General features: G+C 50.5%; 1 protein-coding gene across 1 annotated transcript; it reads left to right on the top strand.

Annotated features, from left to right (window-relative positions):
- Window positions 1-27809: 27809 nt before the first annotated feature.
- Window positions 27810-62817, top strand: EMP2 (epithelial membrane protein 2). The gene is made up of 5 exons (XM_033101858.1): window positions 27810-27953; window positions 49836-49972; window positions 52255-52345; window positions 56239-56385; window positions 59265-62817. Exons 2-5 carry the CDS (start codon window positions 49895-49897, stop codon window positions 59450-59452), a joined length of 504 nt encoding a protein of 167 aa, XP_032957749.1. The 5' UTR covers window positions 27810-27953; window positions 49836-49894; the 3' UTR covers window positions 59453-62817.
- The last annotated feature ends 796 nt before the right edge of the window (window positions 62818-63613 follow it).

Genomic DNA, 63613 nt, shown 5'->3' with positions numbered 1-63613 from the left:
ATAATGTCATTTCAGCATATAATCAACATAACAATTATTTATTGATTTTGGTACTACGTCTCGGAAACCTGGTGCGTATCTGGCACTTATGGCACATCTCGCGTCAGGCCAGCCACATTTCAAGCTCTCATCGTAGATGGTTGGTGTCTACCATACCGAGCAGCCTGGTGTTAGGGCTGAGAGGATGAATCACAGACCTGGGGCCACGTCCTGGCTGGCTTTCCCATTTCTCAATGGATAAATGGCTTTCCCATTTGCTGGCTGTGTGACCTTTTTCATTTTCCATGTCTTCATTTGAAAAATGGCACTATAGGACGGTGTGGGTTTTAAATGGAATCCACATATGGCGTTCAGCCCACTGGTTGGCACAGAATTAAGAGCGTAACAGTAGTTTGTGTGGAGTTACTAATAATTACCAAAGAGCTGATAAGTCTGGCCAACATGTAAAAAAACAGCAGGGCGTGAGATTTTAATTCAGCATAAGAAAAAAGTCCACGCCTGAGAGCTACACTGTCCAGTATTGGAGCTGCCAGCCCCATGTGGCCGTGGAGCACCAGAGTAGCTGGTCCGATTGAGAAATGCTGAAGTGCGAAATACACACCGGATTTCCAAGACGTGGAGAATGTAAAATATCTCCCTAAATTTTTTAATGTTTATTATATGCTGAAATGATCACATTTTAGACAGATTGGGTTAAAGAACATAATAAAATTAATTTCACTTGTTTCTTTTTACTTTTAAAAATGACATTAATAATTGCTTCTCGGCCTTTTGGCTAAGATCAAGTGTAGAAATGCCATTAATGTGCTCACATACTTCCGTTGGGTAGCACTGATTTAGAACTGCGCAGCAAGGGGCTGGCAGGCTTTGGTGAGTAGTGAGGCCCCTGTCCTGAGACTGTTTCAAGCTGAGGACGGATGAGTGGAAGGCGGAGATGGTGCACGGTGACTTCAGAGTTGGAGACTGGTGGGTTTCTTTAGTCTGGGTCTCCTAGTCATGCAGCTGCTTCTGGGGTCACAGCTAAGGGTGTAGCTAACTGTCAGCCCTTACTCCCCGGCAGCAGGACCCAGCTCTTCCAGACGAGTCCAGCATGACATACTATTGGCTCAGGGAACAAACGACTGGCCAGACGGAGGACCGGGCCCTGCTGCCTCTGTGTCCTTGTGGTGTCGGGTCAGCTTCATGCCTTCACCATTCTCTCCTGCTCCCAGACAGTGTCTGGAGGGAGAGCCCCCCATTGCTCTCTGTTCAGCCCAGATCCTGGGCAAAGCGCCCACGTGAGGGAAGCTCTTGGCTGCCTGGATACGTGGAGAAGCCCTTAGAGTAAGTATTTTAGCAGATGTGAATCTGGGAGCAGCTGTTTCCACCATCCCAGCAGCCAGACAGCTTCCTCCTCGCAGCCTGTGTCTCATCCAGGAAGGGTCAACCCCGTACCGCATGTGGGCTTGCCTGATGCAAGCCAGGCAACCAAGAGACGGCGTAGATTTTGCCTAATCCACAACCAGCAGGATGGTGTGGCCGGGACTCTGAGTCTGTCTTCTCCGTTACCATGAGACCTCGGGCAAGTCCCTGCCTTCTCTGGGCCTCAGTTTCTTCAGTCCTCAAATGAGGGAGACACCCAGTGGCCTTTCCAGTTCCTAAACTCAGGCATCATTTGGTTCATCCGTGTCAGCCCCTCTCAGCTCTCATCGGTGGCGTCCTCTTATTTTTCATTGCTGAGTTCCGTCTGTCCCACCTGGACGATGCTGATGCTGACGACAGCACTAACAATGAACCCCAGCTAGCATTCTCTTCTACGTGTATCAAACTTATTCAGTCCTCCCGCCCACCTTCCGAGATAGGACCAATATAATCTCTGTTTTACGAAAGCAGAACTGTGAGCCCCTTGGGTTCGTCTGCTCGGGCTGCCGTAACAGCGTGCCGCAGACGGGTAACTTAAAGAACGGAAATTTATTTTCTCAGTCTGGAGGCTGGAAGTCCAAAGTCAAGGTGTCAGCAGGTTGGTTCCTTCTGGGGCTTCTCTCCTTGGCTTCTATGCAGATGGTCATCGTCTCCCTGTGTCCTCAACAGGGTTGTCCCTCTGTGTATGTCTGTGTCCTGATCTCGTCTTCTTAGAAGAACAGCAGTCCTACTGGATTAGTCCCCGCCCCCAATAATCTCTTTAAAGACCCCATCTCCAAATACAGTCACATTCTGAGATACTGGGGGGTTTTAGGACTTCAACACATGAATTTGGGGGGTCACAATTCAGTTCATAGCACCCTTTAAAGGCAGGGAGACCCTGTTTCTCCTCTCCCCCTCACAGGACTGGCCCACAACGGAGATTCTCAGATGGTCTTTTTTGAAAATCAAGATGAGGGAGTGTGGAAGGGGAGTCTCCCCTAACTGAGGGGTTAGGGGGATGAAAAGTCCCCTGTCAGGGTTCTCTAGGTCCACCTGACAGTACTGGGAGAGGGCTTAGCCCCACTTTGCCTCTGTGTGTGCCGACAGCCTAGATGGGGGAAGTGGCCAAGTGAACAGAAATTGCCTCCTCCTCATAGAAGGGCGCTGCTGACCCCATTGAGGAGGATCAGGAGGTGGCACCTAGGATAACAAGAACCCTCGGCAGGTGAGAGAGGTTGGGAAGGGCTTCTGAGCAGAGGGAACAGCAGTGCAAGCTGCTAGGTGTGACAGAGTGTCTTGTGAAGGGGGCTCAGGCAGCATCCAGGTCAAAGCTGGGGGACAGAGACAGGAGGGGGCAGTCCAGGCAGGACTTGAATGCTAAAGACTGTGAACTCAACCCAGAGCTCCAAGACTTAGTGAGCGAGACAAGCAAGGGAGTGGAGGCATGATTGTACCACGTTCACTGCGGTGGCGAGTGGGCTCCTGGCGGAGCCATTACTGCCCCCCCCCCACCCATCCACACACACTCTGGTCCCTGCTACGCCGCCAGCTCACTCACAGCCCTTTCTTCCCCTTCCTCTGGGAAGCCAGGGCCCCTTCTCTGTTGTTCAGCCGGGACCCTGACCCATTCAGCCTCTCAGTCATTAGTCCTGAACAATCACTTTGCAAACACAGCTTGTGGGCACAGAGTTGGGGAAGGCTGTGTCCCAGCCATACGAAGGCAGGGTGTAAATCCCCATCTTCGCAAGCAGCATGCTTGCCTTGCTGGGCTCCCCACCCCTGGTGGAAGTGGGTCAGGAGGCAGGCTCTCTGGTTGAGCCTCCAGACCCAGAGACTCCAAGAGGGCTAAATGGGGCTCCTTCTGTGACAGAACGTACCCTTTCTGCTGTGACTGATATGACAGCAGTAATAACAGCAAATATTTACCAAGTGCTTACTCCATGCTTACCTTGCAAAATTAATTTGTTTACTCTTCACAGCAACCCTTTGAGGAAGGGACTGTTATTATCTCTATTTTACAGATGAGGAAACTGAGTCACAGAGCTGCTAAGTCACTTGCCCAGAGCCACTGCTTAAGCTGCTGAAATACAGGAGAAAGGGAATCTTTTGCTGAGTATAGATTAGGAAAGCCACCTCTGGCTTGGACATACTTATACCATCAGTTTTTGGTCAAATGCTTCATAAAAATTAAAGGGCCCAAGCTGGCATCTCCAGTTTTTCCACAGAAAGCTTAGACATTTAGAAATTAGATGCAATATTTACATTGAGAGATTTATAGAAAAATCTGGCTCCTGGCTCCCTCTTGGAAAATTAGAAATGCTGGCTCCCTGGGCCTATGTTCCCATACGGCAGCAGTTGTCCAGGCAGACCAGCTGCTGGAAGAGGATGTCTACCCCTTCTGGTTACACTGGCTGGGTCCCGCACTCATGGTGGCTGTTTGTCCGGGTTTTGGGGCCATTGAGTTTGCCCCGCTAGATAACATAGCCATGGAAAGCAGTATTAGAAAGTCCTTTAAAAATTGACTTCGATGCCACATACATGGAAACTGAGTCCCAGGAAGGCACTGCCCAGGCTCACATACCATGTTTCCCCGAAAATAAGACTAGGTCTTATATTAATTTTTGCTCCAAAAGATGCATTAGGGCTTATGTTCAGGGGATGTCCTCCTGAAAAACCATGCTAGGGCTTATTTTCTGGTTAGGTCTTATTTTCAGGGAAACACAGTAGCCGAGTACACAAAATCTATGCATTTTTGTATGTGAAATGTCATTGTCTCTAAATATCACTTGGGGAAGTAGTAAAAATGCAGATCCTTGGGCCCCATCCCCAGAGGTTCTGATTCGGTCTTCCCTGAGGTCAAGAATCTATGTTCTAACAAACATTCCTCCACGACACACACACACACACACACACACACACACACACACACACACACACAGGATCCCCTCCCTGGTGGTCCTTGGATCATACATGGAGAAACACGGCTTTAGTCCCTGAGCACTCAGAGTAACTGGATGGCTCACTAGCAAACAGCTCTGAACCAGAGTCCACAGCCCGAGGTTTTATCCTTGGTCCTGAGTGGCCACGACAAATCCATATTCAGCTTATTGAATGTAAACATCTTCTAACACCAAGACCATACACAAGGCTTTTCTTCCCAAAGCATCGCATCAGGGCTCACACACCTGCATTTCAGGGCCTGGAAGCTTTAAGGACTCCTCAGCCTCTCCCCGTCCATCCTCACCCTCTCTACCTGCCCCACCCCCATCTATAGCTGAAGGCGCCAAGTCTGTGTGGAACCTGTTTCACTGCTCATTGTGCAGGTTTGGATGAAACAGACTTTGAGGTGGGACTTTAGAGGAGGGAACCTGGGTGCAGGCCACTCCAACCCCGTAGGACACAGAGGGCTGGTTGTGATCACATAAAGGCTTGCAGATAAGCGGTCAGACTTACCAGCCTGCTCCACTGGCAGCTGGGGTGTGGCTGCATAGACAGGCATGGAAAGAGAGTTGTCCTGTTCACACTGCATTTACGAAGAATCACATTGGATGTGTGAGTGGAGGGGTCCCAAATTGCAAGCTCCCTGAGAGGTGGGGCAGGGCTGTTGCACACAGGGGGCAGGTTTGGGCCACCAGCTGGGGAGGAGAACTGAAGATACCATAGGGCCACCTCTCTTCAACCCTTCTCTTGTTCTGGCTGCTCTTCATGCACAGGTATAAATCCCACCAGAAATAAATTACATTTGTTCTGCTCTCCAGGGCTGCATACCCAAGGTGTGCCTAACTCCAATCCTCAGGAAAACATCTTGGGAGAGAGACTACAGTTAGCCCCATGTCATAGGTGAGGAAACAGAGGCCCAGAGCTCATGAGGGGCCCTGCAGAGGGTGGCTGCTGGATTTTTAATTAAGGGAACCAAGATCCTTTTATGTCTCAGTGAGTTGATTTTCCCCCAAGACTCATTCTCTTCCCCTGACTCCCAGCATTGGTCAAAACTCCCTGTATGTCCCAGGAGGTTTAGGTAGCTTTGAACCTTAGAGAAAAAGACTTAACAGTGCAGGTGTTAGCTGCAATGCCCAATATGGGGGTCTCGTGAGCCACAGGTGGCCACTGAGCACCTGAAATGTGGCTAAGTGCAAATCGAAATGTGCTCCAAGTGTACAATACACACCGGCTTTTGAAGACTTAGTACAAAAAAAAAAAAAAGTAAAACATCTTAATTGATGTGTTTTATCTTGATTGCATGCTGAAATAATATTGAGGATCTATTAGGTTGAAGAAACTATAATATTAAAATTAATTTCACCTGTTTCTCCATTTTTTTTAATATGGCTACTGGAACATATAAAATTATATATGTGGCTCCCATTCTATTTCTATTGGATAGCATTTCAATCACTTTCTTCCCAGAAGGCCCCGAGCTCCTTATGCAAAATTCCCTAATTGTATCGTAGCCACCTTTATGTTCCCATCACAGGGAGGAAGAGATGGGTAACATCTTCACTTACCTGCAGAGCCCAAGTCAGAAAAACATCACTAGCATTTTCTCCTTGACCCTGATTTCCTCTTTGTGTGCATAACCAGAGTAATTGTAAAAACTGGAACTGTAGTAGTCTCTTAGGGTTGCTGTAAGAAGTTATCACAATCTGGGTGGCTTAAAACAACAGCAGTTGATTCTCTCACAGCCCTGGAAGTCAGACGTCCAAAGTCAAGGTGTCAGCAGGGTGGGTTTCTTCTGCAGGCTGTGAGGGAGGATGTGTCTCTCGTTTCTGGTGGTGCCCAGCCATCCTTGGTGTTCCTTGGCTTGCCGCTGCTTCATTCTAATCTCTGCTTTTGTCATCACATGGCCTTTTCCCCTGTGTGTTTCTGTGTCCACATTTCCTTTATAAGGACACGACTCATTGGATTAGGAGCCAGTGAGACTTTGTCTTAATTACCAACAAATTACATCTGTAAAGACCCTATTTCCAAATAAGGTTACATTCTGAGGTTCCAGGTGGACCTGAATTTGGGGGTGGGGCGGGACCTATTTGACTTGGGCAAAAGAGGTCTTCTTACAGGTGACCTGTTTGGGTGAATAAAATAGGTAAACAGGGAGAAGCAGCACCGTGGGTGAGGCTCCTGACATGGGTTTGTGCCAGTTCTTTCCGTGACCAATGGGTCACTCTTAGAATGCCTGGGAGGCCAGCCCTGCCCCAGAATGGCTGTGTGGGGGCAGCTCCCCAGGAACAGAAAGTTGGGAGATTAAAGGGTGCCTTTTTGGGTCTGCAAGGTACTGGATTCTAAGACCTGCCCTCAAAAGCCCCCCATGGCTTGACCGTGAATATGGGAACTTGTTACAGCAACCCTAAGAGACTACTACAGTTCCAGTTTTTACAATTACTATGATTATGCACACAAAGAGGAAATCAGGGGAAAAGAGAAAATGTTAGTGATGTTTTTCTGACTTGGGCTCTGCAGGTAAGTGAAGATGCAGGGCTGGCTACGTCTCTGAATAGCTGGGCCTCAGGGATCCCAGATCCACTCTAGTACCATTAGTCAGCCGTCTTGGGCTGGGGACGTGCCCCTGGTCGGGATCCACAGAGCCTCTCAGTCTCCAAACTCTCCATGGGGACAGGGGCTGCTCCCAGTTGCAGGAGCCCCTCCAGCTAACGGGTTATTTCCATGCCAGACTCAGAGAATGGGGTCCTGGTTTTATCTGGGGGTGGTGTAACTAAGGCTGACCCTGGGACCTGCTGTGCCCCAGGGGCTCCTGTGCTGCTTAAGGGAGAGGGAAAGCTCAGAGATAGGCATAGGACACCGTCCCCAAACTGTGCAGCTGGACACCTCAGCTACAAGGAAGACCCAGGCAGAGTTGAACTGATGTCCCCTCAATTTCCCACTGAGGCTGTCGGGGTATTTAGTCCTCACGACAGCCCTGGGAGGGAGATGCTATTGTCCCCATGAGTTCACGAAAGGTCTTGGTTGCAAGTAGCAGAACCCACTCTGGCTAATTTATGCAGAAAAGGCTTTAGGTTGCACTCTGAATTCAGGCTGGGGAGACAGAAAACTGGGTTTGTATGGTGGATCGCTAGCGATGACACGTCCTACCGGGATGCTCGAGCAAACATGCAGCTGCCCTCGTAGCGGAGCTCTTGCGGTAGTAGCACGAGCCCAGCTGTGCAGCCCACAAAGATCCAGTTGGCTCTGCCACCATGTTCACCAAAAGCAAAGACAGTGCCTGAGTTGACGACCTCCTTGCCCTATTTGCGTGGATCTCTTGTGTGGCTGCATCTGGTTTATGATTCAAGTTTGGGGTCCTAGATGCAAGGGGGCTGTGAAAGTGACTTCTGACTTCTGCGTCAGCGAGTAGGGACTCAGAACATGGGCATTTCCCCAGAGACAAACAGGTGGTTCAAAGCTGATGGGCAGCGTGAGCATGAGAAATGCCCCCAACACTCCACTTAACAGATGAGAAAACAGAGGCCCAGAGAGTTTGAGTGACTTGCCCAAGGCAACTCAGCTAGAAATGGCGGCGGTTGGATTCAAATCCAGGCTGTCTAGCTATAGAGCAAGATCTCACAGGGAGGATTTGGAGAGGCAGGGACAGGAGCTGGGAGAGTTCATGGCAGGTGGAGAGACCTGTGTCATCAAAGGCCCAGAAGGATGGACGGACGGCTGCTTGGAGGAGGACCCATCATACTTCATATCCTGCTAAAGAAAAGCGCCAGGAGAGATGGCTGGGAGCCTGGGCAGCGAGCTCCCATGAACTCCTACTGCATGACACCCACCTGGTTACTCGATTCCATCACCCAGAGTGGCTACGTGCCTGGGTTGGGGTCTTCAACATTAGCAAATCATGAAGGGGCTGGAGGCTCCCTGGGTGGCCTGCTCCCATGGCTCAGCCAGCCCCCTGTCCCCTGGCAGACCCTAGCAGGCCTCTCGGAGCTGGAGGTTCTTGGAGTCAGGTTGACATTGATGGTAAACAGAGACATTCCAAACCTGGAGGAATTGGAACAATGTGGCCACCACGGGCTGAGGGCTAGGAGGTGACGCCAGGCAGGGCAGGGTTCCATCCAGGCCCAGCTGCAGACCCGGCATGGCCTCGGCAAATACTCCGAGTGCCTACTGTGTGCAAGACGTGGAAGGAGAGGCATTCCTGAGCTCCCTGCCCAGAAACCATGGCAGCCGGCCCACGGGGTGCGGGGTCAGCCCCCTCTTGAAGGAGTGGGAGAGTTTCGATGATATCTCCTCTTCTCTGCATCTCAGGCTCCTTGAGAGCTCAGGGAGGGGCTGGGTGGGGCAATCAGAGCTGCCATCTCCCTGAACACTGGGCAGGAACAGTATCGCCACCCCGCCCCTGTCAGCAGGGCCTGCCGCCCAGAGGACTGAAGCCAGCTGTCCCCGGACTGAGCCCAGAACCGTGAGGTCCTCTGACCCTGCTTTCATATCATTAGAACAAATTCCTCTTGAACTGGAGTCCGAACCAGAAGATACAAGACAAACATCTCGAGAGAAGTTTAAGGACTCCAAACCACAGTGGTGTGGGTGGTGCCAAGTGCAGAGTAGGACAGAACTCTCCTTCCTCTGGAGAAGGTTCCTCTGAATTGTGGGAGGGTCCAGGAGATAGATTCTGGGCTAGGGAAGTCCCCCGGCGCCCAGCTCTGCCGTCCTGCCTCTTGCTGTTTTCTGCTGACTCCCGCCCTGGCTCTTGTCTGTCCTCCTGTCTGGGGCACGCAGCCTGAGTACATCAGGGCCTTACCTTGCTGGGCCCCCATCACTCCAGCACCCGGCCTCTGCCCAGTGCCTGGGGCCTGGAGCAGCCATACCCCCCAGCCCTCCGCTCACTGGGGTGTCTGGAGCTGTGCCACGCTGCGTACACTGTCACCCGCTCATGAAGAGCATGGGATGTAGCATTTAGAAATCTTCACAGCGTTAGCCACCGCTGTGACATGCAGGACGTGATGATTTTTATTGCATGTTAGGAAAGTATGGGTTCCTGATGAAAATCAAAACCAGGCAAACAAACGGGTCCTTCACTGCAAATGGTTTGACACGCACGGAGCTCCAGGAACCAGAGCAGGAAAAAGATGCGCCAGGATGCTGTCAGAAGGCTATCGGCCTCGTTCTCCTTCCCCTCGTGTCTCTGAGCTCATATCCCTGGCAGTATTGGGGCCCTTCAAAGCTTCCCTGAGGGGCAGGGGGTGGGCGTGGCTCTGCTGAAGTCTGGGGGACTCTGTCCGCTGAGCCGCAGGGCAGGACGCAGAGGGGACATCCAGGAAGGCAGCCCCTCTTTACCAGTAGCCTCTCCCTCTGCAGCCTCCTGGGTGTCTCCCTAAGATGCATTCATTCCCACGGATTTGCCCCAGGCGCTGCTTTAGGCACCAGATTGACAGGCCTGGGACCTACTGCAGCTGGTGTTCTCAGGGCTGCGTGCGTGCGCGCAGTGTGGCACTTAGAGGATGATTTCAAGGTGGGAATAAAACAGGTCGACGTGATAGGGAGCCGATGGGGTGGGCTTGGGGAGTGCAGTATATTTAATGGGGGACAATATGCCATCCACAGGAAAGGGTGGTGGGATTTTAGACAGCTTCACAAGGCACAGGGGGTCTTTCCAGAAACCATCAAGGAAAGAGGAGGACCAAGAGGAGGGAGGAAGGAGACAAAGCAGAGCCTCAGGGGACTCAGCTCTGCCCAAGTTCAAAGTCGGCCTGGCTTCTGCTTGCTTGCTGCCTCTGTGAGGAGAGCAACAGGCAGGGCAAGGACATCCCCCTCTGACCTGCTCCCAACCTCCCAAGTGCAAGAGGAGGTGAGGTCCTGCCCACAGGGGTCTTATATCCTACAGGCCCGCAAATCTCACCCCAGGCATGGGGTGGGGTCTATGGAATGGTATTATCAGTCTGTGTCAAGTGTCCCAAACTCCTGCCCTCACCATCCCTCCTGCCTGCGGATCACGGCGTTCGTGAACTCCTCTCCACGCCACGTGCCACGTGAGTTCTGAGATGCATGGAGACAGCGATGGGCTGGCCCTGCTCCATGCCCACCTGTTCGCACCCATCCCCTTGGCTGGTCTGTCCCCTGGCCTCCAGCCTCACCCTCGTTCTCTCTGCTTGGAATTTCCCTCCTTTCTGGGTGCTCTGGGAAAGCCTGGTTCTGAGGGCTGAGGGCCAGGACTCTGCAGCGCCTTCTTTGGCCGTAGCAAGTGTATTGGTTTTCTATGGTGTGTAACAAATTCCCACAAACTTCGCAGCGTTAAGCAACACACATTTATGGGCTCCCCGTTCTGTAGGTCAGAAGTCCAGACGCAGCGGGGCTGAGTTCTCTGCCCTGACATCAGGAGGCTGAAATCAGGCTTTTACCTGGAGGCTCTGCGGAGAATCTGCCTCCAGGCTCTCCATTTGGTTTGTTGGCAGAATTCAGTTCCTTTTGGCTGTTGTTCGAGGTCCCCATTCAATGCGGGCTGTCAGCGGGGCGCTCTCTGTTCCTCGTGACAGCTACCTGCCTTCTCACGTGGCTCCTCCATCTTCAAAGCAGGCAGGAGCTCACTGAGTCCTTCTCAGGCCACCAGCTGGACAAAACTGCTTCTAATGGGCTCGTGGGATTAGATTAGGCCCACCTGGACAGTGGCCCTTCCGATGAAGTCAGAGACAACTGATAAATTCCTTTTGCCGCGTAAGGTAACGGAACCACAGGAGTGACAGCTCCTACATTCACAGGCTCCCTCATATCTAAAGGGGGAATCATACAAGGACTAGGGTCACCAGGGGCCATTCTTTCAATTCTGCTTACTTCACAGCAGCTGGTCCCAGAGGTGCCAGGCAGACCCCATCTGAGACCTCCACCATCAGGGCACGCTGTGCCAACCTGGCCATCTGGAGTCTTGGTTTTAAGCTCTGTTTTTGCCACTAGCTGGCTATGTGATCTTGGGCCAGTCACCTTTCTCTGGGCCTCAGTCTCCCTAGCTGTACATTGGGGAGATTGGACTATCAGAGGGTCTCCACTGTGACTGCCTTTTGGAGTAAACTGGGGGAGCTTTTCAAAACTATAGTGCCTGCACCCCATCCTCAGTGACCCTCAGTGGCTTAGTCAGTCCAGGGTGGGGCCCAGACACGGGTTCATTAAAAAACCTGCCCAGGAGATGGACACCATAAGTCAGGGCTAAGAAACACAGAATTAGAAACTTCCCAAAGCAGAGGTTTTCACCCTCTCTGCACATTAGGATCCCCTAGGAAGATTTTTTTTTTTTTTTTTTAAAGACGGGTGCCCAGGCCCCACCCCAGAGCCCAGCTGAGTTGGCTGGAGGTGAGGTCCCAGCAGCAGCATGTTTTAACAGCTCCCCAGGGTGGCTGATGTTCAGTCAGGGGATCATAATTCCCGACATCCTGTGCTCTCCCCCAGGCCCCCTGGTGGGTAGGGGACAAGGAAATGCCAAAGTGAAGGAGGAAGCAGGGACACAGGCAGCCCTGCATTCTGGGTCAGCCCCAGACTCCTCTGTGGCACTGATTTTACTCCTGAGCACACTGCACAGGACCAAGGATTAAAAGCCATCATGTCCCTGAGAACTTAGTGCAGGGCTTGGCAAATGGCATCAAACCCAAACTCCTGGAAGCTCCATGGGGTGGCAGGTGTGAACTGATCGGACCTCCACCGCCCTGAGAAGGCCTCTGGATTCCTCTGCCACAGGGATCTTAGCCCTGGAAACAGGCCCCCCACCCCTCCCCACCCCCAGCGTGGCCCTGCTTCCTTCTGCACCATTTCCTTCCAAACAAAGGGCTTCCCCTTCGGGAGGTTATCAGTGTACAGCCCAGAGTGGGCAGGGCCGGATTTCTGCGCTGGGCACTCTCAGGACCTGGGAAGGACCAGAGGATGGGGCCCGGGTGAGGCTGCGTGACCGCAGGCTGATCTGGGAAGAGAGCTGCAGGCAGGGCTGCTGTAGCTCTAGCTGTCTGCTCAGGGCACCCCAAATGTAGGAGTTCTCTTGCCCTTTGGGAATAGTGCAGCCTTGCACACAGGGACCAGCCTGCCAGCCAGCGGGCCATGCTCTTCATTGGGGTTGCCCCGGCGTCTGCTTAAATGCCCTACAGGGAGGACTGGTCTCTCCAAACTCACCATTTCTCAAGAACTTCACAACTGCTCTCTCCCCTTCCAGCCTTATCCCCTTTAATTTGTTTTCCTCACAGCAGCCAGAGTGACTTTCGGAAAACATGAGTTGAATCGATCATCCCTGCTTAAACTGTTCAGGGGCTTCCTGCTGCCTCGAAGATCAAATTCCAGCTCCGGCTTAATGTGATCCCCGCCCTGCCTCTCTGATGGCTCCTCTCCCTCTTGCTGTTTCTGGTCACCACAGTCTCCTCCTTTTCCTCAGGCACACTGAGCTCCTTCTTACCCCAGGGCCTTTGCACTTGCTACTTACCCCACTACTTGAAATACTCTTCCTGTGGCTGGTAATTCTTCTCTTCTGCCTGTCACCCTTCCAACAGACCTTCCTAGATCATCCTGCCGAAAACATCAGCCCCTCCCCCCATCACTGTCTCTGTGTTTCTTCCCAACACTTACCACTGTTAAAAGTGTCTTATGTATTGATTTGGGTTTTTTCTTCCTGGTCTGTCTTTACCCCTAGCAAGTAAACTCCTTTTTAAGGGCAGGGACCTTGTCTGGTCTGTTTGCTGTGAGTTCCTGGGCCTGGAAAATGCTCAATAAGTGTTGACTGAATAAATGAACAGAAGAAATTGACAAAGTTTCAAAGCATGAAGTGTGTGCACAGCACTGTGAGGATTTAGAAATGCATATATCACCATCCCAAAAGGAGTACATGCCAAGGATTGTACTAAGTGCTTTAAGTGTATGAACTCAATCTTCCAACCACCCTAGGAGGTGGGGAGTAGTGGTATTGTTCGTGTTTTACAGATGAGAAAATGAAGGCACAGAGAGGTTAAGTGACCTGACCATGGTCACACAGCTGGTCCAACCCAAGCATAGTGGTCTTTCAATGAAATGTCTATCGGGAAATGTAAGGTATGATACAAACTGCTTAGCTGGGTTGGTTGCACAAGGCAGGGAAAATTCATTTCATTACACGCCCACATGGGTGTAATAAGGCTGCAGAGGGCAGGGGGCGGGGGAACAAGGGATTCCCTCACAAACCCTAAAAAAAGCAGCAGAATCCTGTGGTGAGATAAGTTACAAGCCCACTGCTTCCTGCCACCTTAGACTCAGTTTCCCCATTTCCAAAGTGCAAAGGGGATGGGATGGTCTTGGGCATCTCTCCCTCTTTTATGATTCTCTTCAGTGACAAATGAATGCCACCAACAGATGTCACACAAACTCCACGATGGGGGCAGGGGAGATGACACTGAGTGGGACGCAGACAGCAGGGAACCATATGAGGCTCTAGGTCAGCACGTGGGAGCTGCAGTGGAGCGGAGGGCACAGCTGTCATTCCTCTGGCACAGTGTCCAGACCCCCTTCCTCTGCCAGCAGCAGCCTACTCTCCTGTGGGAACCACCCCATGGCCCTGGCATGCGGAAGCAGGAGAGCAGAGCTTCCCCTTCCAGCCCCCTACTGGGGCTTTGGGCTCACTTTCCACAGTTGTGAGTCAAGTCACCCCAACACCAGGGAATCCCCGTTCCTAGCTTCCAGGAAGGACTGTTTGCTTCGCTTCTTTGTCAGCAACACAAAGCCTTTGAACACCTGGACCTGAGGCACCTGGGAGGTGGGAGGATGAGAGGACAGGCGGCAGGCGAGCCGGGTCCTGCTGTGTGCCCGTCCAAACGGATCCGGCTGGCATGTGGGTGGTGTAGTCCGACTGGTTGTGTGAGTACAGGGTGTGGGCTGGCAAGGGTGCCAGGCAGTGAGTTGTGACACCCCCACCCTGGAGCCAGGGAGGCATCCAAGGGAGACAGCTGGTCTCCCAGCATCTCTCCAGCCCCAGTCAGCGCTGATTCTGGGTTTGGGACCATCAGCTCAAGAGATCCAAAGATGCCCCGGCATCCTTCCAGGAGCCAGGGAAGTGCTGGGCCAAGGTCACTCGAGCAGGGCTTCCTGAGAGTACCTCACCACCTCATGGTGGAGGGCAAGGAGGAAGCTTTCCCGGGCTGGAATGGAGGGGCCTGGGAGTATAGATAAGTAACAAAGGAAGAGGCCAGGGAGGAGGGAGGCCTTTGTGGGGGAAGTAGGAGAGTTAAGTATGGTTGTTAACAGTCTAGAGCCACAAAGACCTTTGAGTCTTGGCTCTACCACCTACTTAATGAGCCTGTCTGAGCCTCAGTTTCCTCATCTGTAAAATGGGGATCATAGTACGTACATCCTCATGTTGTGAGGATTAAATGAGCTAGGGCATGTAAGGGGACTAGCACTTAGTACAAGCTCAATAAAACAAGCACAAGGAAGAGGAGCTTAGAGGGGAAATACAGAGGACAGTCTTGCTTTTTCTCCTGGCAGATTTTCACTTTCCTTGCCTAAGAAATGCAGAAATGGCCCCACCCGTCTGGACCCTTCCAGTTCCCTGTCCTGTCTCTTTAGAAAGCTGGTTGGTAATAGCTCCAGCAAAAGAGTTAATGCTGCTTGTAGCTAAACTGGTAATGCCTCAATGGGGTTCCCCATCTAAGAACATGTACATTTTAATCAGTGACAGCTTGAGAAGCCAAAGGAACATTTTCTGGACAGCGCAGGGTGGGCTTGGGGGAAAGGGAGGGGGATTTGGGCTTAAGGGGCTTCCTGGGTTCTCATACATCTCCAGAGGGCATTTGTATCCAGCCCTGAGTGTATTAGATGCGTGGGCACTGGACACAGTTGGAAAGAGGAAAGACAGGAGACAGTAAAGCCACCTAACACGTTTTCTTGGGGATCCTGTGACCTCCTCTGGGGGGGCTACAAAGGAGCAAGATCAACAGATGCGCCAGGAAAAGGTCTGGGGGCTGCGCATGGGAAGTCTCCATGATTCGCCCTCTCTTCCTGTCATTGCTCTTGATCACCTACACTTATTCCAGAACCAGGCTCCGTGAACTTGGTCCTCTCAGCACCGCCTTCACCATTACTGTCATTTCAGTAGCTCTTACCTGTATTATTATTTCAAAGGTTGTTCAACTTTGGTTTGTGGGCCAAATTTGATTCCATGTCTGCTTTTGTAAATAAAGTTTTATTGGGCATAGCCATGCCTACTCACTTATGGATTAACTGTGGAACTGAATAGCTGCGACAGAGCCCGAAAGTATTTACTATCTGGCCCTTTACAGAAAAAGTTTGCTGACCCTTGATTTTACTTCATTTAAAAAACAAAAAAATCAACTTGTGTTTTTGACTTAAACTTATTTAAATGAAACTTCATCACTGCTATACATTGAAAACTAGGCTCCCTAGCTATGAATAGAAGGGCACTAGAAAAATAAATATGAGAGCAAAACAATGTTTTCCAGTTTTACCTCGATGCTCTTGCCGAACCAACCTTCTGAGTTGAGGCCTGAGTGCTCTTTCTTTAGAATGGATATTATTCTTTCATTCATTCAACAGATTATTGAGCACCTACTATGTGCCATGCATTATAATGACTTGCCCTTGTGGGGCCTACTGGGTGCAAAGTACTCTTCTAAGCATTTCATGTGTGTTAACTCGTTAAACTCTCTATAGCTCTATGAGGTAGGTACCATCATCCCCTTTTACCAGATGGGCAAACTGAGGCACAGAGAGGTTGGGAAATTTGTGAAAGTTTCCACAACTAGGGAGGTTGTTATGGGCTAAATTGTATCCACCCCAAAATTCATATGTTATGTCCTAAACCCAGTGTCTCCGAATGTGACCGTATTTGGAGATGGGGTCTTTGGAGGGGTAATTAAGGTTGAGATGAGGTCAGTAGGGTGGGTGGTATCCAATATGACTGACATCCTTATATGAAGAGGAGATGAGGATACAGACATGTACAGAGGGAAGATGAGGTGGAGACACGGGGAGGAGACAACCATTGACAAGCCATGAAGAGAGGCCTCAGAAGAAACCGACCCTGCTGACACCTTGGTCTTGGACTTGGAGCCCCTGAATTGTGAGACCATCTACTTCTGTTGTTCGAGCTGCCAGGATGTGCTCCTTTGCTGTGGCGGCTGATGAGCACAGCAGTGCAGAGCCTGGATGTGGACCCAGGTACCCTGGAGTTCCTGTCATAACCAACAAGCTGCACCTGTAGGTGTTGCAGGCATCCTAGCACCCAGCTGAGACTCTCCTTGTGGTCATCAGAGAATAGCATTCTTCATAATTCACTGTGATTCATTCCATGGCCATGTATCACCAGAAACCATCTTCAGAGCTGCCAGGGGTACGTCCCTCACTCTGGGAAACATTAACCTGACCAGTTAGGATCAGCCAGCGTCCATGACACCCCATGGGTGCACTGATGCCCAGCGGTCGGCTCTCCCAGACCTTTGCCTGACAGCTGAGTGTCTTCAGTTTCCCCAGGCCAGCGCTCGCTTCTACTGATCTCCTTGGACCTGACCACCGTAAGCCATCTTCTGGGATCCCAACCTGTGGACTGAGTCCTTTGTGACCTCACGGTGTAGGGCGAGGCTTCTCAGTTTACTGTGTAAGCACACCTTCGTGGGGGGGGAGTCCTGTTAAAATGCAGATTCTGATTCAGTAGGTGTGGGCGGGGCCTGCGATGCTGCCATTTCAACAGCCTCCTGCATGACATCGACGTTGCTGGCAGGGACGGAGTGGGGTTCAGGAGCTGGCTCATGCGGAGGCTTCACAGACGTTGTGGGTTCTCCATGCGTCAGAACCCGGTGGTTGGAGAGCTGGTCAGTACCCTTGGAAGTGGGAGCATTTAGACGCTGTCATGCAGGGTGTCATGCAGGGTCTCAGCTCCTGCTCCCCACATAACACAGGACATGGCGAGGCCAAAAAGGAACACCCACGGAGCCATAGGTAGGGGAGTCAGACCACTATAGTCTGGCAGCTGGGCTAGAGACACAGGAAGCAGGAGCCACACTATCCACAACCTGCCGTCCGCTTCTCTAACAACCAACCTCACTTGCAGTCCGCCGTGCTAACTGCGATCCGCGCTTGCCAGCTCAGCCACCATCTCCTTGCTAGCCCCCATTTTCTGCTGGCGTAGCCACGGCAGTTATGTTAGTGGCCAATGGCTCACTGGTTACAGCTGACGGCCAACTAGTCACAGCTGATGGCCATTCTATCACAGTTGATGGCCATTTACTACCCTAGTGAGCACCTTTCCACGCGACGGCGAGAGCCTGGAAACTGCACTCCTGGCTCTGACCCCACAGATGCCATTTCAAGAAAAAAATAAAACATCTCCTTACTCAATCTTTCACTAAAGGCCTATTTGCCAGTCTTATGGCCCCCCACCTCTGGGATCTGCCATGAAGGAGGCCCTGGGATAAGTGAGAGGACCATCGTCTAATACACTTTTATAATCCTGGAGCCAGGAGGAAGCTTGGCATAGCTTCTTCAGTGCCCTGTGGGACTGGGGCGAGTGAGGAGGACCCTGTCGCTGCATGAGGAAGGGACGAACTAAAACTGCTGAGTGGTCAGGACCTTCTTTTCCAGGGAGCGCACGTTCTGAGCTCTGACACCCCAGGTTCCAGTCTACCGCGGGATCCTGGACAGGACTCGGGCATCCAACTCCGTCTGGCAGGGTCCCCCACCTCCAAGCTTAAAAGACACCTCTTCAGAGAGACCTTTCCCCTTTGATCCCTCTGATTATTCTGTTTCCGACAACTCCCTCTCCAGGTCTGTTGTGTGTCTTACAAAGCTTGTTAAGTATCATGATCGCTGATGTGTTTTCACTTCCTTAATCGCCGTTGCCACAACTTGTAATTTGTTTCTTTACTTTGTTTCTTTACTTATTTATCGCGTGGCTCGTCGATCAATTGTACTCTCCAGTGGGTGGGGGACCACGTCATTTTCATTCATGCGTTTCATTCATTTGCCTGCACTAGTATGGGTCCTGGCCCTTGGGGGGCCCTTGTTAATAGTTGCTGGATGAAGAAATAAGGACAGCAGTTCTTCTAAACTTTAATGTGCATGTGATTCACTTGGAGATTTTGTGACAATGCGCGTTCTGAGTCAGTACGTCTGGGTAGAGCCTGAGAATCTGCACGTTTCGCAGGTTCCCAGGTGATGGTGATGCTGCAGGTCTGTGGATCACACGTTAGGTGGTCGTGGCCGGGGGGGGGGGGGGATTCTGACCTACTCGGCAGGCAGTCCCACCATCCACTGGCCCCGCCTTCATTGCTTAATACCTAGGAGAGGTTGCAAGCTTTTCAGAAACAAGGAAGGGCTATAAGAAAGGATCAACAAAGAAGGATGACAGATTGCAGGAGCACAGAATTAATGGTGCTCCAGGAGCCTGACTGAGCAGAGCACACTGGGGCATCACAGCCCACATGACCTGGCTTCTCTAGGACTGGGGGAGAGGGGTGCTGGGGGAGAGGGGTGCTGAATGAGGACGGTCCCACCCTGCCTGCCCAGGATCTCTCCCGGCAAGAAGATGGGCTATTCCAGGCCTGGAAGAGTTCATCTTTCCCTCTGTAGCTTGTCTCCATTGTCAATGCCAAGTTCACTGTGCACATCCCAGCAGGAAACACACCTGGACTGGTTCTTCCAGTGGTGGGTGCTTCACATTGCCTCGGTGACAACCTCTGTCCCCCCCCCACCCCCACCCAAGGACGCACACAAAGCCCTCTCTAGCAGCAGAGATGCACCTGAGGGACAAGGTACTTCAGCTGAGCTGACGACACTGTCCAGGGGCCACCTCTGTGGGAAGGTCAGGTGGCCCTCCAATGGCCGAGATAACAGCTCACCACGTGCTCAGGGTGTCGGGAGGCTCAGTGATGACGACCACATTTGGTTAAAGGACTAATGCAGCGTTTCTCCAAGTGTGGTCCACACACCACAGGCTTCAGAATCACTTTGCAGTTGGGGTGGGGACAGAGCTTATTGAACATGCAGAGTCCTGGGCTCCAGCCCAGACCTGTGGTTCCAGCCCCTCTGGAAGCGGCGCCCAGGAATCCACATGGTTCATAGGTTCTCCAGGTGACTGCTGTGCTTTCACCTTTCACAATCTCTGGGCTCGTATGTTTGCTTCTTGCTCAGTCTGTGTAGTGTTTAATGTCCTTTTGTGGCATCTCTATTGTGCGTATGTCTTTGATCGTCAGCTGCCTGATGTCCATTTGGAAGCCAGATAGAAAAGATACACGAGGCTTCGTACACAACTAGGTGCCCCAGGGAACCACTCCTGCCCCTTTGATGCTCTTCTTGCTGACGATGCCAACGGAAAAGTGCAGCCCACATAGCTGCTCAATGACCCTTCTTTGAATTTAGCCAACTGGTCGCTGAGCCCAGCCCAGCCCCACTCTTTTGGACACATCTGCATTCTCAGACCCTCCAGTGGACCAATGCGTGCCCTGACACGTGGCCCCAAGGGAAGTGCCCGTTTCATCAGAACCCCACACCCTTCAGACCTCTGTACCATGTTATGTTCTTCATACATCTCCCTGAAGGGACTTCTGGGTCTCCTTTGGGTTGTTCTTCTCCAAGACCCGTGTCCTTCCAAAGACTGAGTGGAATCTTGGATCCGAAGTTACTATCATTTCTCACTTCCTAAATTCTCTGCCTGAGACCAAGCTTGCCCTCCTCAACCTTCTCCAAGCAGCAGTCACACCCTGTCGCTACCTTTTTGTTTATGCAGCTTTATTAAAGGACACTAAATCATTTACTAGCAGAGCGGCAACTTGCATCATTTACTCAGTGCTAAATTAAACAGTTGTATTGGAAGATAGATTAACTGACAGCTCCAAGCCTCCTAACAATTTAAATGAGATTTACAAAACGTCTGAGACCCTATTTTGGAACACAAAGGGTGTTTGACTTCCAGATTCCATTCTCTGTGGCACAAGAACAGGTCATTCCTTTGTTGACACACATAAAATACATCACATTTTCTGCTCTACTGACGCTACAAATGCAACACCAACTCTCCGACCACGTCAGGTTATGAGCATAAAGGATGTCGTGTAACCTCAAAGCCCCACCAATGGAAGGCGTAAACGAGAATGGCCGCTGCTCGGATAGTGCTGCTTTCTGTGGGGACAAGTGAGCGTCCGGCTCCCTCCCCCTCAGACGATGTCTTCACTTCTCACAGCCATGAGGGACTGTGCACCCCACCACCTAGAATGAAGCCCCCACCCCCACCTTAGCCCCACCGCCTTCCCCAACCTCATCCTTCTGTCCCCTTTCTAGCCACACTGGCTTCTTCCAGACCCTGCTACCCACCACATACCACCCCCCCCCCCAAAAGGTCTTTGAACCAAGTGCTGTTTCCTCCACCTGGGCCTCTCCCTTCCCTCTGGCCAAGGCAACACCTCGTTATCCTTCAGGCCTCAGGCCTCGTTCCCTCCAACGTCTCTGCCCGGCTCAGACCCCCACTGCAGGCTCACCGAGCTTCCTCCTCCACATGGCGCGGAGTGCTTACTTCATGAATCCATTCTAGTGAGGGGGATGTGATTGTGCCTGTTCCCTGGGACAGTTCCTATGAATGACTGTCCCCCTGCAGTTATGAATAGCTCCCTCTTTTCCTCTCACAGGTCTCCTACTCCGGATTGTACGGCCATCGCAATGGGAGTCCGCCCCGCCGGCTGGAAGCTCCATGAGGACACGAGCTGTGTTTCTGCTCGTCACTGCCCGGTGCCCCAGAGAACCTGACTGCTTGTGGTCTCGCCTTGAAAGTCATAGAGCGTCACCGTATTCTCTTGGTCGACTGGACGCCAGTCAATGAGCCTAGGCTCTCAGTGGGCGGAGTGTCAAAGGATTGGCAGTATCTTTCAGCCCAGCACACATCTCCAAGGACCTGCATTTCACTCACTCATTCCTTCATCAAATATTTATTGATTCCAATGCTCCCAGCTTGTCACATCGTTTGCAGATGACACAAGTTTCTAGCTGAGAGGTCAGGGGATGCCACCGACAGACTGTTCACCTGCCTGGCCTGGGATGGCACTTGCCTGAGGAAGGGACATTTTTCTTCCTGGTCACGAAGGTGCTGTCTGTATGCCAAGCTGTGTGTGCTGAGAGGACGCCTTTTGCTAAATCATGCGTTCAGAAAGGGCACCTTTCTCTCATTTTCATACAGGCACTGTGAAGACTAATGGAAACCCTGACTGATCACCTACTATGTGTCAGACATCGGTGAGAAGGCCATGGGCAAGACAGACGTGGACTCCACTCTCAGGGAGCTTGTGTTCTATTGGGGAATGAAGACAACGAGTAAGAAAGCATATGAATACACGATGTTAAAATATGATTAGATTGGAAACAGTATATCAGTGGGACAAAAGCCCTTCTGCTGAGCACCTTCCCCGAGCTGGTTGCCAGAGACAGAGGCCAGAGTCTGGAGGGCGAGGCAGTCTTATCCAGGGCATGCAGGGGAGGGATAAACAACAAACAGAAATGAGCTGTGTCCGAAAGGACTTGAATCCCACATAAGGAGGAAATTCCAGACTATTGGGTGTAAGGACTTTGAAATCAAGAGTGTCATTTGCCTAGAATGCCTTCAATACCTCTGGCCTGTGACCATGGGGACAGAGAAGAATTTCTAAGTCTTAGCCCCTCCTCCCTGCCCTGTCATTCTTTGAATTTTGAACTGTGGGACAGAGAGAGAGAGAGAGAGAGAGAGAGAGAGGCTTCCAGTGGAAAGAGAAGACATCTTTCCCCATACCCCAAGATCCATAAGGATTTGCGAGTTTAGCCTGAGTCCTGAGGTTGGGGAGGCCTGACTAGGCCAAGGGTCAGTGAGCTCGGGGCTGTTTCCATGATCTGATAGCCTAAGAGACAACACACACGCACAAAGAAACCCAGGGATCTTGGAAAAGCAAACCAGACCGAGGCCGTATCTGTGTGACGCAGAGCAGTGAGGACTGACCAGTGTTGGTTAATAAGTGCCATGAGATCGAGGGTTTTTTGACACGTTTGTTCACTGCTTCACTCACGCAGTATCCGGCACATGGGCGATTCACACTAGGGATACGTTAAATGAGTCATGGGGAAAATGTTATTTCCCTGAGCACGTGTAGTAGGGAGGGAGGGAGGGAGGGAGGGAAGGATTTGGGGGGACAAATGAAAAATATTTAGGAAAGCACAAAGGAGGCTGTCGTGGGCGGAAGGAACAGTACTTAGGATTGTGCCTTGGACGTTATCACTCACAGGGACTTCTTTTCCTTCTCCTTTCCCGTTTCAGAGTTAAACTGTACTCCACTCTTTTCAGAAAATGAGCCAAGAGCACTGGCCTCTACTCGCCTTGCCACGCTGGCAAACACCCGGGGACTTTCTCCTGCAACTTGCCAAGAACATCTCATGGTCCTCCTGGGCTCCAGACGTCTGCATGGTGATAACCCCAGTCGGAGCAAACTCCCCTGTTTCCTGTTCTTCTTTTTCACTGTATTTTGGGGAAACTGAAATCTGCGAGAACTCTGAAGCTCTGTGCCGATGGTGCCAAACCTCCTGATGAAAATTGGGAGCTACAGTAAGTAGCCAGGTATTTGGGGTCACCATGCCAAACATTTCTAGGATGGGAAACACCCTGACAGAACCCCTGAGGTTGGTTCTACTCAGTACGCTCACCTTCATTACGTGTGTTACCTTTAAAAGACACGAAAGCCTGTTGTCAGATCATTATGGGCTGTATCTCCAGAGGTCTGGGGATTCTGTGGCCGTTGGCTTTGGTGATTAGTGTGGTGAACTCTTGTACTTGCAGGAAGTTTCACGACACAGAGCTCCCAGCTTTCCGTGGGAGGACACCGGGGCTTTTTCTCTGCTGGAAACCGTTGTCTCTGTCCCACCCCCAGCCCAGTCTATGGAGGTGGGCGACAAGGAGGAAATGGTCTCAAGAGGCACCATACTTCTCAGGTCCCACTGTAGGAATTCAGGTTTCTCGACTCTTCATGCAGCAGGCACTGGGGCTCTTATGGCAGGATGGGCAGCCAGCAGGGCCGTGTCTACACGTGCTGATGGCAGGGCCTTTGCTTTGGAGGATCCTGCTTCACATCTGCAAGAGGAGCCCAGAGAAAAGGTTGCGTATGAGGCTTTTGAATATGTTTGCTCTATTCCTACATCCAGAAGCATTTAGTGCTGTAAGCCAAGTTCAAAGATAGAGATGAAGTGACTTGCCAACATAGCATGGCTAGTGGGAGATTTTTTGCTGCTTGGCTTCATGACTTGCTTTGCCAATGAAATAGGAACCTGCAGAAACTTTTAATAGCCAGTGTGGTGCATCCTCTTAACTTCCCACTTCCCTGAGACCAGCATGGTCTATACAGAGGCTGCTCCATCAGCCTGCCTCCTAAAGTAAAGATGATATGGACACATGGTCACAATAACCCTTACTGGACATACAACATGAGCAAGACAGATCAACATTTGTTATAAGCCAGAGAAATTTGGGGATCACTTGTTACCGCAGCAGAAGCTAGCCTATCGTGACTAATACAAAGGCTACGACTAGAACCAGCCCCTCCTAATCTCAGTCAGTGGAGATTTGTTTTTTTGTTTGCGAATAGTTAGCTATTGCTGTGTAACAAATTACTCCAGAATTTAGTACCTTAAAGCAACACACAATTGTTATCACAGTTTTTGTGGGTCAGGAATCTGGGCATGGCTTACCTGGGTCCTCTGTCTCGGGGCCTCTCACAAGACTTCCGCTGAAGTTTTGGCTAGAGCTGGGGTCTCATCAGAGGCTCGGCTGGGGAAGGAGCTGCTTTCAAGCTCACATGGTTGTTGGCGGCATTGGGGTCCTGAGGGGGGCTGCTGGACTGACGTCCTCAGTTCCTGGCTGGCTGTTGGCCAGAGAGCTTCCCTCCCTTCTTTGCCACATGGGGCTCTCTAACATGGCAGCTCACTTCACGAAAGCATGCAGGCTGGCCTAGAAGGCAAGAGAGTCTGCTAATGACACAGAAGTCACAGTTTTTATAACCTAATCATGGAAGTGACATCCATCATTTTTGCCTCCTTCTGTTCATTAAGAGCAAGTCATTATGTGCAGCCCGGTCTCAAGGGGAGGGGAGCCCACACGGGGGTGGACACCAGGAGGCAGGATCACAGGGGGGGCCATCTTAGCAGCCCATTCACCAATTTGTTGTCAAAGGAAATGGCTATTGAATAGAAGGGAGTAAAACCTCTGGCACCTGTCAAGATTAAACCGACCCACCAACCAAAAGCAGGTTTCAGTGGCTGAGCCACATTTGTATTTGATCCATCTCAATCATGACTTTATGGATTTAGATCATGTTTTCTTTGAGATCTCCGTCCTTCTTGATGAGAGAAGCGGCTCCTTCTCCATTACATATTCTGCTACAGCTCCAAGTTCTGTTAGGTTCTTAAGGTTGGGATCAGATTTGCCCCCAGGCATGGACACCCCTAGTCATTCACTCTAAGAACAGGAAAGGGTCAGCAGGAGCAGGTTGCAAGAAACTGGCAGAACCTTAAACCGTTCAAGCCAGGAAGGACACGAGATTACTGCATTCTCAATGCCCTTCGCAAACCCACCCCAAACAACGCCCCCAACCAGTCTTCTCCTGGCCTTCAGATGTCTTCCTTACAGTTCTTTCTCTCTCTCCCCGTATAAAATGATCCTTTTAGCAACCAGTTACGACTGTAAAACAAACAACCATGTTGCCTCAGTGACATGCAGCAATAGATATGCATTTCTCTCTCATTCATGTGTCTGCAGCTTGGCTGGAGCAGTTCTGTCCCATATGGAAGTTCTGCAGGTCACCTAGGGTAGCTCAGATCCCCGTCTTTCATTTTTCTGGGGCCAGTGGGCTACCAGAGGTATTATTCCACTTATGGAAATGACAAAAGCACAAAAAGGCAAGCCCCACCACCCAAGCACATTCCCAGCCTGTGCATGTATCAAGTCTGCTAATGTCTCATTGGCCAAAGCCAGTCACATGGCCTAACTCAAGGTCAAAGGGGGAAGGATGCTCCAAACACCTACATCTGGAGTGTGAATACATACATTACTATGGAGGGTGAAGAACTGGGACCAGAATTCAATTGAACACTCTTTCTTTTCCCCACACAATGTTGAGGTTTCAAACTTATTATGAAACACCAGGAGGGGAATACAAGCAGTTAGAGGGCAGATTTCTGCCTCGAATCTTACTGAAGAGACAGGTGTAGATTTAAAGAGAGAAAACTAAGAGGCACACCTAGCAGGTGAATGACACAGGAGGTGGGGCTCTGGAGAGGGTTTTGAAACGAGAGAGAGTGGCAATCCATCCATTCCTTTCTCTGGGTCCTGGAAAGGCAAGTTGGTGTCTGGCCAGGTTCTTCCCAGGGTGGGGCACACCCCACCAGCAGGCACATGGAAAGTGGTTTTAGGTGACAGAAGGCATCGCCTAGCTTTGAATCACAGACTGAGAACGCAATTCCCTTTCCCGGTAATCTTGGCAATAGTTCTGATTACAAGAAGGAGAAAGTCTCCTGGGCTGGCGTGTCTCTAACACCTCTCTTACACCTGCTGATGTCCCTTTTTAATTGATCCTAAATTTCAAGTTCACGGCCTCTTGCAGGCAACGGTATCTGGCTAGAATGTGCTAACACCGTTTTCTTTGGGTAGTGTTTAGATTTGTAAGTTTGTCTTCTATTTCTGGTAGATGGCACTGGTTTCCTGTTTGCCACAATGATATGGGGCTTCCTTTTAAAATAAACAGAATTAAATAAACAGAGTTGATTTAAAGGAAAATATTACATGAGTACTCATTCAGGTAGCGTGTGGATATGGCAGAAATAATGGCTTGACCATTTGGTAAAAAGCTCTATAATGGCAAGAGAGTGGGTTTGCTGCAGTGGGTCTGGGTTCAAATCCATGTTCCATCCCTCACACAAGGCCTTTGTGCAAGTTTCTTAGCTAGTAGCTTCTCAGAGCCTCAGTTTCTTCGTGAGCTATTGTGTTACATTGATGGTAATGTTTGTAAAGTAACTGGTACATAGTAAATGCTCAGCAAATGGCAGGACTGCTCCAGTCCCCCACCCCACCCCACCCCGGATTATCCACTGTGGATGAGCCTTGTGGGTTTTCTGTCCTCCCGGTGGCCATGGAGAGGCAGGGGCCTCCATCCCTGCTGGTGTCTGGGCCCCGCCTGGTCCTCGGCTATAGCAGCCAGATCCCGCTCTTCTCCTCTTTTATATGGGCCCCTGCCTCAGTTCAAATGAACACCTTTCTGCCCCCTCTCCAGCCCTACAAAGAATCTCTCGTTTGGGAGATATAAGTCTTGATTAGCCACAGAATTTCAGAATTAAAAGAGATGTGCCAGGGGAGACACTGGACCAACTGGGAACCTCAGGACCTGCAGGGGTAGGGTGGCCGTTTGGAGGGGGTCTCAAATCTCCTAAGGATCTCGAATTTAGACCCAGCAGTCTGTCCCCTTACAGAGTTCCTAACAGGATTCAAAAAAGACAGGTATCAGAAAAGTTAAACATGGCATCCCAGCTGGTCCAGATACTGAGTAATAAATTAGTATTTCTTAAAAACATTTCTAATTCTCTTCTTAGTGGCACAAATCTACTGCCTTATTTTTTGGTTGTGTGCAAATATCATTAACCTGATGAAAGCTTAACAATATACTGTAATATGTTGTGGCTCTGTTTTGGAATTTCTTTAATTTTTTAGTAAACTGAAGTCTCCTGTCCTTCCCTTCCCTCCCTACCCACATGGGGCTCAGACCCCTCTGGCCACCTTCTACGTTCCCCCCCAAAGCCTCCAGGGCAGATTAGCCTTCTCAGTTCCCAGATGGGAAAACGGAGGCTGGAAAGAAAGGCAGTTCCTTGTATTTTTGTATCATATCCAGGGACAGTAAATTCCAGGACTGTGGGTTCAAAGGTATTTACCACTTCCCACCAAGATGGGGTTCCTGGTTGCCCTGGCACTTCCCACCAAGGCCAGGATTCTTTATCAGAGAAAGTAACAGTAGCTAATGTTTCCTGAGCACTTACTATGTGCCAGGCACTGTGCATGCAACAACCCAAGGAAAGTGGTCCTATGTGACTTCCATTTCCAGAAGAGGAAACTGAGGCAGGAAAGATTAAGGACAAGATCACAAAATTAAGAGCCAGAGAAGGGGTCCTAACACAGAGATTCCAGAACCCAGTTCTTAACCTTTACCCTAGGGAAGAGAAGCAGGGAGGAGAGGGAAGGCGAGCGAGTTGGGAACCTGTAAGGGCGAGCGCCGCGAAGGCAGGCTTCCAGCTCCGTGGTTTCCTTCCCATTTCTCCCGCTTTCCCCAGCTGCGCTACCGACTCCGCCCTAAACTTGGCCGCGCAGCGCTGGGAGGCGGGCTAGGACTGGGGGCGCTTCCCAGGCTTTTCCCTCCTGAGTACCCCACCCGCCTCCAGCGGCCCCTCCCACTCCGCTCTCCCGGCTCCTGACATCACGCCCCGGGAGGCGGGATCGGGGAAAGTAGGGGAGCGTGGGGAGGAGGATCCGCACCACCGAGAGGGAGGAGGGAGGGCGCGCAGTCCCAGCCCAGAGCTTCAAAACAGCCCGGTGGCCTCGCCTTGCGCCCCAGCCCATCGGTCGGTCCAGCCGCCAACGCCGGGTGAGTTGGGCTCGCGCTGCGGGTCCGCGCGCACACGTCGGGGGGCTGCAGGCAGCGTGCGCCGGGGCAGCGGGGGCACGGGCCCTGTACGTGCTGGACCCAGGGGGTTGCCTGCAATTTGTCGGGGGCAGAGAGAAGCCCCTCTCTGTCGAAAATCCGCCGTTCGACCGCCAAATTACGAGGGCGCAGACATTCCGCCGGTGCCGCGCTCGCTAGGGACCCCGAATTCCGCCTCCCCACACAAGGGATAGCGTCCTTCGCCTTGTGCGCCGGGGCGGGCGGGAAAAGTTTGGGGAGGAGTTAGGGCGTCTCCCTTGGCCCCCGCCAACTTCACTACGGGGCTCTCGGAGTCCAGGGCAGCCACCTCGTCGCCTGAGGGTCCCCGGCGCTTCGGCGCACTGCTCCCGGCCTCACCGAGCAGACGGGACTGGCGGCGCCCTGGCTGGGTCAGTGGGTCATTCCGAGCAGCGCACACTTCTCTGCCGGGGCGGTGTCTCCTTTGCGCCCCCCAGCGGCGAGGAGCGACTTTTTTAGGTCTGGGGCGGTGTGGGAGCCTCGAGGCGCTGGTGGGTTGAGGTCTCTCCCCTCCCCACTTTGGTGGCACTTGCGGGCCTTTGAGGGTCCCACCCATCGGTTCCAAAGAAAGAGGGAACTAGAGCTCAGGGTGTGGACTATACACTCTCCCAAATCCAGGATGCTAAATACACTCAGAGGAGGTCTTAATTGGGGGCTGACATGGGGATCTCATAAATGGGGGCTGGTGTGGGGCACGTGGACCTGAGGGAGACCCCGCAGAGCAAAGCTGGCCGTCCAAGTCACAGAACCCTCCCCTTACTCTGGAACAAGATTGACATCCCAGTTTCAAGTTTGGGGAAAGGGACACTGCCCCTCCCAAGCTCCAAAGATGTGTATATGTGTCTGTGTGTGGGGTGGGGTGGGGGGGGACCTTTTAATTTATCTGTGTCTAAAGTGCAGAGAGCAGCCTGAAAAGTGACAGGCAGAGGAAAGTAAGGGCCTTGGAGAGAGGCTTAAGAAGCCTGCAGCCTAAATACTATATGGTTCCACTTAACATGAGGTACTAGAGTAGGCAAATTCATAGGCACAGAAAGTAGAGGCACAGAAAGTAGAGGCTACCAGAGGTGGCGGAAGGGGAATAGGGATCGCTGCTTAATGGTTGCAAAGTTTTTGTTGGAGAGGACGAAAACATTTGGGGTATAGATAGTGGTGGTGGCTGCATAACGTTGTGAACGTATTTAATGCCGCTGAGTTGTCCACTTACACGTGGTTAAACGCTAGGATGTATATTTTACCACAATTAAAAAAGAAAAGTCTTCAGCCACCTCTACACTGCAGTGTGAATCAGGTAGAAATCCCAGAGGCCGCTCACTGTTGATGGCCACTTCTCCCTGGAATTGGCCTTGGGATGGGGAAGTGCAAAGAGGATGAGGAAGGGACAGACAGGAGCCTGGTTTTCCCAGGAGCCCAGAAGCGGCAACAGTGGAAACCAAAGCTGGCAGAGCGTGTGCAGTGAGCTAGGGCGCCCACGCTCTCCAGTTCTCCTGGGAGCCTCTCACTCCCAGGTGGGGGGAGCTGGGCAGACACTAAAAGTCAGTTTCTCAAGGTCACTGAGCTAGAATGCCAAGAATCAGGTTTTGAACCTCCATCTGCCTCCCCCCAAGCCCTCTCCTTTTCTCCACTTGGAGATGCCCAGGTGGGCTGGAAGGACTGGGGTGAGACCCTTCTGGGGACGTGAGAGCCCAGATACCCGCAGGAGCCTTGGCAGATGCCAAACCCACAGCCGAGGGAGGTGGTGGGGGTGGCAGGAAGGTGCAAAACCTGTTTGCCCACTGCCGGTTTTTGGATCTGCCACCTCTACCCTGCTGGGGAATGGGGAGTGGGGGTGGGGGTGGGAGGCCACACAGCCTGGAGCTGTCTCTGTGCCTTCAGTGGGCAAATTTCGATTCGCCTGAAATTCAGGGACAGGTGTTTGTGTTGGAAGCCAGTGAGGTGGCCAGCGGGGTGGGTGAGGGCCGTGCCAGGCTGGGAGACTCCCAGCTGACACTGCACTGCCCCACCCAGAGGGGAGGGGCCGTGCCCTCTGGCTGTCAGGGCCCCAGAGCAGGGCATAGCTCATGAGGGGCTGTCAGGGCTCCATGGCATCTAAGTGTACAGGGCACATCTATTCAGTCCTTTCCACCACCCCTACACACACACGTAATTTATCAGGCCCTTTCTTCCTGGAATGGAAGCGAGCATTTCACCTACATTTCCTTTCTCTGCCTCTCACGACTACCTTCCTCACAGGCGCTAAAACCACACACATATGTGCACACTCTTCAGTTTTCCAGCAACAGGTGATTCACAGGGGTGCTTACCTGGCTAATTTTTCATCCTAGCCACATGCTGACGCCCCCTGTCCTCTGCGGTCTTCCGGGTTGACGGGTGGGGGCAGAGTGAAGGCCACCCTTTGTCATAGTCAATCCTGCCAGACATGACCAGGAAGGAAAGTCTGTTGAGACAAAAATATATGAATTCCTTTCCAGGCCAGATGGGATGGCGGTGGTTTGCTGGCTGGTTGGCGGGATTTGTTTGGGAGGCAGGAGTCCAGCCACCTTCCTGGGGGGCAGAAATTGTGTGTGTGTCGCAACATGTGGCCGCTGCCCAGCTTGTGGACAAGTGGGGCCTCTGACACAGGCTCCGGTGCTGAGGCAAGGTGGGGGTGGGTTCTGCAGCCGTGGGGTACTCCAGAGCGAGGGTGGTGGCAGCCATCAGCCGAAGGTGCGGTTGGGTGCCAGGCATTGGGACTGGTGAGCAGAACTCATTTAGAAGAGGCAGTTAAAGGTCGCTGATGGGCCGCCTGTGTGGGAGGAGGGGCTCGGGACCGTCTTACTGGGTTTGGAAAAGCAGGCGATTGGCAGCAGCAGCTGGAATGGGGAAAGAGGGCAGCTGGCACCACAGACAGAACTAGAGGCCCGATTCTTGGTTGTTGGCTTCAGCTTGTCCTGGGAAGCAATGGGGACAGGAGTAGGGGTGGCGGGAAGAGGAGGCTCCCCTTCTTGCCCCAGGAGTGGTAGAGTCTGGCTTCCTGCAGGAGTTACTTCAAGACTGCAATTTCGCAGGACCAGCTTTGGCGGGAATCGCCAGATGCATCTGGCTCTTGTTAGGGATAGGCCGAGGGGGGGAGTCTAAAAATATCAGAGGCAGAGCTGCCACCCAGTGTGAGTGCTGGGCTGGTAACCTGATACCCACGGCGGGGCTGGTGATGGCGACTGATGAAGTTGTTCTGTGCCAGAGTCCCTTGTGCTCTTCTTGGTGGACGCCCGAAAGGGGCAAGAGCTCTCTGCATTCAGGGCAGCCATGGGCTAAGAGTGGAAATTTCAGGGTCGTAACAGCCTTAGAACATCCCAGTTTGACAGCTAGGCACATGCAGAGGTGGAGTGACTCACCTGAGGTCACCCAGCAAGTTGGCTGCAGAACCAGCACTAGATCTGGGTGGAGGGACTCACTGCCCAGGAGCTGGGGAGTGGTCAGTGCGAGTCCAGGCCAGGTCTCCAGGGTCAGGGAGCCTTCTGGCGTGTGTCATCCATCTAGGCAGCTGATGGTAGGAAGATGGGCAAGGAGCTATGCTCAGGTAGTGGCGTCACTTCCCATTGGGCATCCAGGTGCTCTTAGGCACAGCTGTCGCATTCTGAGGATGCTGATCCATCCGGGGCAGGATGGAGGGCGGAGGGGGCTGCAGGAGATGTCTTCCCATTTGAAGACACTGTTGGTTTTGTTCTCCTGTATCTCCAGTGCTTAACGAGTAGTTGTTGACCTGGATGATTGAATTTCCGGGGCTCTCACCTTCCTTGGGAAGCGGGGCTCTGTTGCTCTCAAAGGGGACTAAGGGCCATGAGATCGCCCCAAATCGATGACCTCCATGGATGGCAGCAGGCCTGGTGATGTTCACACAGCAGTGTTAGGACGCAAAAGGAGAGATGAAGGGAAAGGGGGAAGTAACCTAAACACTCTACACAGCCATCAGTCATCTTACAGAACATCTCACAGAAGTTAAAAAGAACCAGGTTCATCTATGCGTACCAATATAGAAAGATCTGTAAGACATCGTTGAATTAGTAAAAGGGGAAGTAGCAAAACAATAGGTGGGAAAATACGCTATTTATACAACAAATAAAAACTAGTTGTATTTCCTGTATATTCATGTAATTCCTATGTATTATGAGTATGCAGAGAAAAATGTCTGCAATAGATTGATGTGGTTGCGTCTGGTGAGGCGGGAGGAACTGGGACGGAAGGAGTGGGCAAAGGGATTTCAGTGTCACCTGCAACAGAGAGAACATATTCATGAGTTAACCGGGTGCCTGAAGTTTAGTAACGATAAAATGGCCTTCCCCGAATTCAGTGAACAATGGGAGTTCTGCAGGTTGGCGGGTGGGGAGCTTCAGAAGACGGGTGTCGTCGTGTAGGCTCTGTGGACAGAGACCAGGTAGGGGGTGCTGTGCAGCAATCCAGGGACAAGTCATGGGGACTCCGCTCATGCCATCTGTCCCCCATGGAACAGTCCCCTCGGAACATCCCCCTATGGATGTCTCGTGAGCGTAACGGGTTCCCGTCTGGGTGCTGTTAACAGACTAGTGGTAGTCTGGGAAGAGGGGGGCAACATGAGTGCATATGGGGTGTCTTAATAGGGCCATCGTGAGATCCCACAAAGATGTCCAGGAGACCACTGGGCACGGGAAGTGGGGCTTTGAGATTTCAGAGACGCATCAAGACCTGGTCTGGAGCACTTAGGTTTGTGTTGGAGAATAGGCGAGAATGACTTAGATTTTGCGCGTGTTCTCAGCCATAATAATAATTACCATGTTATTATTAGAGCATTTAGAGCATCTTATATTTATTATTAAAGTACTACTGGACCACGTGCTTTACATCCTTTATCTTATTTAAAATGAACAACCCTAGGAGGTAGGGGCTCTTATTATCCCTGTTCTGTAGGTGAAAAAACGGAGTCTTCGTTTTGCGTAAAACCACATAGTTGCTGTGTTCACATTTGAATCCAGATCTCGTGAACCCCACAGATGCTGCTCCATTTGGTGGACCCCCTTATGTCCCTCTCTTTAAAAACAGACCTCTGTGTTCCCCTCTGGAAACAATCCTGGTTCTTTGAGCCAAGGAATTCCTGTGCTGCTGCAGATGGTCGGTGGGTGTCCTGGAGGCCACCTTTTCCTTCCAGAGTCAGCTATCAGCACTGAGGTTCCCCTCAGCTGCTTTGTCACAGAGACCAGAGCCACCATACCCTGGCCCAAGCTGTCTTGATTCTCTTCTATTTCGGGTGCCTGTGGAATGGAGAAGGGCGTTCTGGGAATCCTGCTTTAGGCGGGAACCCTCTGACTAAAGGGTAATTCAATTCCGTTATTTCTGATGGTCTTTGTTTTAAGCAAGGCCAGGGCTGGTGGGCGCAGGGACCCATGTTGAGTTTGCCGGGTTGTCTCCAGCATCCAGCAGGGAGCTAAGCATGCAGGAAGTGCCCAGTAAACCTTTGTCACGTGAATGCCTGAGAGAGGGAGTCGCCCTGGGGTCTTCACCTCTGACCCCAGTGAGGAGCCCGCTGGAGGTTGCAGGAGTGGGAAGGGGAGAGGAGAAAAGGGGAGAGATTTGGGGAACCTGAGGGATAACTGGGGCTGGGGCAGCTGCTCCCTCTCCCTCCTGCCGTTGGCTCTGCCTGGAGCCGCGTCAGGCCCAAGTGGCGTGGTCAGTGTCCATTTATATCATCATGACCCAGGGTCACATTCTTCTAGGGCCAAAGGCTTAGTCATCGACTCGCCCAGTGTGGCCCGCGCACCCGCAGGCGCTTAGAAACCCTTTCTATAGCATGCAGGCCATGCTACGGACTGTAATGTGCTCATATTTATTTAAAAGTGGATTGGGAAAATGTCAATCCCTTGGCAAGCAATACTGATTTTCCATTTATGGCACAATACACATTTAAAAATTGATCAAGTTAAGCTAATGCGTTTTAAAGACAACCCTGGGTAGCGAGCGGATCGTACAGGTGGCACACAGACAGGGCAGAAATGATAATGGTGGTGCTGTTGACACGGTTGGTGTCCCACCCAGGTCCCCTCTACTGGATGATGTGGACCCCTCTCACCCCAGCTGCGGTCAGTGTTAGCTGCTAAGGACACACAGCTTCCCCTTCTCCTGAGACTTTCCGGAAGCCCCTCGCCTGGCGGTGGCTGGGAAGTGAGGCTCCTCTTCCCCTGGGGGTGTGAGGACACTCATGGAGAATCCCAGCCGTCACCTCCTGCCCCCTCCTGCCCGCCCGCCCCAGGCTTCCTGGTGAGGCCTGAAAGGTTTCCACTGGGTGCCAGGTGTGACCGAGCGCAAGTCCCTGCCCGTGGCGGGCATCTTGTCTAGAGGGACAAGACAGAAAAGAAGTGAACTGAGATCGGTAAGAAAATAGCCAAGGATGTTCAGTGATTTGAAGAAAAGAAAATGGGGGTCACTGAGATTGGATGGTCCAGGAAGGCTTCTCCGAGGACGGGACTTTGGAGAGGAGCCAGACACCCCAAGACCTAAGAACTTTCCAGAAAGAGGGAAGTGCTCATGGAAATATCCTGCTACCCTGACTGTTGAGAAGGAAGAAGGAAGGGGCACTGGTGTGGGGTACTCATCCGCCCCTGAGAGTTCTTTGGAGCACTCGGTGAGGGCCGGAACCCGTGCTATGTCCTCAAGTGACACCGCCTGTATACGGTGGTACTCAGGTCAGATGGCTGGGAGACGGGGTCACATGCTCTCCACCTCTGGGGCATCCTGGAAAGAGAGGCTGGCTCAGCCTGAGGCCCTGGGGTGGGTGGGTGGTTGAAGAGGTGGCCTGGCGGCTTCTTGGCCCTGTGGGGGCTGGGAAGGCTCCTCGCTCAGAAAGGCTCAAGGCCCAGGTTCCTGACCTGTGGCTTCTCCCCTGCCGCTCACCCCAGGGGCCTCAGAGGGCTCTCAGGTGTCCTTGTGTGTCAGACCCGGGATCGGTGGAGGTATTAAAATTCCAGCCCCCAGTGAACTCAGAGCACCCCCATTTTATTTCTTTAATCTCTTTTTAAGTGAGTTCTTAAAACTGTACAATGCAGTGTATTTTAGTATATGCACAGATGTGTGCAACTATCACCACAGATCATTCTGGAACATTTTCATCACCTCACAAAGAAACCCTGTGCCCTTTCGGTATCATCCTCCTATTTTCCCATCCCCCTCAGCCCTAATCAACCACTAATCTTTCTGTCTCTATAGGTTTGCCCGATCTGGACATTTTATATAAATGTGGCCTTTCGCACTGTGTGGCCTTTCGGTCTGGCTTCTTTTCACTTCACGTCACATCTTCGGTGCTTTGTTCCTTTTTATGACCGAATCATATCCATCGTTTGGCTATAGCCATTGTGTTTATCCACTCATGAGTTGACAGACATGTGGCTTGTTCACACCTTTTGGCTGTTGCGAATAATGCTGCTGTAAATTTCGGTGCACACGCTTTTGTGGGACGTGTGTTTTCAGTTCTCTGGGGTTCGTACCTAGGAGGGGACTTGCTGGCTCATATGCGAACTCTGTGTCACTGTGTGAGAAACGGCCGGACCGTTTCCAAAGTGGCTGCCCCGTTTTACATCCCCGCCAGCACTGTATAAGCGTTCCAGGTTCTTTGTTTTAATTCAATGCCCAGTCCTGCCCTCGTTTCCTAAGACGCTTGCACTGGTGGAATTCCTACAGGTCCAGAGCAGGTCCCGGTGGGGGAGGGGAGCGTCTAAGTGAGACCCCACTAAAGGTTCTGGGACAGGCCGGGCCCAGCTGATGGACTGGGAGGTGGAAGGAAGGGAGGGCTCCTGCTCTGGTTTCCTGGGTGGGAACCGCCAAAGACAGAATCCGAACCGAATGGGGTACTGCAGGGGGGGACTTACGACGCTGGAGTGCTTTTAGGTGGCACTGGGCATGACGTCAAATTGCTCAGGGACAAAGTGGCTCCCTTTTCAGTTGTCTTTTAACTTTCTGGTTCCATCAAGGGGTAACTCTTAGTTGCTGCTAATGTGTTTGATGCTTCTCTGACTAGCTTCCTTTCTTTCACCAGACAGGGCAGATCTTCAGCTCAGCCCTGTGGCGGACAACAGTGTTGAACCAGAATTTGTGAACTTTTTTTTGTGGGGGCATGGGGGAGCTATTTATTTTCGCAATCTCTCTATTTGTGGCTAGTGATGCTGATTTTCCATTTCCAGGAGCCAGAAGATTTCTTGTTAAAATACGTATATTTCTGTTAGAGAGTGGATTTATTTAAAGTCAAAGATGAAGTAAAATCCTTCAGTGGTACTAGAGAAGGTGGTAGGCGAATGACTGAAGTTTGTAAAACCTTGTTCTAAAGTTTAGGGCCCTGATGTCAGATGCAGTGTTGGAAGCAGTGAGGTCCCCAGGCCCCGAGCACATACAGATGGAAACTGGGTGCTGTAAAAATAATTCAGCAGAGGCTGTGGGCAGGGGTGCTTCTGCCCCACCACACAGCACCTTTCAGCTGAGACTGCATGAGTTCCTGATTCTCATTGTGTGGGGTCACTGTCCAAATTCCACAGCTGGACAGTGTCATAGCTGCAGACACGTCATCAGGGGTGCCCCGGTCAGAAGGGGGAGGTGTCACCTTGCTAGCAGGGTGACCTCACAGGACCCCAGGGATGCTGGTGGGGAAATGGTGTGATTCCAAGTTCATGGGGCTGGCTCCCCAGCTGGCTTGGCTTCTGCCCTGGTCTTGAGTGTTTCACGAGAGGAAGCCCTTCCTGTTAGTGCCCCGAACCCCCAGTAAAGGGGCATGACCTGCCAGCTCTAAGGTTTGTGCCTCTGTATGGGCTGGGTACCCCGATGGAGAGATGCTGTGTTATTCAGTGTTCTCAGAGAAACAGGACCAATAGGATGTGTATTATATAGAGAGATTTATTTTGAGGAATTGGCTAACATAATTTTAGAGGCTGGTGAGCTCAAATCTGCCAGATAGGCTGGCAGGACCTAGGGAAGAGCTGATATTGCAGTTCGAGGGGGAAGATCAGCCTTTCTGGTGTGTGCAGGCCTGCAACTGATTGGGTGAGGCCCACCACGCTATGGAGGGCAGTCTGCTTTTCACAGAGCCCACCAGTGTAAATGTCAGTCTCATCCAGAAAGCATTCTCCCAGACACATGGTGGCCCAGCTATGTTGACACATAAAATTAATGATTACAGATTCTTTTGGTGAGCCAGACACACAGCATTAAATGAATTAGAATCCCTTTTGAATCATTCCCTTTTAAATTTCCTTCCAACCCTTCAAGGAGAAAAATCTCAGTTTTGTGTGAATACGTCTTTAAAACTTCCCAAACATGTGTGACATCCTGTTTCAACAGAGAAAGAGAAAGCTGGCTTGAACTCTCAGCTTCCAGCAACAGCAGTTTCTAGCTGGAATCTAATAACATTGTTTTGTTTTCTTTGTATTTCTTTTCCCCAGCGCCACCTATTTATGGCAGGCAACCTGACTTTCCATTTCAGTCCTGATATAAGGTTTCCTTTTATAAAAGATGTGAGTTTAAAAAGCGAGTAAGTTACTAGTAATACAGGTGTGGCACAGAGACACCAATTCTGAAGGTGGTACAAGAATGACTGATTGGGAAAACTTCGACGTAAACATAGCAGGGACAGTGCCTGAAATAGCCCCTAACTGTACACACACCCCGAGCTGCCTTTTGTCTGTGTGCACTTTGTTCCCTCCTGGAGACCGCTCTAGTGGTTCGTTTCCATTTGGTGGCTGCCACCTGAGAGTGGTGGCGGTGGACAGAAGAGAACGCTGGCTCTGTGGAGAGAAGGGAGGACCTGGAATGGCAGTTCTAAGAAGCTCCTTGACTGTCACACCAGTCGTAATTGGTGACATGCAGATGCTGTTCTAAGCATATTTGCTCTGCTGTCGCCCAGAAGTCCTAGGAGGTAGGGGTACCATTGTCATCCCCATTTTACAGAGGAGGAAACTGAGGCTGTAGTCCCGTCTGGCTGTGTGAGCTCTTGCCACGTTTTGTACCCGTTACTTCCTGATGGTCTCCCCTTCATCCCCTTCCTGTGTTAACTAACACAGGAGTGGAGGCCTGGCTTCCTGGGCCTGACTGAGTTGTACGCCGTGATTCCGGGCCCCTAACTTGCTGGCAAAATCCATCTACAGAAATGACAGCTCTTGTTACTTCTGAAAGATTAAAAGGCTATTGAAGTGAGTGCCCCTGGGGATTACCTGAAAGTCACTAATGCGGGGTGTTCTGTGGAGGACACAATATCTTGACTAATGGCTGTGAGGATGGGACACCTTGAGTCTGACCCCTGACTCACCCTGGCCACTAATCCAAGCCCACCTCACCCCATGCTGACATGTTGTGAGCCTGCAGGTACCCTGACTACCAACGCTCGCCTAGGGTGTGGGTGTGCCGGGCACATAATTACTGGGAGCTCCTAGGATGCCAGCTGCCAGCAGGGAGCTCTTTAATTGAGGGGGCCAGCAGCGGTCACCGGCAGAACGGTGGTGATGAGCTCTTTTGCAGAAGCTGTCCATACGAACAGACATTCCACAGGTCTGGGCTGAGTAACCTTGGGCACTGGGGATGTGAAGAGCGGGAAGACACGGTTTCTGTCCTTGAACTCGGGAACTCGTGAAGCAGTATTTCCCCTATATCGGTTCGTGCTTGCTGTGTAACAAACCATCCTGGAATCCAGTGACTTAAAATAGAAAACGTTTATTTAGCTCATGATTCTGCAGGTGAGCCACATGGGCCGGGCTCAGTGGGGCTCTGTCACGTGTCTGGTCGCCTGGTGGGTAGGCGGAGGCTGGCTGGTTTAGGGTGGTCTTCGCTGGAAGAGTTCGTCTCTGCCCCATGTCGTCCTGCCCTCCAGCAGGCCAGGCTGGGCTGGTTGACGGCATAGCTGAGCACAGACAGAGGAGGTGCATGAGACATCCTGGGGCTGGGGCTCAGAATTGGCACAGTGTCACTTTTGCCACCTTTTAATTGATAAAAGAAATCACAAGGGTGGCTAGGGTTCAGTGGGTGAGGAAATAGATTCTACCTCTTCATTTTGTTAAAACCTTTCGCAGGTATTCCTTCCTCTTCAGTTTTCTGGAAGAGTTTGTAGAGAGGTGGTATTCTTCCTTCCATGTTTGGCAGAATTCACCAGTGAAGCCCCCGGGCCCAGAGTTTTCTCTTAGGTGGGGAAACTCCTTTCTTTATTGCCAAACTTGAAAGAAGAGCTTAGCTCCATTTCTTGACTTCTTCTTAGCTCTTTAGCTCCTTGAAATCTGGCTCCTTCAGGCACTCATTCAACACATTTATTAAGCACCATCTATAAACCAGGCCCTGTTCTAAGTACTGGGAGTACCATCCTGTAAAAATATACCTGGTCCCTGACACTGTAGCAGGAAAGAGAGTAATACCCAAGTGAACAACTGCAACGTAACCATCAGGGCGTGAGAGGTGTTACGAGGAGAAAAACAAAGAAGGGCTTTAGTTTACACTACTAAAATTGATACCAAGTTTGCCAGTGAGCTCATTTTCTATCCTGGTGTTTTTTCTATTCTCTCCTCTTGGTTTCTGAGTCTCTCCATCCACTCTTGGCTTTCTCCTCACCCTGTGCCCACATCTGTCTCCTTTGTTGGCTTTTCTCCCCCATCTTCTCCTCTGTCCCAGCACTTTCTCTCGGAGTAATATTTCATAACCACCAGTGGCTTCGTCGCCTGTGACACTAGATTTCTGTTCCCAGCTCCTGTTTCTTCTGAATGACAGTCCCGCCCATATTTCTCAACTGCCGGCACGTTTCCACCATTGTCAACCAGACGTTTCTAAAACCAAATGAACTGTTTCCTTCCTTTTTCACATGCTCCCTCTGCTCCAATCCAAGAACATTAGTGGAATCAGCCTCCTCTCTGTCACAAGCTGAGGGCCCCAGAATCCTCTGCCCCCCTCGCCCCCACCTATCACCTGGTCCTGTTGATGCCACCTGCTGGAGTTCTTGATCTCTCTCTTCCGCCACCTCCCTGTCCTTGCTGAGTCCAGACAGACCCTCGTCATTTCTCACCGGGGCTGCTCCAGCAGCTCCCCCAGTTTGCTTCCTTCTAATCCAGCCTCCTGACTGTGGAATGTTTTTCTTGTAGAGGTGGATCTTGTTACTTTCCTGCCTAAAAAGCTTCCTCATCTCCCATTGCGTCCAGGATAACACTCAAACGTCCAAGGCCCGTTAAGTTCTCACCCAGCGTGGATTCTGGCTCAGCCCCGGGCCCTGCGCAGCACACACCCTACTCACACTTGTAATGCTTCTGTGCCTCGGAGCACAGAAATTGTGTGTGTGTGCGTGTGTGTGTGTGTGTGCGTGTGCCTGTGACACCCTGCCCCCACAGCCCTGATAAACCGCCCATCCTCTGACATTCAGCTCAGATGTCACTTCCTTTGGGAAGCCTCTGACGCTGCCCCCACCCCCTTACAGGGCCAGTCACACCTTGTCTGTGTCCTCACAGCACGTATCATCACGTCATGTTTATTTATTGGTGCACACTTGTTCTTCTCGGGCCTGGCAGCCCCCAGGGGCACGGAGCCTGGCTTACTCATCTGTGTATCACCAGGGCCTGGTATGTGGTCAGCGTTGGATGACTGCTCATTGCCTGAATCACTGCGCATGGGAAAACAATGAACGATGTGCCCAGGAGACTGGGCTCTGAGCCCGGGCTCCCACCTACTAACTGGATGAGGCCACCAATCGCTTCGTTCTGACTTCTCACCTGCAAGGCGTCCTCGCCCATCCTTACGACAGGGCTGTCACCTCACCGGCAGGTGTTACCCTGTGCACAGTGAAAGGAGGTGCTTTCAGGACGCAAGGGTGACTTCATGTTCTCTGCTTCCCTTGTCCCCAGCCTGCTTCCCAAAGTGTGTCCCACTTTGTGGGGCCTGAGTAGTGAGTGACACATAGTGATGGCCAGTATCTGAAGCCACATACGGCCCCAGGACTTTGGACTGGTCTCCTGATCAGGCCTTAAAGTAACAGCACCCTAAAAGGGAAGAGACATTCAGATTTAGGCTGGGCAACATGGTGGTTGCTCTGGTGCCTGATTGCCTGAGTTCGAATCCCAGCTCTAGCTTTTACTAGCTGTGTGGCCTTGGGGAAGTCGCTTAACCTCTCTGAACCTTATTTTCTGAACCTTATTATTGTAAAATGAAGCTAATTATAACACCTACGTCATAGTATTTTCATGAGGAATGAATAAGTTAATCCACGTGAAGAGCTTAGAATGTGCCTGGCACATACCGGGCAACAAATGTTGGCTATCATTATTGATGTGGCTATTATAATTCCAATGGCCTGAAAGACCCAGGGCTGAGCAGCCAGAATCATCCTCTGTGGCTTCTGCCCTGGAGCATTGCCACATCCCAGTGTCCTGTCTCTTGTCATTTCTAGATGAAGCCAAGTGTTGGTCCAGTGCCCAGAAGCCCCAGCCACAGTGAACAGGAAGCTGGGCAACCCAGGGCCAAGGGGCTTCTGCCATCCCCAGTGCGTCTTGGACGCCTGGCTATTCCAGTCTGGCTGCTGTCTAGATACTAGGGCAGAAGGCTGAGCTGACCTCTGCCTTCCTGAACACAGAGTCCTTCCCCAGGGCTCAGAGCCCAGAGCCTCCCTGGCCCAGTGGGCTAGGGCTCTGTGGGCAGAGCACGTCTGGGTTGGGGGAACCGGCCAGAACCTCCAGATGCCAAACATCTCAGATCTGTTTGGAAAGGTTCACACCTCAGGATTGTCCTTTTGCTTACAATTCCAGGAAAAGGCTCCAACTCTGGCTGAGAATGGGCCGTGGTTTAAATTGTAGGAAGAACTCCTGAGGGTGGGAATAGAATCGGGTGGGCCGAGGGGTCATCTTAACAGCGCATTCTCTCCCCGTGGGAAGGCAGCTGGCTCGCTCTTGTTCCCTTGCACATAAAGGAGCATGCGTGTGCCAGAGCAGCTTCCTTTTCGCAACAGCAGGCAGGGGCTGAGCTCCCCGTGGAGATTTGTGCTTTTATGAAGGAGGGGAGGAGGTGACCGCACGCTGCCAGTGGTAGGCCTGGGGCCTTCTTTCTGTCTGTAAGGCCCTGATGGTGATGTCCTGCCATCAACGGCACATCAGATGTTGCTTCTGTGGGATGGAGGGTCTGGGAGTCACCAGCAGGACTTTGTCTACACCCAGGGTTAGATGTCACACACACACACACACACACACACACACACACACACACACACACACTTCAGGCAAACACTGGACCGAGGCATAGCAGGACAGCACCTCTCCTGAGGAGGCAGCGAGGAGATGGCAATTCTTGGTGTACCCTGTTTGCTCTCTGAGGTCTGAGTGGGCATTTCTGGGAGCACTGTCCCTTACCTGTCAACCAGCAGCCTTTAGAACATGAAATGCACTGAGCCACAAATACCCCATTCTGTGTGCAGAATTTCCGCGGCCCAGTGCCTTGCCCCCTCCTCTCCCCCTTCTTCCCCCTCCTCCTCCCCCTGCTCGGTCCAGTTCCTATGCCCAGAGGAAGCGGAAACCCATTTGCTGCTCCTCCTATTCCAGTAACTGACTCTTTTTCCTTTAAAACAAATTTAAGTCATAAGCTCTAATATCCTGCGCCCAGGAATGATCTGGTGGTTACTTTATAGAATGGGGAGTTTTTAGGCCTTCAGTGCAAAGCTACTTTACCGTGCTTCCTACCGTGCTCCTAAAGCAAGGTCGGGCTAGGGGGCCGGTGTGGTGTTGTGCCAGATCCACCTGAGTCTCTGGGTGCGAAGGGACCGTGTTGTGCTAAATTGAGAAAACAGAACTGCGTCCATTCTACTAGGTCAGAATGAATCCTTTTAGTGAGTAAGGATCCAAAATCCAAACCAATGGCAGCATAGATCAATGAAGACAACACATGCTTCAGCTTGGCCAGGGAGCTGATCGGATCAAAAAGGCAGGAAACTCTACTTTTGGTACAAATGCAGCGTAGTTCTTCATCAGGCCCTCTTTTTAATTAGCCCAGTCACATCTCAGCTTGAGCCAGTACAGAGACATGCTGCCTCCCCAGATCTCTCCTGCCTGGTGCAAAGCTTGAGGGAAGTCCAGCCAAAGCAATGGGTACAAAGAATACGTAATGCTGCCTGGGCCCTCATGCCTGATATTAATTAGGCCGCCGTGTGATTTTCATTAGGCCCCAAGCATGTGCGCAGGGGAGAGGGTAGTAACAGAAAACTGGATTTGGAGTTGGAGAACCAGGAGTTGGGGCCCCAGCTCCGCAAACTTTGGCAAGTCACCTGAAGCCTTTCTAAGCCTTAGTCTTTTGTCTGTAAAACAGGGGTAATGATCTCTTGCTCTGTCAACTTCACAGGGGTTGATGTGAAGATCGAACACAAGCCACGCTGTGTAAACTGCCCCTTTAATCGTAAGCAATCTCATTTTCTGTGGGGTGACCCTTCTGGGCACCCCTCCCCAGGGGTCTGCTTTACCTCTTAGGATGATATAAAATACGGAAAGAACTGAAGAAAGGCGGAAAACAGATGGAGCCGCAAAGAGTAGGGAAACAGACAACTAGTAATGCTGGGGAAAAGAAGAGTTCTTTAAGAAAAAAATACACAATCATAGTCCATTATTTGGCTCTGCAGTATACAACTGACTTGTTCATAATGCAAATGACAGTTCTTGATGTGAGTATGACAAGACTGTATTGGGATGATGGGTAAGAGAAACTCTCCCTTAGGCAGGACGTCAGCAGTGTTTACGATAGATGAGTCAGGATGTAGAAGTGCATGAGTGTTAGTTGGAAGTGTGGAACTGTGGAGGAAAAAAGATCCTGAAAGCGTTAAAAGTGATGGTTTTCGGGGATCAGGACGGGGCAGGGCCGAAGGCTGTGGCTCTTTATCACACGCCTTTTGGTTCTAATATCTTTTTTTCCCCTTAATCATCACATGTATTATGTCAATCAAAACATATTTTTTAAAAGCGAAATTCTGCCAGTTTAAGACTTTGATTTCTAGACAGGAACTTGAAAAACTCATCTGGTGGGGTCTCCCACCTGCAGACAGGTAAACGCCCAAACCCAGGTGGCCTTTGAGAACATCCCGCTTAGCCCCTGGAGAAATCACCGAAGCAAGAGCAACGTGGTTTGAACGACCTGGCAAAAGTTGTGCTTGAAAGCAACAGAGACCTTTGGGAAATGGTCACAGACTATCGAAAGATTGTCATTTGCCCTCGAGGGGTCTTCCATCAAGGTTGAAAGGGAAATTGGAGTGGGGGTCAGGAGACCCTCCCGTCCTGGCCTCGCTCCTGCTTTGCTGTGGGATTGGAGCGAGCCGTGGTCTCAGTTCCCGTCTCTGGACTATCAAGACTTTGAGTTGTCCAAGGGCTTTTACGATTCTACATTTCTAGAACTGGAAAATGACAGCAAATAACTTTTTGTGCACTGGGCACAGCAAGGAACAGGGGGAGAGAAATAATTGACAAGTGAACAAATAAGATACTTGGAGACTGAGCGTTTTCTGAAGAAAATGAACCAGAGGGATGGGATGGATGACGCTGGGGTAGACAGTGGTGGAGGCGGCCTGGGTACATTGGGCGACCTGGGCCACTTCTCTGAGGAGGGGCTGTTTGAACTGAGACCTAAACAACCTGAGAGAGAGCGAGCCAGCCGGGGCTGGAAGGGAGAAGTGCTCCGGGAACCTCTGCTCCAGGAGACGGAGACCAAGCCGGTCTGGCAGACAACTGTGGCCTGCGAGGACAAAGAGGGGACAAGGGGCCAGCATTCAGTGTGACATTTTTTGAAGGGAAAACAACTTTTTGTGAATAGCAAGGATCAATTTGATGCCGCTGTGGGTTTGGTGGACCACTTTCTCCAACACCCAGCGGGAGTTGTCTTTTGTTCAGTATCTCCAGAGAGGGCCCAGCGAATCCCTGAACAGGAGTAAAACATGAGTGTGTGTTGTGGGAAGGGCAGAGGAGCCCTGGGGATGGCAGAGGCTGGTCTGTAGAGGCCAGAATTATACTTCCGGGCAATCTCAGGGATGTTAATAAGTCAAAAGAGACATCAAGGCTTGTCCACCCACCCGGGCCATGCGTAAGATTTGGTCCAATCCTTTCCACTCCCTGGAGACCCTCTGAAGATCAAGGCTGACACAGTGTTAACAGTATCCAGTATGCTTTGTAGTAAATCAGATTTAAATTAAATTGTATTTAATTTAATAAAACATTAAAGTAAAAGAAGTTAAATGTCCGTATCCTCTAAACCAGCACCTTCATACTTCTAGGAATCTCTCCAAAGAAGTGCAAACTACACTGGCCGTGTAGTTTGGCAAAAAGTCTGGAAGTGACCTAAATGGGCACCAGTAAGGCCCCAGTTGAGTAGATTGTGGCATAGCCACACAGCGGAACACTACTAGGTAGCCACCCAAAGACTAAGGTGGAGTCATATGCACTGGAAAGGAACGATCTCTGACGGATATTATGGTGGAAAAGGCTAGGTTGGCTTAGCTTCGACTTGTGGCCAAATGAGTTTGCTGTAGCTCTCAGTGCCGCAGCCCTACCCTTCACTAGCCCTTGGCCCCTTCCAGCCAAGGGAAATTGGGGCTCTGGAAGAGCAGACACACCATTTTCTAGTTTAGGAGGGGATGTGGGGAAGGGCAGAGTGTGCATGGTAGCCCCTTGATGGCTGAGCTCCAGCCACCCAGGAAGTAAGCACTGGATGCCTCCTCCAATCAGGAGTGAAGGAGTGAGTGAGAAGTGGGGCATGAGGCCAGAGATGTTACACTGGTGCATCCACCTCCACAGGGAAGCACGAGGGGGGCGTAAGTGTTCCCACCTAACAGATATCTCTGGACAGAGACATAGGAAACCAGGAACAGTGGTCGCCTGTCAGAAAGGAACTGGGAGACTGGCATCGGGAAGACTGGCATCAGGGAGACCCATTTTGGTATAGAGATGCAGGAGTACAGGTCATTTCTAGTCCTTCTTCATGAGATTGCCTCTACTTAAGAATAATTTCCTGAAGTTTCTGGGGCGGTCACTAGATCTGAATTCCAGATGTCAGTATAGGAGAGTGCTTTTCCCCGAAAATAAGACCGGGTCTTACATTAAGTTTTGCTCCAAAAGACGCGTTGGGGCTTATGTTCAGGGGATGTCTTATTAAAAAATCATGCTAGGGCTCATTTTCCGGTTAGGTCTTATTTTCGGGGAAACACAGTAAGAAGGTGACATTTACTTTTCTATTCCCAAATTTTCCTGGATGCTCAACAGTTCAAACCAATCTCTAGCCACCCTTGTATGCCCTCAGGCCTTTCTCTTACACTGAACTCAAGACCTTCCTCAACCTCTTGTAAAAACTTGCCTTTTTCTCTGCAGGAGCTTATTTCTTGTCTGGAATGCCAACTGAAACCACTGCCGGGTGTTAAAGCAATGCTTTCCAGACGTTAGGCTTCTGAGAACCATCCTCAGGGTTTTTGCTGACCCTGAAGACCACCTGTCCTTTTATTTACATAATACTTTTCTTAGAACATCAATACATTTGTTTTAAAGAAACTTTATGTCACTACTATAAATGGTATTACTTTCTGTAAAAAGAATCTTAAAATATTATAATATCAAAACAACATTGTTAAATTCTAGCTACATGTTATGGCTTGCCCGAAATTCTGCTTTTTGTTGTTAAAAAAAAAAAAAAAAGGCACCTGTTAGAGATAAGCTAGCACCAAACTAGGTCCTTTTCCTTCACGGACTCAGAGGATTAGAACGGGGGCTTTCTCTCTTCTTGGTTCAAGTTACCGAATGCCGTATCAGTGGACCATCCCAAATCATGCCCTGTAGCATTTGAATTACGGACTTTGGGAAAACCAAGTTAAAGCCTTTTTTTTTTTCCTTTTCTAGAAAGTCTTAATTGTGTGTCCATAGGCATTTGTGTCATGTGAGCTGGACAATATATGAAGCCATTACCACCCTGGAGTTTATGGCCCTGCCTAATGAGGTTGGCATTTTGGCATTCCAGCTGATATTAAAGCAGCATGGCATTCACTGTGGTGCATGAGCCTTTTGTGTGTGTGTGTGTGTGTGTGAGAAACGCATCTTTGGAGGCCGCATATGATGGCAGCTAAGAATGACGCAGGCCTAAACAAAGGGGAATTTGTCCTTTTTAAAAAGAATTGGAAGAATCTATGAGCTGGTTTGCTGGGTTCTTCCAAGTGGTGCTGCATGGAATCACAGCTCGGACCGCCCAGACTGGGCTCTGCGGCTGCGCGGTTCCTGGCTCATTGGTAATGAGTCCTGGGACTCAGAGAGTGGCCTTGGTCAGGGAATAATGGAGTGAGAATGAGCACAGTGCAGCGAGAGCTGACAGAGAAAGGGTGGCACGTTTGTGCAGTGCAGCTCTCTCGGTGGGAGAGTTGGTATGAGAAAAAGGCTTTTCAAAATGATTCTATTTCAGAAATATCAGTGGATGCTCAAACTGTTGGGTGACATTTTGATGAGAGATCAGATCTTTACATTGTCTAAAATATCTCTTCACACTGTGCTAAGTGAAAGAAGTCAGACTCAAAAGGACAGTATTGTAGGATTCCATTTCTGTGAATTGTCCAGAATAGGCAAATCCATACACAGATAGTGGATTAGTGGTTGCCAGCGGCTGAGTGGTGGGAGAAACGGGAAGTGACTACTAAATGGTTACAGGGTTTTCCTTTTGTAGAGATGAAATGTTCTGGAACTAGATAATGGTGATGGATATGCAACATTGTGAATGTACTACTGTCACTAATGGTAAATTTTATGTGCATTTTACTATAATAAGAAACACCTCCCCACACCCACACACATAAATTGCTTTTTAATTACAAAGATGAAATATACAATGAATAAATCTGGTGGCTTTTAACCAAAGTTAGCATCATTGCTAATGGGAAGACTGACATCTTGTGCCTCCTGGTGGGAAATGCTGAGAAGGACACATCACCAGTGGAGTTCCTGCCGAAAAATCATTCCCTGAATCCAGTCATCAGGAAGCATCAAACAAATTGAGAGACATTTGACAAAAGAAAAATACTCTTACGTAATATCAATGTCACCGAAGACCAGGAAAGGCTGAAAAGGAGACTAAAGAGACATGACAGCGAAATGCAGTGCACCATCTTGGATTTGTCCTGGATCAGAAAAAGAAATAGCTAAGGACATTATTGGGATATTTGGAGAAATTTGAATATGGACTGTAGATGAGATAATAGTATTCTGTGAAATTTCTTAATCGTGATCATCTTACTGTGGTTATGTAAGAGAACATTCTTGTTATTCAGACATACATACCAAATTAATTAGACATAAAGAAGTATGGTGTAGACAACTTACTCTCAGATGATTGAGAAAAAAGTGTGTGTCTGTGTGTGTGTGTGTGTGTGTGTGTGTGTGTGTGTAGAAACTTAAAAAATAAAATGAATCCACTTAAAACTGGTACTAAATGTCATTGTAAATAGTGAAAACAGGGTCTGTATTTTTATAAGTGAAACTAAAAATTTTACGTTCTACAAAACTTCAGTAATAGGAACTTGTCACAAATTATTGGAATGAAAGAAGAATGAATCAGGTGTTCGTTTGGGGGACTGGTAGCGTTCACTCTTCCAACTAGGTTGACTGATGTGACATCTTCACTTGACATTTGCATGACTTTTGACCGAGATGATGGTCATATTTGTTCAGAGACTTTACCATTTTTTTCCCAGTGTCACTTCTAATCCTTTGATATTTAAGTCATTCTTCTGAATGCTTTTTTTCACGTCATCCCTGTTTATCTTTTTCCTCTTTTATTGCTGACTAGTTCAGCGTGGACAAGTCTTTGCATGTTAATGCCTTTAGTGCCTTCCGGGCAGTTCTCCATTGTCAGTCACATCAACTTTGTACAACCCTAGTTCTCTCGTAGGATTTCCATTTTCACTTTGCTGTCGCTTCCTGTTGTATATTATGCAGACCGTCCAGCCATAGTAAAATATTTACTCTGAAATCTCAGTGGTTTAACATTCAAAGGCTTATTTGTCAATCATAGTGCCTGTCCAAAGTGTGTGGCTTCAGTGTGTTGTGGCTGATCTAGCCCAGCGATTTCATTGAGGGGAGGAAGTATGGAGAAGTTACACCTGCTCTTCAACCCAGAAATGCTTCCGCCTTCGAAATGACACACACCTATGTTGCTTACAGCCCATTGGCTAGAAGTAGTCACAAGGGCCAACTTAACTGCAAAGGAGTCTGGGAAATGCAGTCTTCCTGTGCCCAGAGGGAGGAAAATGACATGGCCGCTGTCTGCCATACATCTGTTTGCATTTTGTGGTCAGATGTTGTTCAAATGAGGATATTAAGATATTAAGAGGAAGGGTGTTTGAGTGGAGATTCGTTTTATAAATGGTCAGATCATTAGGAAATATTTTTGTATCATGATCACTTTTGCTTTGTCATGCAGCAGGGACTGTGATAATGAATTCTCAACTCCTTTGGTTCTGTGAAGTTCCCACGGCATTGCCTAGTGGGTGAGGGTTCTGGAAGAGCATTTTAGCCCACACAGAGCTCCTCCTTCCTGCCCCAGTGCCCCTGGCAGGCCCAAGAGGTGCGATGCTTTTCTGAATTAGATTTTAATTGGTCCTTATCCCAACACCTTCACAAGAAATATTTGGTGTCTGGATGCAACAAAGAACAGCTGAGAAAAGAAAGCCAGACTTTGATCAAGTCTCTCAGGCGAGGAAAGGTGGGAAGAGCTGTTTTTGATTTTCTAAAACCCCCATTAAAAGTTGCTTGTTTTTCATTTTACTTTTGCTGTGTCATTGACAAGTTTGAATTTCTCTCACCCGTTCAGCACATCTCTCTGTCTCTGGAGTTTCATCGTGACCCCTCGCCCCACCGTGCCCTGTGAAAATGTTGGTGCTTCTGGCCTTCATCATTGTCTTCCACATCACCTCTGCGGCCTTGCTTTTTGTCGCCACCATCGACAATGTAAGTTCCCTTTCCTTCTAACCGTCCCCGAACCCTGGATCCTAGAGTTAGTGGAGAACTCCCCCAAGGTGGGTATGATTTGGGGTTGTCCTCCCTCCCAAGGCATGTTCCTTCCCTTAGTCCAGGCCTGAGGGCTCTGGCCTAAGTGTCGGGGTTCAGAACATCCCATGTTTAGGTCTCCCCCTCATCCCTGATTCCCCCACAGAGCCTGGCATGACACCGTGGCTGTAGGAAGCCCTCTAAGGACTTCCTGCATTCAGCCCTGCTGAGCTCAGTGACTCAACCTTGGCACTGTTGTCATTTGGGCTGCATCATCCTTTGTTGTGGGGGGCTGTCCTGTGCATTGTAGAATGTTTAGCCACATCCTTAGTCTCTACCCACTAGATGCCAGCAGCACTCCCACCCACAGTGTGACAACCAAACATGTCTTCAGGCATTGCCAAATATCCTTGGGGGGCAAAATCCCCCTCGATTGAGGACCACTGCCCTAGGTTCCCCAGGTGACCCATCCCAGGTGACCTCTGCCCGCCCTGCCTCCTTACGGACAGGATCCCTTGTTGTCAGCCCACCTGGCCATGCCCTCTCCAGCAGATCCTATGCTTAGAACTTTCCTGACTCTGCCCGTGCTCCCATGGAACATTGAACTCTTTCCCTTTGTATCCAGCTCTCAGCCATACGGCCCTAATGCATTTAGTAAATAACCTACTGACGTAGAATAATATCCCTCCCAACAGGAAATGAAGCTTTTTACCAGAGGTCCTCTATGGCCCATACCCCGGATCCAAAGTCCTGGCTTCAGTGCTGATCATTTCAGACTGTGGAGACATTTAGAATTAGAAACACTGCTCAGAAAGCCAAAAAGTACACCTCCTGAGTGGGCACCAGCTCTGTCTACATGGAGACTCCTGTTCAGTAATCCTCGTAATAACATAGACCATCACACCCCTGTCACTTAGACGCTCTGGCCAGGTCCTGCACCAGGCTCACTTACGCACGTCATCTTAGTTGAGCCTCACCTCAAGTCTACGAGATAGGTCCTCTCCTGGCACTGATTTATGACGCGAGAACTGCGCCTCAGGGCAGTGAGGGCACCTGCTGGAATTTACACTGCAGTAAGGGGCAGAGCGGGGCTTTGACCCATTCCAGCTCTCCTGGCCATAGATCCTATAGGGGGCAGATGAGTGCAGTAATCAGGTTTGGGTTCCTGCAGAATCTCAAAAAGCTGCCACGAGTGGCCTGGATAGGTGGAAGCATTTGCACCCTGCCATAATCCAAAAGGCCCACGCTCGGTGAAATAAATGGTATTGAGAGTTCTTTTAGAATCTCCTTTTTCTATGTCTTGCGTCTGGTCCTTTGGGAACCTGAAAAGGTTGCAGACATAGTGAGCGGGGTGTAGACAGACGTGACGGGCAGAAAAGCCACCAGCCACAGCATCACTTAATCCTGTGTGTTTGTATTGCTGTGGCACTTACTGAGAAGACACACATGGGCGTTCTTGCCAGTCAGTGAGTCAGGATGTTCATTCTGAGTTAGGAGTTGTGCGTGGCACTGTGGCTGGGCACGTAGTGGGAGCTCAGTGGACATTTGTTGACACGATGGATGGGTGGGGGAGATTCCAGTCTCTGGGGGGATGGAAAGCGGAGGGACGGCCTTCTGGGGGTAGAGACAGTAGAAGCACAGAGAGAAAGCAAGCATTTGGACCGAAGGCAGGAGAGTCTCTGATCATCCATATCAGGCTGCCCCCATCCAGATTTTATTCTTTCATTCATTCCCCTCTGCCGTCGTCCCTCTGGTTCTTACAGGATTTTACCACTGTCTACTTATTGCCACCTGTCGAGCCCTCATCTCCTCTCCCCTACCCCACTAGGGTCTGGACCATCTCTTACTTTACTCACATCAGCAGCCTGGGCACCACCTGGGTGTTCATTCAAAATGCAGAATCTCGGGCCCCACCCCAGACCTCTCGAATCAAAATCTGCATTTTAACCAGATCCCCAGGAGACTCACGTGCACACTGCAGATTGAGAAGCACTGGTCCCGACTATTCGTTTACCACCGTGCCTCCCACCCAATTAGGAGATAGTCCTCTCCTGGTACCTTTTTTTTAATAGCTGCCTTTTTTTTTTTAAGGAGGGTGCAGCTCACTGGCCCATGCGGGGATCGAGCTGGCAACCTTGATGTTATTAGCACCGCACTCTAACCAACTGAGCTAACCGGTACCTTTTATGATGCTTTCATAATTAACAATTGACCTTCCCTTGTGTTTCCATTTTGTATTACAGGCCTGGTGGGTAGGGGACGAGTTTTTTGCAGATGTCTGGAGAATCTGCGTCAACAACACAAATTGTACAGAAATCGGTGACGGCTTTACCGGTGAGTGTGAAGCTGATTGAGAAGCACCGAGTGAAAAGAGAACACTCAGCAGAAAGTCCTCCCTGTTCTCTGACTCCTCACTTGCTCCTTCCCTCAGCATACTGGGGGGGCCTGGCTGGGGGCTCCGTGCAGTCAGCTGGAGACCAGAGGGGCCACCAACCCCCAGCTCCCATGGTCCCACCCTTCTCCTCTCTGTTTCTTGGCCAAGCAGAGCTTCCTTTCTCATCCTTTCTCAGCCTCAGCCCTCATCTAGAATCTTCTCCCCACTCCTCTTTCAGCCAAGCCTCCCTTTTACATAGGCTCAGAGACCTAGTTGATATTTGTGTCACTTCCCCGCATCTCAGCGGCAGGAACTCGAGAGCCGAGTTGGCTCCTTTATGAGCTGTGTGACTTTACCTTGGGGCATTTCACTTGAGCGCTGGGACTCTCAGTGTCCTCAGCTGTAGGTGGAGATAATAGCAACGCACCTGCCTCTGTATGCAGAAGGGCTTTGCAAATGCAGGAAATCCCATGTAAAATCACGCTACCTCCTAACTCTCCTTCACGCTGGAGAGGATGGTTCTGTTTTCTGGTGTAGAACTGATGGAAGAGGCTCTTTGGGTCCCACTGCCTGATAAAATCCTAGGTGTCCAGTTAAATTTGATTATCTCTGATAAGCCACAAATCATTTAGTTGGTTAGTATGTCCCAAATATTACATGGGACATACTTATACTAAGACAGTATTGTTTATGTGATAGATTTAATGGGCACGGTTTTTGTGTTTGTTTTTGTTTGTTTGTCAAATCTGGCAATCTTATTTAGGAGGCTGGGGACCCTCCCACCCCTTACTGGCTCCTAAAGCCTTACCATTCCATCAATAAAAGTATCAACATTTATAAGAAAAGCAGCAAAAATACCAATAGGAGGCATCACTTACTGAACGTTTACTGCAAGGCACGGGGCTAAGTCCTTTACATAACGGATCTCAGGCCTATCCGGCAGGGACCATGGGCCCTGTTTTAAAATGGGGAAACTGAGAAACAGAGCAGAAACTCAAAGTCACACAGCCAGGACTAAATGATGGAGCCAGGATTCCAGTCTAGATGTGACCCACTGTGCTCTGAACCAAATCCTGTGGTCGCTGCCACCTCCCTTTAGGTCTGTTTATCTGCCATGTTAACTCTCGACCCTGGAAACAACCGTTCTTCCCTGTGCCCTGCGAGCCCTGGCTGTCACCAGTGTGCCTGGTCAGCGGGGAGAGCTGCTGTGCTCCACGGCAGTGTTTCCAAGCCTCTATTGTTTGCATTGCATGTCCCGTGCGTGGAATTATTTACGTGTTGTTTTTCTTTAAAATAATGGGGGTTGGCAAACTGCCAGCTAAATTCACTCCATTGAGCTAAGCTTGGCTTTTACCTTTTTAAAGAGCTGTTAAAACAAAACAAAACAAAAAAGTCAAAAAGCAAAACAAAGGAGAACATGCAACGAGGAACGATACGGCCACAAGCCTAATTTACTATATGGCCTGTACAGAAACAACATGTCAGCCCCTACTTTAAAATAGTTCACTTTTTCCTTCCATCACTTTATTTTAAAGGGAACTTTACATCCCTACCATAAATGATAAGCTGGTATCACTTGCCTTAGAAGAAGGAAAACTTTTTCAAAATGCTACATTGAAAATCCAATGACGTTATTGAACAGTCACCAGACATGCCAGCTGTGAAGGCCCTAAGCCTGTTTCTGGTTCTCTCCTTGTTACAAACAAAACCACCCCCAAACCCAGATATTAGCAGGTGCTATAAAAGCGCCAAGTGGAGAACTCCTCCCTGAGGTTCGTAGGCATTTAAACAAGAGCAGAGCGAACATCCCATTGGCTGGGTTTTGTTGGTCGGTGCCCTGGGTGGACACCAGTGGAACATTCTGTGCCCAGGCCCCTAACCTTGAGGAATCCTTTTCTAACACGTGTCCGTGTTTTTCCCTAAAGCCACGTCTTGTCGTTCTGGCTGGTATAACAACCCCATAGTCTGGGTGGCTGAGACAGCAGATGTTTCTTCCTCACAGGGGTGGCTGGGTGTGGGGTCTGGTGCCGATACTCCTCGCGGTTTGCAGGCAGCCCGGTTCTCGTTATGCCCTCAGGTGACAGGAAGCAAGCTGCTGTGTCTCCTCTTCTAGGGCCCCAGTCCCTTTCCTCAGGCCCCACTCTCATGACCTACTCACCTCCAGACACCGTGACACAGGGGTTAAGATGTCAACATACGCAATGCGGAGTGGGGGTGCAAACATTCAGTCCACAGCAGCCATGTGTTCCATCACCTGGGGTACCAGACTCCTGGCGTCCACCCCAGAACAACTGTATCAGAATCTCAGGCAAAGAGGCCCAGGAGTCTAGCTCTAATAACCCCCCAGGTGGTTCCTGGGATCGGGCAAATTTGGGAAGCACAGCTTGCAGCCAGAGGGTCAGTCATGGCCCACCTTGGACTTGACGCCCCAGCCCCCGTGCCCGAGCCCCACACCACCAGAGTTTCCCACTGATTTCATCTCGACGTGGCCTGCCGGATGGTTTTATAATGGAGCGATAATTTGCAAGCGAGACATTGCTGACTTAAGGTTTCTCTCAGTTCAAAGTTTTGACAATTATGTATCTATCCACCGAACCACCATCCAAGGCGAGATAGAGAACATTGCCTCACCCCAGAAAGTTCCCTCAGGCTCCTTTCTGCTCAGTTCCCACCACCCCCTGCCCCAAGGGCAACCACTTCTGATTTCTGTCGCTATCGTTTCCTTCTGGCTCCTCTTGGAATTCGTATGATGCAGCCATGCAGTGGCGTGTATTTGTATGTGTGTGGGCCTGGCGTCTTTCCCCACCGTAAACAATGGGGGCAGCAGCTAGATGCTTTCCACGTGATCCTAATGTACAGCCAGAGTGAACTAAGAGCCATTGCTCTAAACATTTCAGTAAATACTTAAAATTATGACTCTCTCCAGTCACTTTCAGGAAAAATTTGCAAAAATAAAAAAAAACGGAAGGCATTCCTTAGGTTTTCCTTTGCAGCTTTGGACACTGTCCCCTCACCCATCTTACCTGTGTCCTGCTGATAATATCCAGCCCTTCCACAGGGCTCCCTTTTGGGGGCACTCCCTAAAATCCTTCCATGCCTCGTTCACTCCACTCTCCCACGCTGTTGAGGTGGGAGCTACTACTATCCCCATTTCACAGGTGGGGAAACTGAGGCCCACGCAGGTGGCTCCAGTCCCTGCACTAGACCCCTTCTGTGTGCCTGCTGTGCAGGGATCCAGCTGTGTCCGTCCCCATGCAGATCCCTCCCCCAAGACCAGCTCATTTCCCTGCTGAAACTCCCCAGTACCGAGCCCCAGCCTCTCAGCGCCCCTCTCTAAGGCTGACCTGAGAAAACCTCACTTTGCTTTTCCTAACTAGTGATCACAAGGTTATTCCCTTATGCACATATTTCCGGAAGAAGGTCACTCGGTTTCATGAGCCCCGAGTCCCTAAGAATCCCTCCGGAAGTCTTGATAAAGCACAGACTCCCACTCCTGACCTATCCCGACCTGGGCTCTTGAACTGGAATCTGCCACATTGGAACCTGAGAGTTTGTCCTTTAAAAAATCCCCGATGCGAGAGCCACACACTAGGGCTCAGTGACCCAGACCAGGAAGAAAGCAGAGCAGGTGGTTTTGCTGTTTCCCAGATAAGGGCATGAGCTCGTCTGTCAAGTGCACGAATGGACACTAGAGGGAGGGGGACACTCCTGGGCTGCCCTGTGCCTCATACGTGCAGATGGCAACCTGATGCCCTGCACTTCTGTCTTCTGTCACCCCGACTCGAGCTGTCACTGCACCCCAGGGGCCCGGGGCCTGCGGTGCTCAGGCCTGTGCTCCGGTGCTTTCCCACAGACTACGCCACGATGCAGGCGGTCCAGGCCACAATGATCCTGTCCACCATTCTGTGCTGCATCGCCTTTCTGATCTTCCTGCTCCAGCTCTTCCGTCTCAAGCAGGGAGAGAGATTTGTTTTAACCTCCATCATCCAGCTCCTGTCATGTAAGTAAAATAGCGGGTTTCCCTTCCCGACCACCCATGGGTGGAAGCCAGGAGGAGTGTGGCAGGTGTCAAGACCTGAAAGGAGAAGCCGGCTGCTGTGCTGTGCTGCCACCGTGGGATGTTTTACACTGAGGCGTCTGGATTTAGTTAGGGGCGCAGGGACGGCATCCTTCCTTAGCTGGGCTCGGTAGGCTGAACAGGAGTTGCTGTCTAGAATGTGCTGTCATAGCAGAGAGGGCAAGGAACAGTGTGCCAGGCAGAGGGAACAGCATGAGCGAAGCCCTGCGATGGGGGGAGCCTGAGAGCTGACTGGTAGGGCTGGAGTGTAGAGATGGGGGTCATGGTAGGAGCTGCACCAGACAGGCAGGGGGACTGGACTCCCCGGGTTGTTGTAAGCCTTGGAGGATTGGGGGTTTTTTGTCCCAAGCTGGTGGGAAGTCATCAGCAGGTTATTTTTTAGGCTGATTGGTGTCAGAAGTGCCCCCTTTGGCCCAGGCCTTTGGGGGTGCTGGCAGTACAGAGATGAACAAGACACAGCCTCAGTCCTAAAGGAACTCAGAGAAAAAAGGTGTCTCAGAGCCCTTCTTTCTACTTAGGAATTTTAGCAGGGCTGAAGTTGGATGGAGACTTATGCCCCAACGCTGTCATCTGTTGTTTCTCACTAGAGTTGAAGCTTCCTGGTGATAAAAACCGGAAGCTCCTTCCATTGTACTTTCCGGGATTTAATGAGCAGCTTGATGAGGGTGGGAAATCTGGGCTTTACAGCTGACCCACTGCTTGGTTCCAACCACCACCTCCTTCCTTCCATCTACCTCCCAGACTTCGTTCCCCCCAGCTTGGGATCAAGTCCAGACCTACCATGGCCTTAGCATGGCCCCAAGGCACGTCACCAGCACACTCGGGTGACCAACCCGTCCCAGGTTGCCTGGGACTGTCTCAGTTTTAAAACCGAGACTCCTCCATCCCAGGAAACCTCTTTGTCCTGGGCAACGTGGGATGGTGGGTCACATACAGCACCCTCTCAGGGCACTTTACCCGATCAGCCAGGGCACCACACTACAGGGCGCAGGCAGACAGTGAAAACATTTCAGGTGTGAACGGCCCTGGAAGGTCACTGGGTCCCTGAGCCCCAACTCCACAAGGATCCCTTGGGGACCTTTCTAAAGTGCAGACCTCAAGGCCCTGTCTTGACCTCTTGAATCAGAATCTGTCAGGCTAGAGCCTGGAATTTGTGTTCCCATCCAGGAGCCCAGCACTTGGGAGCAGTGACCCAGACCCAGTGAGACCGAGAAATGTAACACAACTTGCCCAAGGGCAGCAGTGAGGGGCCATCTGCTCTGTCCTTTACTTTCTCTGTATCTCTGTAGGAGGCACGGACATCCCACTTCTCACCCCATTGAAAGAATTGAATCCCACCACTTAACATGCAGAGTGGGCACTTGGGGAGGTACCCACTGAAGTTGACTTTCTGTCATTGTCTCCGTTTGTCTATCCACAAGGCCATTTAGTCAAAACTGATTACCTTGGGAAATGCCCCAGATTTTGATACGACAGCCATAACTGTCCCGTTTCCCGTCCACAACTCCTTTGTTCCTTTTCTGGCCCAAGGACCTGCCCCTGCTCTTTCTGCCCCAAACCTGCAGTGTTTAGACGCCGGATCAGTCAGGGATGTTTGGGTGTGAGCAACAGATGCTCTAACTTACATAAGAGATGCTGGGGTAGCTCGCAAGAGTCTAAGGAAAAGCTGAAAATCAGGTCTTGGGAAGAGGATTCAGCCCGCAGAAACGGGTGGGCAGTCACTGCAGGGAGCTGCTGGCAGAGTCAGAAGACTGACTGCTGGAGATACAGGTCTCTGGGAGCAACAGTCCGTCCGATCAGCAGAGATGGGCTGGGTACCCTGATTATCAGTCTCACCTGCCAGGAGAGGAAATAGATCCCCCAAGGAAAACCACGGTTCTCAATCTCACCCTAACACTAACACAGTGGTACCTTGGTTTTCGAACGTAATCCGTTCCGGAAGACCGTTCGAGTTCAGGACAATTCGAGTTCTGAAACATTCGAAAAGTGAGGCACGGTTTCCCCATAGAAAGTAATGCAAAATGGATTAATCCATTCCAGATCTTTAAAATCAACCCATAAAACTGCAAATTTAGCATGAATTTTAATATCTAATGATACCATAGATTCATAAAATTGATGGTGTTCGTAAACCGAAATGTTTGTCAACAGAGACGTTCGAAAACCGAGGTACCACTGTATCTGTGAATGTTGGTGGTTCAATGAGGAATGCTTTTGGCTGCAAGTAAGAGAAAGTCCGATTAACAATGACTTCAGCCATAAAAACCTTTGCTTTTTGAATACAACAAATAGCCTGGGGATGGAGGGTGCACAGTGGGTTGGGCAGCTCAGCAGCTTCTCCCAGAACCTCACTCCTTCCATCCTCGTATGCCGTCATCTTCAGAGTGATGACTTCCTCCTGATCCCCAAAAGGCTGCTGCAGCTCCAGACACTCCACCCGGACCCAACAGTATCTAAAGCAGTAAGAAGGGAAAGTGCAGAGTTGAGTAGCTGGTGACAGAAACCGTACGAGCCCATAAAGCCTAAACTACTTACTGTCAGGCTTACCCCTCGCTTAGACCAATTAGGTGGCTCTTCTGGGCCGGGTACACGGCTGCCCAAATAAAATCGTGTTCCGCTATGGGAATGGGAAGGCAGTGATACTCTGCTGCAAAGTATTCGTTGCAATCTTTCCAATAGGCTGAAATAAATGCTTATAATAATAAAAGCTGAAGTGGGTCTTCGGCTCCGGCCATCGTCCCCTCAGGTACCTGGGACACACTGGTCTGTGGTTTATTGGCATCTTGGCTTTCTTCTCACAGGCCTGTCCGTCTTGATAGCAGCTTCCATTTACACAGACCGACGCCAGGAACTTCACAGCCAAAACGCGGCACTCTATGGGCAGACCGCGGAGGGCACGTACGGCTACTCCTTCATCCTGGCGTGGGTGGCCTTCGCCTTCACCTTCATCAGCGGCCTTATGTACCTGATACTGAGGAAGCGCAAATAGACATCAGGAGCTCGGTCACTTCCGCCGCAGTACAGAATCCACATTCAGATAACCGTTTTTGTATATAGTCATTTTTTTTTGTGGTTTTTCTAGCAAACGTATTGTTTCCTTTAAAAGCCAAAGGAAAAAAAAAGAGAAGAGTTTTTGCATTCTTGAGATCAGAGAATAGACTGAAGGCTGGGAATCAGAACTGCCCGCCCGTCCGGAAATCTCCACAAGACAAAGCCAAAAATCCAGCAATGCTCAAATCCAAAAGTGCTCAGCAGGGTGTTTCTTAACCACCGGGATGGGATGTGACGACAAGAGACCGAAAAAGCCGGGTCTGGGGGGACATCTTCCCCTAGGTTTGGGCCACGCCAAGCCCCCCTCCTCTCAGCTTCCCTTCCCAAATCTCTCGGTGTTAGTGGTGGAAGGTGGGGTGAGAAATGAAAGCTCCTCAGGTGTTAGCCAGGTTCCATGTGAGAAGCAGGTATGGCCCCTAATGTTCTGTGTAATCCAGACAGAGACCCCACCCGCCTATAATGGACAGGGGACAGAAAGTGCCACCCAGATTGGCAGACAACGTCACCTGCCTGCCTTAGGAAAGGTGATCTATAACCTGGGGGTCAGATGTGAGCTCCCGCTGATGCAGAGTGTCTCTACCTGTGGTCCCTAGCGCTGCTTGTAAGATGCAGACTCTTGGTTCCCACCTAGACCTACAGAATCTGAGTCTTCAGGGATGGGGCCCGGCAGTCTGCATTTCTAACAAGCTCCTTGGTAAGGCTTACGATGTGCCTTAAAGTTGGGGACCACAGCCTCAGGGTCCGGGGAACAGAACTCCCTCACAGTTGTGAAAGGTCTCATCATGTCAAGGTGGGGAGGTGGGTCTAAAACCCACTGCAGGCCGAAGCCCTGGCCTCCCTCAGCTCTGGATTCTTCACTGTCTCCCACAGCTGCTTACATCTGGACCACCCAGACTCCAGTTCCAGCCACGCACCCCCGATAGCAGACACCCTGGTGGGTCGCGGCTTTCTTCCTACTCTTAAGTCAGAACGCCTCTGCCTTCTTTTCCTGCTTTGCCCTCTAAAATGGCTGGCCTCTACTAACCCCCTGTCTAGAGCCTTCAGAGACCCAGCCACCATTCATGCGTCCGTCCATCCATTCATTCATTCATTCAGCAGCATAAGTTATGGAATTCTGTGTGTGCCAGACACAGCGATACCATGTTCAGACAATCTCTGTGCTGATGGGGCTCAGTGTTTAATGGAGGAGATGGATCATAAACCAGTTTGGAAAACTAATTACAAACTGATGAAGGCAGCAAAGAACGCGACTTAGGATTGAAAAGGGAGGCCCCTGGGCTGGGAGCGCCTGCCTCTCCTCAGATGTCCTGGAGGCACTGAGGTCAGTGTAAACACGCTCGCTCAGCCCGTGCAGGTGGCACGTCCTGGGCTTTGTCGTCTGTTCCTCCCGGAGAACATTTACTTCTGTGGGGCGTCCCCAGGGTCTTGACAGCCAGTGAAACAGTGAAAGGAACCCGGATTACCACGATTCTGACGTCAGTGGGCACCAGTGTCACCTGGGAGAGTGGGCCGTGCCAGGGTGTGGGTGAGCAGGTCGTTCCGAGACTACACTGAGAAATAGGGCTTTGGGGAGCTTGTCTTTAGGGGTACACCATAGGGGTGTGGCGGTGCAGGCGACCTGGGGAAACGCCCTGTGGAGGAGCTCTTGGTGCCTCACTGCTTTTTCCTCCTGTTTCGAGCATGCTACTGGATGGTGTGCCGGGCCCGGGTGGGACCTGCCCGCCACGTCTCAGCGCAGGTGAGACTTAAATGCTTCTGCACTCGACCTGCTAAATGGCGTGATGATTTGCCATCGGCCCAATCCTTGTGGAGCTGGAAAGGCATCTGTTTTGAGTAGTTTTAGGGCCACCACGGACTCCTCTTTAGTGCAGGTCTAGGTGATCTGTCCATCTACTCATTCATTCACTGATTCATCATGTGTTCATTTTCAACAGACTACTCCATGCTTACTATGTTCCAGGCACTGTGTGAGGCTCTGAAAATGTGAGCAAACCCAGACATCCTCTCTGAGACAGGATACCCTCCCCACGGAGAGGCCACCAGCACAGGGCAGGGTGACATCAGGCCAGTGACGGGACACATTGCCACCTCGTGCCTTGATGGAAAGCTGCCACTAGGCGTGTGGTAGGAGTCCGGGTCACAAGCCTGGGGTTTGCAGCATGCTACACGAGCCTCTGGAGGGTGGTGGGTCTAAAGTGCCCTCAGCTTTCTGCCCAGGTGGGTCTCTATAGTTTCCTGGTGGCCACGGTGGAAACAAAAAACCCTTTTGTTTCAGAACCAGAAATCTGGTAATCCTAATCCCCAAGCAATGCATAAATTTCCTTCCCCGAAAACTTCAGGGGTCTGTGAGAATCTGAAAGGACCCCGTGGATTTTCCTGGCTCGTTGCCACTACTGTATCACATTCAGTGCCCACATCCCTCTGCGATGCCAAGGTTCTGTGAAACGAGAGCTGCCTTTCCCTGCGGTGGGACGTGCACTGGGGAGGATGGAGAGGTGATGGCGTGAGGGGGAAAATCCCCAAACTTCTTACCTGTAGGCAGAAATCAGCCCTTACTCGGTGCTTATCATCAGTTATTCAAGAACAAAATCAGAAAAGTAGCCGAGACATCCAAGAAGCAAATATTAGGACCAAATATATTACTGGTAACAACTGTGTTTGAAGGAACTGTAGTTTGCGCATTTTAGGACATTTTTATAAAGTACTGTAATTCTTTCATTGAGGGGCTCTGGATGGAGACAGACTAACTCGTTTTGTTATTTGCATTAAAATTACTTTGAGTCTCTGTTCAAACGAGTTTGGAAGATTGATTTGTTGCTCTGCGTGAATGTATGTATTTATACCTGCATACAGGAAAATTGGAGACCTCCCCCGACTCTGCCATTCTCTGCTGAAGGTTGTATGCCTGCATCCGTAATCAACAGGCTGAAGTCCTACTATGCTCTGTATTAACTGATGACGAGGATACCTGGACCTCCAAGCCCGTCTGTAAACACACTAAACACAGTAGCTTAGATGGAAGCTGTAGCATCATTTTAAATCTGCCTGGATGGGGAATTACTAAACTTGCTAATAGCTGAAAGATTACTTACAATACAGCATGTCAAACAGTTTCGTATATTGGGGGAGCCGTGGTGATGGAGAAATGCTAGGGAAAGGCCTAGAGGTTAAGTTTAAATCTTGGTTTGGGGACAAATGTGATTTTAGGGTAGTTAGATACTTCCTACTTAATGTGCCTTTGAAATAGTCCATTTTCTATGTTTTGTATAATCTGAAACTGTACATGAAAAATAAAGTTTATAACCAAATTGCCCAGAGCAACAGACTGTATAATGTCCCCAACGTCTAGGGTAAAATGCTGCCAGTGGAGTGGCAGGGTCTCAGTCTGTATCTCATCAGGAGGATAGTGTGTTTTTGACGGTGAGCACTGATGTCTGACAGTTGGTGCTGGGACGGGCTCCCATTCCTCTGCCCAGCTTCCTGGACACAAGCCCCAGCTGCCCCGGACCCCACGCTCAAGGCCCCACGCCTGGTGAAGGATCTGCCAGCACTGCCTCGGCGTTCTTACTATTTCGGCAAATAACCCCACATCTTCATTTCACCATGGGCCCCGCAAATTAAGTAGCTGGTCCTGTTCTTTAGTTTGTACTTAATGAAAACTTCTGCTTTGAAGGGTTGAGTGATGGTGAAAATAAGGCTTATGTTTACAGCACACTCCACTGAAAAAAAGAAAAATTCAGCCAGAACGAGAGAGATGTTTACTTTTTACCTAAGGAATGCCAAAGGTAGTAAAAGCTGTCAGGGAACCCATGTTTCCTCGTCTCCACACAGGAGTTGCAAACTAAAACCTTCCGGGGTCATTGTCCATTATTTGTATTTCTAGGGGTTTTTTTGGTCTTACGTGGCAAATGGATGATGGTTACCTCAGAGGACGAAGTTTTATTTTTCTTCCATTTGGGAAATTAGCCTGTCATTTGTTTCATTCATTCACCCATTACTTGTGACCTAACATATATTTTATCCTGAAGAATGAAATTCTAACCCTGGTTTAGGATTTGCCTCGCCCAGCCCTGCAAATCTCCAAATCCTTGGCATTCTC

The sequence above is a fragment of the Rhinolophus ferrumequinum genome (assembly GCF_004115265.2).
Source record: "Rhinolophus ferrumequinum isolate MPI-CBG mRhiFer1 chromosome 15 unlocalized genomic scaffold, mRhiFer1_v1.p scaffold_54_arrow_ctg1_1, whole genome shotgun sequence".
In the NCBI taxonomy this organism is placed as follows: domain Eukaryota; kingdom Metazoa; phylum Chordata; class Mammalia; order Chiroptera; family Rhinolophidae; genus Rhinolophus; species Rhinolophus ferrumequinum.
This window is presented reverse-complemented; position numbering and strand designations above follow the sequence as displayed.

What these genes read in the sequence shown, in the direction of transcription:
- EMP2 (XM_033101858.1), top strand. Translation starts at nt 49,895, where the DNA reads ATGTTGGTGCTTCTGGCCTTCATCATTGTCTTCCACATCACCTCTGCG. An exon ending in AATCGGTGACGGCTTTACCG is followed by an intron (nt 52,346 to 56,238) that starts GTGAGTGTGAAG and finishes GCTTTCCCACAG; the next exon opens with ACTACGCCACGATGCAGGCG. An exon ending in CATCATCCAGCTCCTGTCAT is followed by an intron (nt 56,386 to 59,264) that starts GTAAGTAAAATA and finishes TTCTTCTCACAG; the next exon opens with GCCTGTCCGTCTTGATAGCA.